Below are 72,089 nucleotides of genomic sequence, written 5' to 3'. Positions count from 1 at the left end.
CATGTGTTGCTGGTGGTGGTGAGGCAGGTAGGACCCTTCTCCAAAGTAAATGCTCATCTCCATGATGGTTCCAGGGCCTTGGTTTCAGGGTCCTGGGCTGTCTTGATCAGAGTCAGTGGGGAGGTAGTGGTTGAGGTCCTCCCCTGCCACATATTGCTTCCTGTCTCAGGGGGCCTTGCCCCTTCAACTAAACAGGCTTGCAGGTCATGTCTTCATTCACTTCTAGGTTCCTCTTCTGACTTTCTCCACCATGCCACAGTAGCCTCCTCACCTGGAAGTTCACTCCACCCCTGCTGCCCTTTCCTCTGATGAGTCAGGTTTTCACAGAACTTCCAAATTAAGTAGAGTGCTCAGCCCATCACATCTATTCTTCTCTAGACTCCACTTCGGACTCTCCAAAATTTCTCCACCATGCTTGACTAGACAACCCCCCCATCCGACCCCAGGCATAAGTAACTTCCTCCTTCCTTCTCCCAGTCTTTCAGCTTCCTTTTGTTGTTGTCTTCCCCATTAGAAAGTAAGCTCCTTGAGGTTGGAGGGTAGTCATTGCTTTCATATTTAGCACAGTGTTTGCTCTGTAGTAAGTACTTAATAAATATGGTTTTCTTTTATCCACTTATTCATGATGAGATCATTGAAAGAAAAAATGTCAAATGAGGAAAAATGAGGGTCCATTACAAAGCCTTGGGTATACGCATGCAAGGGGAGAAAATATTAATGTTGATCTAGCAAAGGAAGCCAAGAAGGAATGATCAGACAGGAGGGAGAGGCAATGTCAAAAAAAATCTAGAAAGGAGAGACTATTTAAGAGGAGAGGGTGATCAGCATTGTTGGAGAGGAGCAAAACAGGATGAGAGTAGAAGAAACGTCATGGGATTTCACAATTAAGAGATCATTAGTAACTTGGGGTTTAGCTGCCAACCGCAGTGTTTTTCCCAATACACTGGGCCGCCTCTCTACAACTCTTGAGTAGGGTCAAGACATCATGGAAAAGCAGCATTTAAACTGAAATTATTTTAAAAAGATACTTGATTCATACAGGAAGAACATTTTGGAAAATAAATTAAATTTCACTACTGGTAGAGTTGTGAATCCGTTGAATTGTTCTTAGAAAACAATTTGGAGTCATCAACATCATCATATGATGGGTAACATTTATATGATGCTTACTATGTACCAGGCACTTTGCAATTATTATCTCATTTGATCATCATAACAGCTCAGAAGGTAGGTACTGTTATTATCCCCATTGAGGAAATTGAGGCAAACGGGTTCAAGTGACTTGCCCAGAGTCACATAGCTGTAAGCATCTGACACTGGAATTGAACTCAGATCTTCCTGACTTCAAGTCTGGTGCTCTATCCACTGCCCCACCTATCTGCCTCAATCATGCAAGGAAAGTTACTGAATTTTTCATATGCTTTGACCCAGAGATACCATTACAGAAACTCTGACCCCAGGAAGTTATCAATGGCAAGAAAATATCCTTATTTACAAAAATGGACATAACAGTATTATTTATTATAATATAAAAGTGAAAATAAAGTATATACCCAACAACTGAGGAATGACTAAACAAATTATGGTATGTAGATATAATGGCATATTATTTAAATGTAAGGAAAAAATTCAGAGAGACATGAGAAGGCTTACGTGAGTGAAGAAGACACAACCAAAAGAGTAATATACTCAATGAGTACAACAACAAAGCAGCAGCAAAACCTTTGTCAGATACAACAGCCAATGTTAGTACCATGAACCAAAATTAGAGGATGTAACTCCCCTTTCTGTTACCAATAATAAACTTTTTGGTGAATGGCATCTGCAAGCAGGGTTGTATAAGTGTTTCTTATATTTGGGGTCCAAATCAGCTGTATCTGTTTAAAATTTAAACAAATAAGTTGCAAAATTTGAGTCAGACTTCCCAGATGCAGTAAAATAATGGTGAGGTCCCTTCCACATTACAACTGTGGAGACCATGGCATTCTGCATTCTATACTATGACCACAAGATGGTAGCATTGTTCAGTCATAGGATTAGGAAGTGTGGTTTATAAAATTTATTGCCAGAATGGACCTTAGAAATCATCTAATCCAGGGGTTCTTAATCTGGGTACATAAACTCGTTTCACATACAACATATACATATGTATGCAGATATATACATAAACATACCATACACACATATATGTATCTATATACATATAGATATATATATATATATACACTATATATGTAATCCTATATAATCCTACTGTAATCCTATTTTACACATTTAAAAAACGTTTTGCTAAGAAGAGGTCCATAGGTTTCAGCAAACTATCAAAGGGGTCAATTACACAAAAAATGATTGAGGCCCTGATTCTAATCCAACTTCCTCATTTTATAGAAGAGGAAATTGAGGCCCATAAGGTTAAATGACTTTTCCAGGACCAAACAGATGGTCCATATCGGAGTTGGGTTCAAACCTATATCTGACAGTTAGTTCAATACTGTTCCTATTATGCTGCACTGCCTTCCCCAAAGTGGACATTAGATTGGGCATCTTGAACCAAAGGTAAAGAAGATATTAGATACTCCCAAACTCCTGAGGAATCAGGGCCAGAAGCCCAGGTCTCGGGCTCAGTACTTTCAATCAAAATATCCTCTCTTATATCACCCAAATATAACCGTGTTGCAATCTGGATATACTTTAGAGCAGCCCTGCCCACCTGTGATCCGCCAAAGGATTTCAGGCAGCCCATGAAAAATGTAGAGGATAAAAATGTACATTTTCCCCGGGCCACCTGAAATCCTTTGGAAGGCCGCAGGTTGTTCAGGTCTGCTTTAGAGTAAGGCTTTATGCTCACCAAACTAGTTATTGCCGTAGCCCATGAACTAAATGGCATATTCCTTGAAGAGCTGACTACTTCAAGTTAGCAGGTATAAACAGACAGGATCAATCTTAGGTTAAAACTTGGGAGAACAGCTCCATTCCTAGTAAAGTCCTCCAATCTACTTAAGCCAACCTCTCCTAAGGCCCCTTCATATCTGTACAAAGTGCTGCTCCTTTCATATGTAAACAATTTGGTTCCCGAAAGGGATAGAAAAAGAACATTTGGGTAAGGAAAACTGAAAGAAAATCATCTTAGGAAATACAGCCTTTCAGATAAAATGTTGAGAAAAGACACAAACTATTCTAAGGACCACATAGAAAACTGCTCTTAGATAAATGTACCTATTTGAAAACAGAGCCATGACTGAGGTAATGGTGACTGCAGGGCATTGTGGTCCATAGGTTATTTGCATATGACTATTTTTACAGTTATGAAGATTATAACAGAGAAACTGTAAATCATATAACTGTTTAGAGACTATAGGAAGAGTATAGGGTCTGCTGGGGACATACTAACAAAAAGGTGGAATTATTGAATTTTACAACTTGAGTTAGAGAGTAGTCACTGCTTATAAGGAAGAACTAATTTGAACCATTGAAAGTCAGAGAAGTTTGAAGAAGAGAGGAAAGGAAAAGAAAAGGAAGCTGAGATCAAAAGAAAATTGGGACAAAAGGCTACAAGAAAAGCTGCCTTCAGAAAACAGAATGCAAAAGGTGATAAGAGCTGAGCTGAGCTGACTGAAAGACTTAACTCTTCCTGCTGGAGATGTGCTGTTTGGAAGATGGGCATTGGAAGACAGCTGAATTCTGCTGCTGTGAAGAGAACAATCTGATCTGGGTCATTGCTTTCTAAAGCCTTCTACAGCCTGAGAGAGGGGAAACCTGAAGGCAAGAAGTGGTAGGGGGATAAAGGTAGTGCAGAGGGAAAGGGGTTCTGTTGCCTTTTACTTCCTCCTCCTCCATCTTCAGTTTGAAAGGGAGAAACTTAGAGAGGAAGAGAGGTTTTAGATCTCCTTTGCTGTGAAAAGAGGTGCAGCTTTTCTGATTGGACAAAACAGAATCTACCCTTATTTGAATAGCTGGCTGAGGAAAAGCTATAAGGCCCTATCACTATCTCCAGCACAGTTTCCATGGGAGAAACTCTGTAGCACCCCAGAACAGATTTGAGGAGCATGGTCATTCTCCAGCCTAAGGGGGTTATTTGTCACTCAAAGAGAGAAATAATTTCTCAGTACCCTTTCAAGGGTAGCTGTGTATTAAAAGAGTTTGTTACAGCTTCATCACCTGAAGAATAGCAAAGAAATGACTTTGTCCAGAAGATAAGCTGTAAGGACCGGAAGGGGAACAGATAATAGAGAAGCCATTTTCCCTATAAGTTGTAGTAGGAAGATGTCTACCCCAAGCATGTGAAGATTTCCCCCAGTGGAATGGGTGGATGAGAACAATTTGTTTCAATGGCCATGAAAGTGGCTGAAGCAGGTGCTATGGAGTGCTTAGAGCTTGGTCAAGCATCAAAGACCCCAAGGTCATCACTGAATCCTGGGCCATTGCCAGACATCCTGTTTTTTTCTTACCATTGAACTTCAATTACTCTGGAAGGGTAAGGCTGACAACTTTATGCAGCTCTCCCTCACTTAAATCCAATTCATGTGCTAGTCAAGACATCACCCATAATGTCATTGGCCTTCTTTGAAATGAAGAACAAATAACCGATTATTCCCTCAAGAGACCCAGAACATCGAGGCTCGATATCCAGAGTCATAGGTTGCCCTGAGCACGTGGATTTCTATAAATATGTGCCCACTGTGCATTTGTGGGAGAATGTGACCAAAGCAATGATGTAGGTAGGATAGAATATATAGGTCGAATGTTCTTACCTTCTATTGAGTAAATGTTAAGATTATTCTTGCTGTTTCTTATCATTTAGTAAATGTTTTATGTTTAAGAATTAATAGTATCAAGTACTTCTGGATCACACGATCAACAAGGTAGAGGACTAGACATTTTCTCTAATCCTCATGCCCTTCCCAACCTCTCCAAAATAAGAATGATGCAGAAGTGATAAAGAAAGTTCAGATCTCTTCATGATGTAGGACACAAAGAACCCAAAAGAAATAAAAGCCCGATGAACTAAGAACAGAGAAGGCTAACAATCCCTAATGAGCACTAATGTGCTCATATAGCCCTGCTTCACCCTTTTACCATCATGCTCCATCAACATAACTGCACAAGCCAATCTAATGGCTTACAGAAAAATTTAACTCTACATGTCCCTACACCAGTACCAGGAAAATCCAAACCACAAAAGCTTGTTCAGGCTGGGACAACAATGCTCTAGAGCTTAATCTGCAACAGATCTCAACCAGAGAACAGGGAACAAAAGGAACTTGGACAAAATATATGGGTGTAGCTGTGTGGCAATCCACTAAGCCTAAGAAAAAGAGCGACCAGTATCCAGCTGGGCTAAATTCTGTCCTCTCAGAGGAGTTCCTTGGGGTAGAGACCAAGCCTGGTGAACAATGAACTGCCCAGCATGAGAAGAGCCTGAGATGGCATGGAGTTCCAGCCCTAGAGGAAACTGTCTTCAAAGCAGGAGTCAGAAAGTATACAGTAAGTGAAATAAGAAAAAAAAAGACAAATTCCCAAAGATCCCAGGAAAAAGAAAATTCATTTCAAGACCTTGAGCACAAGCAGATAAAACTACTGGAAAGATAGTAATAACAGAATGGTATATGGCCTTCATATCATTAATTTAGTGTAAAAAAAAATGTGGGAAAGAATTAAATATATAAAAACAAGAGGGGCAGCTTGGTGGTACGGTGGATAGAGTGCCGGGTCTAGAGTCAGGAAGACTTCTCTTCCTGAGTTCAAATCTGGCCTCAGACACTTATTAGCTGTGTGACCCTGGGCAAGTCACTTCACTCTGTTTGCCTCAGTTTCCTCATCTGTAAAATGAGCTATTGAAAGAAATGACAAACCACCCCAGTATCTTTGCCAAGAAGACCCCAAATGGGGTCACAAAGAATCTGACACAACTGAAACTACTGAAATAAAAAGGACATAATAAGCAAAACTCCAATAGGGAAAGGGGTAACAAACAGGAAGGAGGAGAGTTAAAGGTGAGAGGTAGAGACTTAGTAGTGGCAATGTAACCCTGGACCTGGTAGCAATAGAGTTTCCTTTAAAAAATTAAGCTAAAATAACTGGAGACATAGTACTGTGTTTACAGATGAAGAGAGGGGAAAGTCCTAAACTGGAAAAAAACGATTTTAGCAATAAATGGAGGCAAATATAAATCTAATTCTCATAACTTTAAATGTGAATTGATTAAGCAATTCAATAAAACGATGGAGTAACAGATTGGATCAGAAAATGAAACCCCACAATCTGTTGCTTACAAGAAACACATTTAAAAAAAAAAACACAAAGGCACATAAACACGTCCACAGACTGGAACAAAATTTATTATGCATCAGGTGAATCCAAAAAAGCAGCAGTTGCAATCACGCTATCAGGCAGAGCCAAAACGTTAAAATGGATAAACAAGGAAACCACATTATGCTGAAAGGAACCACAGATAGCAAACCAATATCAATATTAAACTCCAATGGTCCAAATGCCTTAGCATAAAGGAAACATTAACTCAACTATGACAAGACATAGTCAGTAACACAATAATTGCAGGAGATTTCAAAGTCCCTCCCTCAGTTTTGTGTATGCCTAAGAGAAAGATAAACAAAAGGGAAAATACAGAAGTGAACAAATTGCTATAGAAACTAAGCCTTCTTGCTATAGAAACTGGTATCTTTGGTGAATGGGATCAGAAAAAGGGCTAGGGATTCCACCAGTGGTTGAACCAGTTTAAATTTGTCCATTTCTTGGTGCCAGTGCTCATATTACTGAGAGAGAACTTATTTCAAGTACCAGCAAGTGAATGGAACGTAAAGGTTCTAAACACGGTAACAAACATTTACTCAACTGAAATGAGCTTGGATTCGGTATGTCTTAAAGAACACACAATTCCTGCTCTCGTGGGGATATGACATATCCATAGATCACAAAATCTTAGAAAGCTAGAAGGGATCTTTGAAGTTCTGCATTTGAACCCAAGACTTTTGACTCCAAATTCAGTTCACTTTCCACCAACTCCATACAAAATAATAGCTATTGAATGACTTGAGTGACAAATTTGTCCCGTCTTATAGAAGATAATTATTGTTCTGCTTCCTGGAGATAGCTTTCATCAGCCGTACATTAGTAAGCTGACTGACTCAGAAAACTCTGTGGAAACTGAACAGGTCTAAGAGAGATAGGAAGCAGCTATGAGTGAAGAATGGGGCTATGGAGAACCTAAGAACTATGGGAGAAGTTAAATCAGGGTGGCAAGATCTGAAAGACTCTTCATAGACACAATAAATATTTGCTAAAATGAATTCACATCCCAAAGGCTCCACATGGTAGATTCATACTAAGTGCTTGTTGAAATGAATTGAATTGGACTTAAATTAAATTTAGAGTTCAAAGCCTGGTCCAGTGCCTTGTACACTGCTGTGGTATTTAATAAATGTTCAACAAATTGAATTGAGTTTAAAAGGTACAGCTTTTTGAGAGGAAGTAAAATTAAGATAGCGTCTCAGGCTTTTTGGACAGCCACATCAGAGCCTAAGGGACTGCTTGTTTGGCCCTGAAATTAAGAGTTTGAAAGGAATATATTATCCACTTGAGTGTATCCATTTCTTGCTTCCAGGGACCACAGCACTAGAAAAAAAAAAGACTGATTTCTATATCAGCAAGCTGAACACTTAAAGAATGACACAATCAACTTCTAAAAAGCATTAACTCTTTGGAAGTCGCTATCCCTAAGTATCTCCCCTATTAAGGTATGGGAAAGAGTGTTTTCCACTTTGGTGTAATGGAAATAGCATTATACTTAGAGCAAAAAAAAAATCTGGATTCAATCTCTAGCTCTGCTACTTACTTGTTAGGCAAGTGACTGGGTCTGATTTTTTGCTCATATGCCAAATAGGGATGATCATACTTACCCCACTGAACCCATGAATTGTAAACTTGAAAGCTTTGGAAAAAATGTGAACATCCTCCAGAAAGTCTTCTCAGGGCCTTCCCTGCACCTGTCTCCAAACAGAATGGCAACTCGTTTGCGCAGCCTTTGGCCTTATAGAACATGCCCATTGGTCAGGAACACAACTCACCCTCACATCTCTAACTAGATCTCTGTCACTGACACTGCACCGGATCCAGGTGAAATTCGGTCTGGTTCCGCTTTTCTCCAACACCCAAGTCATATCTTTCTCACTCATGATGGTACTTCACATGGAATATTGAGACAGTTCCCATTCACCTGACCACCACCAAATTGTACCTTTAGGATATCAAGTTCTTTTAGGCAAAACTGGAGAGAGGTTTCCAAATTACTGAGGGCTACTTCCTTCAGCTTCTTGGGTAATGGAATAGGAGCTTGGAAATGGAATTGGGAAAAGGATTCAAGCACTATCCTAGCTCCATTCTAGAATGAGAGAGAATTTTTCAATCCTAGATACATTCTCCCCATACAATGAAAATAATTTCCAGTCCCTAAAAATTATTCTAGATACATGTGTAAGATTCATGTGGATTATATCCAAAGTAGGATACATAACATACAGTGATCGTACAGCATACATTTATACACTATAGTCCTCATATTTTTGTGACATTACTTCTCAATATCCCTGAGGCTTCCTACATCATCCTAGTCACTAACCATAAGCTTCTTCTTTTCTTCTTCTTCTCATCTCACAACTTGACATCATTCCTGACTATCTCCTCCTTTACTATAGTCTCTGATGAAAAGATGGTCCTAATCCTCACCAAGGCCAATCCCTCTACATATGCCCTTGATCCCATTCTCTACAATATTGTGCAGATGGACCTTGTTTTCATTTTTTCTTTCTTATATCTTCGATCTCTCCCTATCTGCTATTTCCTTTCCAGCTATCTAAAAACTTGACTGAATTTCCTCTGTCCTAAAGAAAACACACACATACACACATACACACACACACACATTAAATTTTACTAACCCTGCTAGCTATCACCCTATATCTTTTCTTAATAAAACTCCATCTTCTCTTTTTTTCCCCTAGGTAATGGGGTTAAGTGACTTGCCCACGGTCACACAGCTAGTACATGCTATGTGTCTGAGGCCATATTTGAACTCAGGTCCTCCTGAATCCAGGACTGGTGCTCTATCCACTGTGCCACCCAGCTGCCCCAAAACTCCACCTTCTCTTCTCTCCTCTCCTAAACCCTCTGCAATCTGGCTTCCAACCTCATCATTCAATTGAAACTGCTCTTTACAAAGTTACCAAAGATGTCTTAATTGTCAAGTTAATGGCTTTTTCTCAGTCTTCATCCTTCTTGACCCCTCTACAGCACTTGACACGTTGGTTACCTTCTCCTAAATATTCTCTCCTCTTTTTTGTTTTTCTGAAATTATTCTTTCTTGGTTTTACCTTCGATTTATCTGATGATTTCTTCTCAGTTTCCTCTGCAGGGTCAACATTTTCTAACTATGACTATATCCCCAAGCCTCTGTCCTGGGCCACCTTCTCTTTTTTTTGTCTCTGAATTCTCTCACCTGGTGTCCACGTCAGCTCCCATGGGTCCAATTATCATCTCTATGCAGTTGATTCATATACACGTATATATGAACACACATACATATATACACATACATGCATATGTACATGCATATGGGGCAGCTAGGTGGTGCAGTGAATAGAGGGATGGGTCTAAAGTCAGAAAGACTCCTCTTCTTGAGTTCAAATCTGGCCCCAAACACTTCCTAGCTGTGTGTCCCTGGGCAAGTCACTTAACCCTGTTTGCCTCAGTTTCCTCATCTGTAAAATGAGCTGGAGAAGGAAATGGAAAGCCACTTCAGGATCTTTGCCAAGAAAATCCCAAACAGGGTCACAAAGAGCCAGACACAACTGAAACAATGAAATGACAACAAGTACCTACATATGTACATATAAACATATTGCCCATTAAGCAATTTGAGTTACCCAATTTTTCTCTGCACAATAATAGTTTTCCATCACATTCATATGCCAGAACTTGTTCAGCTATTCCTCAATTGACGGTCATCCTCTTAGGTTCTAGTTTTCTGCCACTGGAAAAAGAGCCTCTATAAATATTATATTTCTATGGTTTGTTTTGACATTATAAACACTTACTAATTATTCCTGCTTTGTGAGAGTTCTCTTGTATTGAAATAAAATGGTTAAGTAAAACTAACAATACAGAAACCTCATCTGGAAGTACTTGCAACATTTCACAACTGTAGCACACCTATCTCCCTATTTTTAAAAATTAACAGAAATCTATTTTCTCTCTGCTACCTCCCACTTTACTAAAAAGAAAAAAGAACAAAAGATAATTTCTTGTTACAATAAGTGAAACAAATTCCCTTAATGGTTCTTTTGCAAAAACACATGTCTCATTACTTACCCTAAATCCATAACCTCTCTATAATGGATGATATGTTTTGTTATCAATTGTCTAGAATCATGAACGGTCTTTGTATTGATCATAGAACTTACAGCTTTCAAAGTTGTTTGTTTTCACAGTATTGAATAAATTGATGTCCTGGCTCTGCTCATTTCAATTTCATTTCCTATCAGTTTATAGAAGTCTTCAATACTGTTCATTTTTATAACATTTGTGTTATAGTATAAGTTTTTCTGGTTCTGCTTACTTCACTCTGAATCAGTTCATACAAGTCTTTCCATGCCTTTTTGAAACCATCTATTTCCTCATTTCTTACAGTACAATAGTATGCCATCCCATTCATATATCACAACTTGTTCAGCCATTCCTCAATTGTTGGACATCCTCTTAATTTAAAGTTTCTTTGCCTACACAAAAGAAGAGGTGCTTTAAATATTTTTGTATATAAAGAATCTTTTCCTCTTTCTTTGATCTTCTTTTGGCATAAGCCTAGTTGTTAGATAGGTGGGCCAAAGGGCATGCCCTGTTTAGTAACTTTTTGTTTGTAATTTCAAATTGTTTTCTAGAGCAGTTGTACTCGTTCACACATCCACCAGCAGAGCATCATTGTGCCTGTTTTCCCACAGCCCCTCCCCCCAACATTTGTTATTCTCCTTTTCTGTTATCTTTTCCACTTTGATGGGTATGACATAGAACCTCAGGATTGATTTAGTTTGCATTTCTCTAATTAGTAGTGATTTGGAGCATTTTTCATATGCCTATAAGTAGCTTAAGTCTCATAGGCATCTCAAACACATCATATCTTTAAAAAAAAAAGAATTCATTACTTTCTCCTTAAGACCACCCCTCTGCCAAACTTCCCTGTTTCTATTGAGGGTGGCACCATCCTTCTAGTCACCTCAGTTGGCAAATTTGGCATCATGCTCTATCCCTCATTCTCCCTCACCCTGTATATTCAATCAGTTGCCAGATCTTACTGCTTCTATATCCACCAAATCTTTACCACAGTGCCAAATCTTCCCTTCTCACTACTTTCTTCTATTCACACATTCTAGCTCTGGCCTTTATCACCTTTTCCCTGGACTATTAAGATAACTTCCTAATTCGTTTCCCTGTATGTGATCTCTCCCTACTCCAAGCCCATTCTCCACACAGCTGCTAAAGTGATTTTCCTGAAGAACAGGTCTGACTTTGTCAGTCCTCTATCCAAACAAACAATACAAAACAAAACCAGCCTCAGCAGTTTTGTATTACTTCTAGAATCACATACAAATTCTCCTGTTTGGCTTCTAAAGCTCTTCACAGCCTGGCCCCATCCTACCTTTCTGGTATTCTTACACATTGTCCCTCCAAAACTCTATGGTCCAGGCATACTGACCTTCTTACTGATCTCATACATGACACTCCATGTCCACATCTTTGCACTGGCTCTCTCCCATGCCTCCTTACTTCTGCCTCTTGGAAAACCTGATTTCCTTCAAGATTCATCTCAAATACCACCTTCCATGCAAGGCCTTTCCTGGTCTCACCAGTTGCTAGTCTTCTCCCCACTCCACTCGCCCCAAAGTCCCCTCCCTACCATCTTGGCAATAAGTTAAAGTCCCTGAATGAGACATCACTGTCTGGGACCTAGAGAAAAATAGGTATGGGAGCCACAGAGAGCCACAGGAAGACTGTGTTGTATAAGATAGCTAAAAGGAGAACCACACGAGAGGAAAAAGGAAGCAACATGTAACATATGCTGGGAACTAAGCAAAACTATAGGTGGAGTGACACAGGGGAGAGACACCCCGGAGGATGGCTCAAGAGGACTATTGGTTGTTGTTTCATCATTTCAGTTGTATACTACTCTTCTGAACCCATTTTGGGTTTTCTTGGCAAAGATACTGAAGCAGTTTGTCATTTCCTTCTCCAGCTCATTTTACAGATGAGGAAAATGAGGCAAACGGGGTTAAGTGACTTGCCCCGGGTCACACAGATAGTAAGTGTCTGAGGTCAGATTTGAACTCAGGAAGATGAGTCTCCCTGCCTCCAGATCCTGCACTCTGTAACACTATGGCACCACCTCACTGCCCCATGAAGAGGACTAGCATCAGCTAATGGGAAACTTCAGGCAAAGCAGAAGTGCTTAGATAGCTAGAGGAACAGATGGGACACAGACAAGGAGTAATCACTGGCATATAACCAGGGCTGTGTAGTAAGAGACATGTACTGAGGGACTACACTGGAGACAGAGCTCCTGGGACCCCTACCCCAGGAAGTCCTGCAAATTCCTGAGATTATAATGGCCTCTGAGGAAGGCTTGCTCTTGGGTAGATATATTGGTCATTGCTTCTGCCCTTTGCCTGTTCCTATGAATGTCCTCACAGCCACTTAGCCCATCTTGGCCGCTTTGCATCTATCCCTTAACGTAGTGCCAAATCTGCTCTGATTGATTTTTTCCTTTGAACTACGGTTCTGCCATTCTGCTAACAGCTAGCCTTATATAGGAATACCCAGTGATCAGAGACGTCTTATCTTTTTTACCTCCAATTGATCTGTGTCACTGACCCTGGATGATCTGGAATAATTTCACATTTTTATATCCTCCCCTCTCCCCACTGCCCAAGCAGCATCTTTCTATCTTTCCCATCAGCGTTAATATTACCAGAGGTCCAAAAGGTCAATAGAACCCCTTGGTCACCTTTCATTGTCCCTCCTCCCTTGAGGCCTCGTAGGGTTATTCAAATTGCCTGAGGTTATGTCCTTTAATCTTGTGAGTGTGTAGAGGGGAAAGAGCCAAATATTCCCAATCAATCAATCAACAAGCACTCCCTTGCCTCCATACATGAAAAAGAATTTGTTGCAACCCTGATGACATAAGCACGTTTCATCTCCCTCACTCCCGTGCTCTCTGCCCTATCCTCTTATCCCCCCTCCAATCCTAGTGACACTCTCTCACCCGGTTCTTCAACTCTTGGTGTAGCAGAAAGAACGCTGGAGGCCCTGTTCCAATACTACCTGTATGACCTTGATCAGGTCCATTCCCCTCCCTGGGCTTCAGTTTCCTCCTTTATAAAAAATAAGAAAGTTAGATTAAATGATCTCTAAGATCCCTTCCAGTTCTAATATTAGGTAAAGTGGCCAGTGTACCTATATTCTCTACCCCCATAAAAACCTGGCTTTCCAACAATGATGTGAAACCGATTTATACATAAGGTATGGCAGAAAATGTTTCCCTTCTCAGCAGATCTGTATTTAAACTGACTGGAACAGCTGCAATCTAATAAAAGTCTGCTAAATTACTAGAGGTAAAGAAGCATTTCCTTAGGCAGTTTAGGCTAACTCCCCTGGGAGCAGAAAGGAAGTCTACCCATGAGAACAGGATGATCACAAGGATGATAATCAGAGAAAAATCAGATCATATGATAATAATAATAATAATAACAATAATAGCCCACATGTTTACAACCATTTCATGTTAATTAACTCTCAAAGTTACAGATAAGTAGCTGACACGCATCAGTGGTGGAAATTTCCTTGTCCAAAGTACTACGCACTGATAAAAAACTAGACCAGGAGTTTTTAACTTGGGGTCCATAAAAACCTGGTTTAAAAAAATGTCTTTTTGATAACTACGTTTCAATATAATGTGATTCCTTTGAATGTATTTTATCTTATACATTTAAAAACCTTATTCAGAGTAGTAGGCTTCACTAGACTGCCAAAAGGGTCCAGGACACAAAAAAGGTTAAGGACCCCTGACCCAGACCAAACAAGAGTTTCATCCCCACTTCATGAGACAGATAATGCAAGCATTATCCCCACTTTCTGATCTACATTTGTAGGGAAAGTTTCTTCATAAGGGAGTTGCTTGTATCAATTAAATAACAAGTCTAATCCCTACCCCTTTGTATATGAGGAAACAGGAGCTCAGAAAAATTCAATGACTTGTCTTGTATCACACAACTGGTCAGTGGTAGACCAAAGCCTAGAAGCCTGACCCATAGTCATAACTAGGAATTCTGACACTGCACGTAAGCAACATGAAAGACGCTCATAAGTCAGCTTTTTAAGACAAATTCGGCAGAGAGGTCATATGATTTCTCCATGGATATGTAGCTAACATATGTCAGATGTAAAATATAAACCCCCCTCTTTCAGACTCTGAGGCCAAAGAGATGTAAAAATGCTTTTGTTTTTGTAAAGCTATGTAAAAATAACTATGCAACAATTATGGTTGTTATTTGACTTGCACACTTTTGAAAGCTAGAGGGAAGTTCTGTGGAAGATTCAGGTCTCTCAGGGATTTCTCCCCCAACCTGACCTGTGAAGATAGCAGTGATTCCCCAGGAGGAGCTTGAAGGACACAAAAGACCATTCATCTCTCCCATCTTCACTTCTTAGGTGGTGTCTGCTCAGGCAGAGTGCTGGCCTCTCTGACCTCAAGGTTAGCTTTATAAGTTTCCTGGGCTGTGCTTCCTGAGTACCAGCTGTTTAGAAACCACCTCAGATCATGTGGGTGCATTTCATACAGTCACAGGACTTAGACCAAGGGTGGGGAACCTGCAGCCTCAAGGCCACATGTGGCCCTCTAGGCCACAGGTTCCCCACCCCTGACTTAGACCATGAAGGTAACTTAGAGCATACAATATTAGAGCTGAAAGAAACTTAGAACATTTCTGGAATGGACCTTGCAACATAGAATAAAATGTTAGCTCTAGAGGGGACGTCAAAAATAATTGAATCCAATCCCCTCATTTTAAAGATAAGGAAACTGAGTTCCAAGGAGGGCAGTTGACTTGCCTAATTTCACCCAGGTACTACTTAGAAGAGCCAGGCTATGCACCAAAGTCCATAGGCACCAAATACAGCCCATTATACTATACTGATATTTGCCCTTTTTGAAATCACTTGTCCAGGAGACTAGAAAGTAGCTCACTCCAGACAAGGACCGTAGGGTCAGCAGTGCAGGAAAGAGAAGCAAGATGCTGTTATTCTTTAGCAGACTTCTCCCCAGCCCTGTACTCCTGGCTTCTCACCAGGCTCCAGTATTCCCACTGTGTCGTTGGCACTGAGATGGAAGAGGCAACATGGAGGAGTGTAGAAAGCCTGGGGCCTGGCTCTGCTACTTACTGACTCTGTACGATGTTGGACCAGCCACACCCCTTCTCTAGGTGTGATTTTCTCCATCCCTAGAATGAGCATGCAGGTACATGCGTGCATGCACATGTATGATCACTGACTCTGGAGTCCAAAGCCTCTAATGATTCCTATCTGTGTTAACCTCTCTGGGCCTCAGTTTCTTCATTTTCAAAATGCACAAAATAGGTAGACTGGATGACCTCTAATGTCCCTTCCAACTCTCAATCTGTGAGTCTATAAGGAATTTCTAAGTTCTCTTCCAGCTCCAAAATAAATAAATGAAAATCTAGTCTTGTGTGTGAATTCTGTGATTCTTAATAGGTTTGAACGAGGTGCTCCCTAGAGATCAGGTCTTCTTAATTTTTTTTTCTTTTCTTTTGGTAATAGAGTTAATTTTCAGTGAAATATCCTCTAGAGCAGGGATCCTTAATCTTTGTATAACATGAGACCCTTTGGCAGTCAGATGAAACCTAATAATGTTTTTAATTAATTGAAGGAAATGCTAAATTTAGTTAGAAATTCATGAAAAAAAAGATGTCTTTTTTCCCATCTAAGTTTGTGGAACTCCCAAAATCTTTTTAGAGACTACTTGCCCCAGATTAAGAACCCCTGTTTTAATGGGAGGCTGGGGGGAGTGGGTGCCGCAACACTACATACATGGTAGAGGAAGCAATGGTTTCCATCACACTTCCTGTAAGTTCAGTAGCTGCCACAAGGTTCACCCTGGAGTCCTGGATTAGAGTTCAGAGGTCTTCCAGGGAGGTTAGAGTTTCCCATGCTCTGCTCCATGAAACCCTGATGTTGAGTATGAAGTGAGGAAATGATCCCAACACTTTTATTTGGTTAAGCTTCTGTGGGATAATGTTGATACCAGTGGCAGATAAAATGTGAAATATTTTAAATATTTCTCTAAATATCCCTCCAAAATATGGAATAGTGCATTATCAAAATTACACACAGTGGTTTTTCTATATACATATCTAAAAGTAACATTAAATGGTTCATTAAGGTTTGCAAAGAATTTTTCCATATGGTCTCTCATTTGTCTCTCACAAAAATCCTTTTTAATTGGTAGTGTTATTATCCCCGTATTTTACAAATACGGGAAAGGATGCTCAGAGAGCTTGTGACTTTGCCCGGTGTCATACAGCTGGCAAGTATCTGAGGCAGGATCCAAACCTGAGTTCTGCAAGCTAGCCACTAAACCGCCCTATCTCTTCCCTATGAAAGTAAAGGACTTGCCCAAAGTTCTCCTTTTAACCCTTTGTATCAGGGATATTCCACACTCTCTCCCCTCACAATTTACCCCCAAGTCCTTCCAGGATCTTTAGGTTCTGTCAATATACCAGGTCTAAAAATGTTCTTTGGTCAAATTAGTAGAGAAAAGTATGGAGTAAGCAAGTCTTAGGCATGAATAACTGAGAGAGGTCAGACAAAGCATTTTTTTTTTGGAAAATATTTCAGAGAACATCTACTCCCAGGATTCTTATCCTTTATTTCAGTCATGGACCCTTTTGGCAGACCTGTGAACTTCTTTTCATAATAATGTTTTTAAATAATTGAAGGAAATAGTAAATTTCAGATAGAAGCTAGTGAAAATAAAGATGTAATTTTTCCCATCCAAATTCATAGGCCTCCTGAAACCTATCCGTGGGCCCCTTGGGGGTCTCTGGACCCAGGTTAAGAGCCCCAATCTAGCCTAAATCTCTCCTTTTACAGATGGAGAAAATGAGATATAAAGAAAGGGGTACAGTTGACCCAAGATCCTTCAGTGCCTTATTAGTGGGGCCTCCTGATCCCTGGCATGGTGCGTTTCATTCATCTTGTAAGACAGGCTGCTCATCAGACCCAACCATTAGAGCCAAGAGTGATCTTTCCCGTGAGCAACAGAGTTCCTGATAACAAGAGAAAGATAGATAATTATTTCTTATAATAATAAACACAGATTCTCCAACCTAGAGCTGGAAGAAACCTCAGAAGCCATCTAGCTCACCCCCTTCATTTTACAGATGAGGAAACTGAAGTCCAGAGAAATGAAGGGACCTGCCCAAGGTCACACATGTGGGCATCAGAAGTGGCATTTGAACCAAAGGCCTCAATGCGGAGTTGATGCTCTTTCCACTACATCATGCCACCTCGTTGTCACAGTTGTAACACTGCTGCCTAGACCCTGAATCTTTGCAAGGGGAGGCGGGAATTAGAGGGACCTGAGCATAAGTCTCTATCTCAAGAGGATCTAGAATCTGGAGATGCAAAATCTCATACAAAGTGCCACCTTTTACTGACCAATTAAGCTCCTAGAGACCAAAGAAACTGCAATAGTAAGGACAATGCCAGGACTTCCTCATTTTGCTGAAGATGTAGAATAGTTACTATTTGTAGGGCACTGCTTGGAAGTGATCCCAACACACATATGCAATTAAGTGATGTGTGTAGTCACATGTACTTGATTATAATACAACTTATTTACTGGTGCTCACCAAACTCTTCCTCTGATGTCCCCAATAAGTGGAAAACTCTAACTCCTAATCTTCCCCTACTCTTGGTCTCTCTGGCTTCCTTCAAAACTCAGCTCAAGTGAAGTGAGCAGAACCAGGAGAACACAAAGTGTAATGGTGATCAATTGTGAAAGACTTAGCTACTTAGACTAACACAGTGATCCAAGACTATTCCAAAGGACCCGTGATGAAAAAAACGTTATCTACTTTCAGAAAGAGAGAACTGATGAACTCTGAGTATAAATTGGAGCATACTTTTTTAGTTTCTTTTCTTTTGTTGCTTTTTTTTTTTTTTTGCTCCATGGCTAATATGGAAATGTTTTGCAAGACTTCACATGTATAATTGATATCATATTGTCTGCCTTCTCAATGCGTGGGAAAGGGGCTAGAGTGAGAATTTGGAACTCAAAAAAGTGTAAATGAATATTAAAAATAAATGAATGAATAAACATATAAATAAAGGCAAATAAATAAATATTTTTAAAAGACTAAGCTCAAAGCCCATCTTCGAAGGAAGCCTTTCCTCCTATCCCTAGCTGCTAGAGCTTCCCCTCTTAAACTGTCTTCCTTCTACGCTGTATGTATCTTGCAGGCACTCAGTTCTCTCCATGTTGTCTCTCTCATTAGAATGTGAGCTCCTAGAGGGCAGAGATTAATTTTTTTTTGTCTTTCTTTGTATCTCTGGTGCTTCCACAGTATCTAACTCATATTGAGCCCCTAATAAATGTTTGTTGATTGACTGATGCTTCATCGTTGTTTGGAGTCAGTCCTGTCAAATGCAACATTGTAGAAGGGCAAGTATGGGACAGTAGAAAGCAATGGATTGGGAGTCAGAGGATCTACATTCAGATCCCACCTCTGCCACTTAATTACTATCTGCATGACCTTGGGTAAGTCAATTCACCTCTGTGCGTCTTAGTCATCTTCTCATCTATAAATTGGACTAGATGACTTCTGCAGTCTAGGACTGATGATCTTATAAAACAGAGGTGTCAGATTTGGTGGCATGTGGCAAAAGCTGAACCAGATTAAAATATAATTGGGAAATGTCTAACAATAAATGAAATGTGATAAAACCTAGAAAAAATTAATTTGTAGTTTTCTGAGTCAATATAAGGCCCATAGGGATTAGTTTCTACTTGAGTTTGGCACTGCTGCTCTAAGTGGTGAAATACAGAGTCTAACTTAGAACTAGAATTCACCTCCATGGCAACCTTAACAAATGGCTAACCATCCTCTGCTGAAGATGTCTGCTGAAGACAAGAAACTTTTCCTACACAAGCAGCCATACTGGGACATCCCCGACTGCAAAGAGGTTTTTTTTCAGATCAGGGCTAAATATGCGTGTTCATAAAGCTGAGCCAGCAGAACCAAAGGTCCAGTTTTGAGTCAATTCAGTGCCAGGAGCAGGACTGTCTTCCAAGGCCTAGACTAGGTAAATCACCCAATGGGCTGCAGGATATGAGACTTTAAGCAAAGCAATGTTGCTAAGGTATGAATGAAGGCGTACAATTTGGTAGATAATCTGGGGGTGTTGCTTTAACTAAATTTGCTGTGATCTACAATCAGTGGGGAAAAGACCTGCACTGAATAATTCAGGGAACCTTGAAGTGAGAAAGTTTGCACATACTATAGGCCCTGGGAATCCCAAGGTGGCCAGAAAGCAGTTATCGCCTCACAGGCTTGTATGTGTTATAGTACATTAGCCTTCAATTTAACCTTTTGCTAAAAAGGACTTAGAACCCTTTCAGCTTAAGAGAGGCTAAGCTTGATCTCTCTTTCACAGCAGGAACAACAATAACAACAAAATCAGCAGCAGGGTGGGTCAGAGAGAATCCAGGGAAGTGTTTTCTTGATTTTATTCTTTTTTAAAAGTTTTTTGTTTTTATTTTTACTTTTTTCCAATTTTTTAACATTTTTATTAAAAGTTTTGAATTCCAAATTCTATCCCTTTCTCCCTCCTTCCCACCTTTCTCCCTGAGATGGATTGATTTTATTCTTAAAATGGAAGGATATTGCAACGGAAGAAAAGCTCTAGTAAATATGAAAACTAAGGATATATGTGCTTTAGATGTGATAAAAGGTAAGGCAGCCACAGAGCATTCTATGCATGCCTATGGATAGAAAGATGCCTCAACTAATGCAGAATGTTAGCCAGATGACCTAGGTAATATGCAACATTTAAAATAAACCCAACCCTCCCCCCACTACACACACACACACACACACACACACACACAAGAATACCATCCACCTTAAAAAAAAAAAACACATCTTCCATTTCCAAATGAGTCTTTCATAACTAAGCCGAGAAAATACCTTGCCTTTCAAAGAGGAATATTTCTGTCTTGTCATTTGGTTTACATTGAACGCTTGACTGGAATTTACACATCATAGGTATTCAATATACATTTCTTGAATGAATATTGACCTTCTCTGTTGACTAATATACTAATATACTGTTGGACATACGGAGTACTGGACTTAAAGTCAGAAAGACCAGAGTTCAAATCCAGACTCATACTTAATAGCTGTCACCCTGGAAAAATCATTTAACTTGTCGGTCTCAGGTTCCTCATTTGCAAAATGAGGTAATAAGAGTACCTACTACACAGAGTTATTGTTAAATGAGATCAAATGAGATAATATATGTAGAGCACTTTGCAACCCTTAGTGTGTTATGTAGTTAGTTACATGTTCATTCCCATATAAACATTTGAAGACCTCCTAGGCACCCTTTCAAACTTGGGCTCCAAATTTTCTTTGACAGGCACTCTGTGTAATCCAGCTTATCAATATGCCTTCTAGAGTCTCCCAGAACTTGTGTGAGTGTGTCTACACACTCACACAAGATTCTCTCACTCAAGATCTTGGGGGAAGGGAGGGAATCTAGCATCCCCCAATAATTCCAAAATCCCACGCCTTTAAAGAAGGAAACAGGACACAATTCAAGAGTTCAGCACTTTATTTTCATCATGGCACATAGTTCTCACAAAGAAGAGCAGGAAAGTCCAAGGGAAAGATGCCCTTCCCACTCTCCCTCTGGAGAATGATTCCTAAAGCAGCTTTTCCATATTCCTCCCTTGGGACAGTGCCTAAGTCAGACTTTCCCACCCTCCCTCTGGAGGATGGTGTATGAAATGGACTTTCTCATCATCCTCAGACTTCCTCACCCCTTGGAGAAGGTTGTGACAGTTTTTGTGACATGTGCTGCATGGAACAAGTGAGGTTCCCACAATGCTAAGAAAGGAAAAAGGACAACATGGAAAGGAAACTGGATCTGGAGTGAGAATGGAGTTTGAACCTTGATTCTAGTACTTACCACCTATGTAACCTTAAATAAGTTAATTCTATGGATAAATTTATTGAATCATCATTATTATTATCTTATAAAAATGGCCACTGTGGATAGCAAAGAAGGGGACCTAGAGACATATAAGGAAGGTGAGGGTCTTAGCCCTGGTTTTACTGCTACCTCACTGGGTGCCTTTGGACCAGCCTTTGGCTGGGTGCCTGAGATTAAGCAAGGATAAAATTGCTGTCCCTGTATGTAATGTAATGAGGTCAAGGGTTGAACTGCAGAATCTCAGAACTGGAAATGAGCTTCATAGGTCATCAAGCCTAAGCTGGATCTTGATAGGATCTCCTTCTATACCATCCCCAACATGCAAGCCTTCACTTGAAAACTTCTGATAATGAGAAGTTCACTATCTCCTGAGGTGGCCCATTCAACTCTGACATACTCTGACCATTCAGCTATTTTTCCTTCTATTGAGCCAAAAGCTACTTTTCTGCAACTTCCCCCTATTGCTGGGACCAAACAGAATAGAGCTAATCCCTCTTCCCATGATTCTCCTTCAAATACATTAAAACAATAAGCACAGACCCTAAGTTTTCTTTCCTATGGCCTAACTATCCCCAGATGCTTCAACCAATCCTCATATGACATGGCTTCTAGTCCCTTCATCATCTTGGTTACCCTCCACTGAACTAATAGAATGATACTAAATGTCCCTTCCCCTCTCTGAGCCTGTTTCCTCATCTGTAAAATGGGGTGATAACATCTGTACTACCAACCTTACAAGGTTCCTGTGAGGAAAGTGCCTTGGAAACCATAAAGCTGTGTCTATGCACATATAAGCATAGAATCACAACATTTAGAGCTGGAAGGGACCTTAGAGGCCATTTAGTTAAACATTTCAACTGCCTAATTTTATAGATGAGAAAATTGAGTCCCAGAGAAGTTAGGTGATTCACCAGGTGGAGATGGAATTCAAAACCAGATCTTCTGACTCCAAATGCAGTGCCCTTTCTACCATGCCTTGCTAAAATATTTGGGGCTGCTTTATTTTCAAGGACAAGTTGCTAAACCTCCTTACCTCCAATCTCTGGCTCCATTGATTTCACCTTATATTCTTCTCTACAAGGCTCCCATGTGGCCAACTCAGACACTGGTTTTTGAAACTTCTTCCTGCAGGGGATGCCGAAGGTGACATGGTCCGGCTGTCAAGCCATGACCTCAAGAACAGTATTTCCAGGAATCCCCATCTTAGCACCTAAGGGATTCCTGGGAAAACTGGACCCTGAGGACAAGGTTGGGAGAGTATGGTCTTCAGACCAGAGGGCTGACAGAAACATTGATCCATTCATTCCCTGTAGGTTGTGCTGCTGTTGTCTTCTATCTCTTGAGAGTTTGGCAATAGTTGGGTACCAACAGGAGGTTCCCTGCATTCTAGAGTGATCGTTCACCACAGAGCATCCCAGAGCAGCCACCAGTCTTAAAAAATCAGGATACTGAAAAGCTGGTAAGGGGAGAGAGACTGGTGCTGCTGTTGCTTAGGGGGAAAGAGAAAGGGGAAGATTCCTTCTCTGCTTCTTACCATTGTCAGGGTCTCTGGAAAGGAGGATACTTGAGAACAATTTCATGGGGATATTTAAAAGTGTCAAGAAGTAGGGAACGTATTTGGTATGCGTTCAAAGGAATGGATCTAAAGTAGATGTCCGTTGATTGACTGGTTAAGCAAATTGTAGCCCATGCATGTAATGGGATATGACTATGCTATACGAAATGATGAACGTAATAAGTACAGAGAAGTAAGGGAAGACGTGTGAGCTGATGCAAATGAAGTAAGCAGAACTGGAAGAACAATATGCACAACAATGAACAATTTACGACAATACAAGTGGAAAGAACAACAACACAATAAAAACTGAATGCTCTGAAATTATAATGATTTTTAATCTCTTCTTCCAAAAGAAAAGCTATGAGAAGGCCCCTTCTTCCCTTCTTTGCACAAATGGGGACCTATAGGTGTGGAATATTTCATATAACATCGGACTTAGTTGACAGATAGTAAGGTTTGCTGAACTATTTTTCCCTTCCTTTTTTATCCTTTGTTATACTGGATAGTTATCTGGGAGGCAGAGGAGAGTGGATATATTGGGATTCACAACTGACCAATTTCATGAGGAATTCTCCAGGTGGGGTTCTAGAAGTTGCAGCTTTGATCATAAGAGTCCCTCTCCCTGTCTGAAGGCACTTGACTTGTGAAGGGCCTCTCTCTTGCTCTGGCTTAAACTTTTCACCTGGCCAGAGATGCTGGGATCTGTCCCTGAACATTCTGCCTGTACCTCAATCTCAATCCATCCAGAACCAAACTCATCTTCTCCACTAAACTGGTCCTCCACCTGATTTTCCTATTTCTCTCAATGGTAGCATAACCTTCCTGGTCTCTCCCTCCACCCCTCTTGAGATCTTCAAGTCCATTTTGGCCATGGCAAGGAGGAAAAGAGAGGAATTACTAACTCGTCAGTCTCTAAGTTCTGTCAGTTCTCTTCTATAATGTTTTTCACATTTTTCTCCAGGGCTCATGGCCATCATCCAAGGTCAAAACTCTCACACAATGGCCTCCATATTGGCCTCTCTCCCTCCAGGGCCTCTTCTTTCAATCCATCCTATACACACTACTCAAGTCACCTTCCTAAAACTCAGATCACAACACCACTGTCCTGCTCAGAAACCTTCAATGGCTCCCCACTGCCTAAAAATAAAGTCAATACATATCAAACAAATAAATAAAATCTAAATTTCTTAGTTCAGGATTCAAAAGTTCCTGACATCTGCCATCCCTTACCTTTCAAATCTGTTCTCCCCTGATTTGGACTGACTCTTCACCATTTCTTGAGCAGGCCCCGACTCTACCCACTTCGGTGTATCTGCTTAGTTCCTTGGTTCAGCATGCAATGTCTTCCCCATTCATTTCTGTTTACAGAATGTCTAGCATCTTTCAAGGAGCAATTCAAATAATGCTTCCTCCGTGAAGTCCCCAAAAGCAAGCAGTCTTTGCTTCTTCTGAATGTGTTGTTCATGTCTGAGGACATTTACATAATGGGATAGGGACTGGACCTGTGATTTCATTGATAAAGGGAACTATTGGATAAGGAAGCTCCCCCTACAGGTAAGGTATAGGTAGTAATTGGTAGTAATTGTCCTTCATTCTCGAAGAGGACCATGACATCAGGAAGGTAATGCCATGACTTGCAAGTGAATTGGATTTAAATGAGGGAGGGCTGTGCAAGGTCACCAGTTTCACTTTCTCCTCCAGAACCATCTGGGTCCAGTGGCCAGATATAGATCAGACTGATTGGACATGGCTCCAGATGCAGTGGGAGACATTGGCCTTAACAGAATGCTGACTAGAAGACCGAGAGTTGTCTAAGCATGTAGCTAGTATGTCAGACACTGAATGTCAACCCAAATATTCTGGTTCTGAGGCTCTCTATCCTTATCCACTGCCTCTTTATGCAGTATCCACATACTAACCTGCACTATGGCTATTTTTCTCACCAGTTCTACTAAAATGCAAGCTCCAAGAGAACAAAGATAATGTCTCATTCATCTCTGTTCCCCCACTGGCTCTAAACCCAGGGCCTCACACCTGTGGCCTCTGGCAACATTTATTGAAAGACTGAACACATGAACAATAGAATGAATGAATAAGAAGAATCAGCTCTTGTGTCTACCTGATCCCTAATGTCCAGAAGAAGCCCAAAGAGTATTTGAATCGGTCATCTTCTCAGGTACTAAAGTGTGTTCTGAGCCGTGGAGGTGGGGCCCCATTAGGAACTGACTTCACTCAAAGCTCTGGGCATAAGGAATGGGAGAACCTTCTCACATTGCCAGTGCTAAGATAAGGTGTGCACCCAGGCCTCTGTTCTCCTCTCCCTGTCCCTCTCTCCCCAGCCCCTACTTACCCAGCTTGGCTTGTTGGCCTCAGGTAGAGACAGAGGCTCCCAAAGAGTCAACTTCTTCCTCTTGAGCTGGACAGTTCCTCCCTTCCCGAGCTACAGTGCTTCATCTCAGACTCACAACTGACCAGAGATGCAGCACTGCACCTCGGGCTGGGAGACAAAGGAGAGGGGAAGACGATCCAGACGAGCCAGATGTGTCAGTCCATTCCAACTGGCCCTTGAAGGCACCAGAAAGAGGAAACAAAGGGAGAAATTAGAGAGAGACCTACATATGACATGGGAAAAACTTTTATTAGGCAGGGCTCATGAGAACCTTCTCTGACCCCACTATACTTTTTGTCTACACCATTAAGAGCCATGCAACAGTTGACAATAGTACAATTTTGTGCCATTTGTACATGGTGCAATTCTTAGATTATAACCTCATAAAAATAGAACACTAGAATAAGTAGTAGATCAACTAGTCCAATCTTCTCTTTCGATAGAAGAAGAGACTGAAGGCCAGAGAGGACTCTTCCAAGGTTCCAGGGAGTCAGGAGTTATCACTGTAAGAAAGTTTTTCCTTGTCAAGTGACAGGGAACACATATGGCACCTGGTCTTGGGGAGTCAGGGGGATCAACTGAGGAGAGACCAGGTCTACTTTTTAGATCTTCACAGACTCTGGGGTCTAAGCTTTGAGTCTTCACTTTCCCCTTACTTGATGGGACCTTTAAGTGGTCGTTTCCATCCTGTTCAAGTTCTGAGTCCCATGGTCCTGGTCATCCACTTCTTCTCATTCCCCTCTAAAAATAAACAAAATAAATGGATGGACAGTGCAGGGTAGTTGAAAGAATGACCTGAAGTTGAGGCCTGGGTTCTTGTCCCAGTTATTCCATTTGCTAGCTATTTCACTTTGAGCAAAACACTTCTTCTCTCTGAGCCTCGGTTTCACCCTCTACAAAATGGGGATAATAAACACATTTCTATAGCACTTTAGGATTTACAAAACACTTGCCTCACAATGACCCCATTTTACAGATAAGGACACAGAAAGGCCAAATCATTTGCTGACTGGCACACAGCTAGGAAGGGTTAAAGGCAAAATTCTGACCCAAGGTTTCTCTTTCCTAGTCAAAGTTTCTTTTCCACATGTGTCCCCCTCATACCTGTAAGGAAAGTGCTTGGCATACCATGAAGTGCTCTGGAAATGGGGAATGTCATTGCCAGTCAGCAAGCATTTAGTAAGTGCCTACTGGGTGCCAGGCACTGTGCCAGGTATCGGGATCTAAAGACAAAAGCGAAGCAGGCCCTGCTCTCTGGGAGCTTATATTCTGCTGTTATTATTCTCAGAGAGAAGAAGAGTGTCATGCCCCACCCACCCTGCCAGCTTCCTGATCTGATCACAGACCCCTTCATTCATATCATATCCAAGCAGACACATCTTACCTGACAGTTCTGCCCAACAGCAGCAGCCTCTCAGCTGTGCCCCTGGGTCTCAACCTAAGTCTGCGTTTGCTGCAATCCTGATGGGAGTGGGAGGAGGAGCAACATCCCCCTCCCAGTTCCCCCCACCCTTCCCTAGCACCCTCAAATTCCTACTCACATGTACACACTTTTCATTCTATCTCCAGCCTTTAGGAAATGAGGAGCAGCCTTTCTTGGGGAGACGCTGGGTCTCTGACCTGTGCTCCGTAAGCCAAGAGGAAGTGCACAGGGAGAAAATAAACAGTGGATGTCTGGGTTTTCTCCATCTCTGTCCTGAGCAAGGCCTTCCCACCCCCAACCCCTCCTAGCCCCACTTCAGCCTAGGTTCCTTCCCTTATATGGCCATGCAGGCCCAAGCCGGCTTCGCTGAAGGCTGGGAGGGGTGCTGAGGGCCTGCTGCCTGTCACCTGGCTCCCCTCCCTCGCGTCATTCTCAGCGGCCTCAAAGTTGGAAGAATTTAATGACCATTCCCTTTATGGCTCATAAATAATTATTTCCATTTTAACAGTACTTTCAGGGTAATGTTTAGCTTTTCTTATATCAACCCCTAGGTCTTTTAAACATTGTTATCCTCACTTTCGGGAAACTGAGGTCACAAGAAAAGTGAGTTGCCCAAAGTCACAAAACTAGTTAAAGGTACAGCCAGAACTCCCACCTAGCTCTTATCTCCCAGATTTCTGCTCTTCTCATTACACCTTGAGAAGGAAAAGTAGGAAGAGGGGGAAGGGGGTCCTGTTAATCAACTCCAATTAAAGGGGACTACTGAGCTATTCTCAGGAGTATTTAAAGAAAGCTTTTCTCTGAGGATGAATTGTGTTGTACCATGGAAGGGACCTTAGAGGTCATCTTGTCTTTCTCTCTCGTATTACAGATGGAGAAACTGAGGCCCCAAAAAGTGAAGTGACTTGTCGCATGATCACAGAGGAGGTAAGTAGCAGGACTAGCATTGGAGCCCAGGTCATCTGACTCCATATCCAGTGACCTTTCCACTGTATTATTTCATAATATTGACTTACACTAATGAGGGACACCAGGGATATAGCCTGGAATAACAGAAAGAACCTTGGTCTGGAGGCTTGGGATCTACTTTGGATGTTGTGTGATGTTGGGTAAGTCTTTACCCCTCTCTGGGCATTTTATAAAATAAAAGTTTGGAATAAATGATCCTTAAGACCTCTCCCCTCTCAGCCCTCAGCTCTAACATTCTCCATTTCTAGTGGCACCCAAGACTGGGGTCCAATTTAGGGCATGGAAGGCTGGAAAAAATATCTTTTTGAGTTTGGGGGTATAGGAAAGGTCTGAAAGAGTAAGTACTTTGTGAAGGAAGAATTAAATCCTCAGATTTCGGGGAGAACTAGCAGTGTCTTTAGGATCCTTTGTGTTCCCTGGCCAGCTGGGAGAAACTAACCAGCTGTTAGGCACACTTGCCATCTTTGGGAGGCAGTGTGGTCTGATATAAAGAACATGGATTTGAAAAGGAGTTGGCAAAGATGATCCTTGAGGGTCATTTCCCTTCTCCCTCTATGATTTTATGTTCTATGATTCTCATCCTGGCTTTTGCCACTAACTTTCTGTGTGACCTTAGCCAAATTACTTTCCCTCTGTATAAAACAAAGAGGTAAAATGATAAACGACATTTACATAGTGCCTTGAGTTTTATAGCACTCTACATTTTACAAACCTTAACAGTTCTGTGAAGTAGTGGAATTCAGGATATCTGATTCTTGTCCAGGCTCTACCACTGAACTTGGGTGAGTCACTAACCCTCAACCTCATTTTCTTCATCTGTAAAACAGGAGGACTGGACTATATGACCTCTGAGATGCAGGGTAGTGGTATGAATTAGTGTTGAAATTGGAGTCCCAAGACCTGAGTTCAAATCTTAGCTCTGGCCACTTCCTACCTGTATGACTATGGATAAGTTACTAAACTTCCTGACTCCCACCTGTGGCTCTAAGAAGCTGTAAGCGTGTGCAGTGGCCACACCCCAGTAAAATCACCTTGGTAGACAGGCTAAACCAGGTTGAGGGTAACTGATGGGCCTCGAATCATCAGTGAGTTAGGGGGGTGTCTACCCCAAGCATGTGAAGATTTCCTTCAGCGGAATGGGTGGATGAGAACAATTTATTCCAAAAGCCATGAAGGTGGCTGAAGCAGGAACTATGGATTAGCTAGAGCCTGGTTAAATATCAAAGATGCCAAGATCATCCACTGTATCCTAGGCCATCACCAGTCATACTTACTTTTGTCCTGCCATTGGACTTCAATGACTCCAGATGAAAGAGTGAGGCTGATGACTTTGTGCAGCTCTGCCTCATTTTAATCCAGTTCATGCGCGATTCAAGAAATCATCAGGGATGTCATTGGTCCTCTTTGAAAATGAAGGCTGTGAGTCAGGACCACCTGAGTTCAAATCCGGCCTCAGAAAACTTGACACTTACTAACTGTGTGACCCTGGGCAAGTCACTTAACCCCAATTACCTCACCAAAAAGCCAAAAAAAAAGAAAAGAAAAGAAAAGAAAAGAAAAAAAAAAGAAAAGAAAAAAATGAAGGCTGAACAAAAACAACTAAACTTCCCTGGATCCCAGATTCCTCATCTGTAAACTTAGAAGATTAGACTAAATGACCCCTAAGGCCCCTTCCACCTGTGGACCTATGATCCTATGATACATTTCAGCTCTAAAAGGTCCATGATTCTATTATCTTCATTTTACAGACAAAGAGACTGAGGCTCAGAGAAGGTAAATAACTTGCCCATGGTTATACAGCTAATAAATGTCAGAGCTAGGATCCAAAGCCAAGTCTCCTGACTCCAAATCTAGCTCCATTTCCATAAAACCACACTGCCTTTCTACTAAATTATCACCAAGGTCATCAGGACCTCAGGAACCAGCGTGAGAGGACAGATCAGAGAATAATATTAATTCCCCACTAAGAGAGTCTCAGGGCCCCTGGGCTCAGTGTGGAAGGGAACTGTTACTCACATGACCTGAATACATTTCTTCCTTCCAACCTGAAAGGGCCAGCTTGGCTGACACCATTCTTTCTTCCTTACTCCTGAACTAGACCCTCCCAATGAGCTCACTTACGTGACGGAGTCAGAATCCAATGGAAGTACCTCGTGACCTGGGACAAAGACTCCAGACGAGGCCAGACAGCTTCTCTGACCGATGTTTCTCTCTGTCAGTGAGGTATAACTGCTTCAGTCAAAGTGAACTTGGAAAAGGATGAGGGATGGAAGGGGTGGAGAGAAAAGTGGGGGATAGACTTGACAGAGGTAGAGAGAGAGGCTGTTTAAGGCAGAGGGAGGGGTGGCGAGAATGTAACAGGAAGAAAACAAACTCAGAAATGTTCCATGGACCGGTCTTAACATCCTGTGTGCTCTCCAGGCAGCTGAGAAACCTCAAGAGATAGAACATCTGTCGCCCTGTGTCCCGCTCCTGGGACTCTGCAGCCTACCTCCCCAGGGGTGGAGCCAGCAATAGACAGTGGGAGAGAAAGCAGATGGCTCTGTCTGGCCTGCTGAGCTGGGGGAGACAGCCTGTCTCTTTACTTTATAGGGAAGCCTACACAGTAATCCAATGCTTGGATTACTACCCATGATCCAGTAAATTTAAATAATTTTATTTGCTCTTTTACAAAATGTACGAGTGCATATGTATATATATGTGCCTAAGTGAATTTGTGTATATATTTGTGTATATGTGCATGTGTGCATGTGAGCCTGCACATTGTATGTATATGACCTGTAGAAGCATGCATACATGTGTGAGCTATGTGCATGCATTTTCATGCATTGAGTGTACGTGATCATTGTGAATGCATGTGTGCATTCCATTGTCTATATTATATGTGCACGTTTTGCACATTTGCACATATATGCTGATGGTTTGTGCCTTACCTCCAGGGTTATTTTGAGGAAAGTGCTTTGTAAGACTTAATAGTACTAAAAAAAAATAGTGTCTATCATAATTGCATGTGTACAGAGCATACATAAGGCAACTTAGATTTTCTAGTCCTCTTATGAAAATAAGTTCTTTTAAACAGTCTCAAAGCCAGGCCACATGAAGATTAGTGGGGTAAACTAGGAATATGTAGCCTGGAGAAGGGCTGAATTAGGAGATATGACAGCCATGTTCAATAGACTATTTCAAGGGTTATCACCTGAAAGAGGGATCAGACTCATTCTGCTTGGACCCAAATGGAAGAATGAGAAGCAAAGGGACGTCAAAAAGAGACAAAAGGGCTTCATGTCATGAAAAACTTCCCAATAATTAGAAAAAAGAATAAAGAGAATGGGCCACCTCAAGAGGCAAGGGTATTCAAGGTCTTCAGGCTAAGGCAAGATGGCCGATTCCTTTTCAAAGGAAATGGTATTGTGTGTATTGTAGGGAGAATCCTTCAGGCATGGATTGAACTAGATGGGCTCTGGGGTCCCTTCCAAATTTGTGATTCTGTGATCCCTAACTAAGACACTAGGTCTAATACCTGCTCTTGCTTCCTACCTTCTCCCCTTCCTCTCTGTCTCTTTCCTTTTGCTCTATAGATCAAATAGCGGCACTGTGGTGTAACAGAAAGAACCCTAGACTATGAGTCAGAAGATCCAAATCCTACCTAGTCCTTGCTATGTCACTTAGTTATCTATGAGATCTTGGTCAAGTCATTTCTTGAAGACTCTCTTTCCTTCTCTGTAAAATGAGAGTTAGATTAGATGACCTTTAAGATGCCTTCTAGGGGCCGTTAGGTGGCACAGTGGATAGACCACTAGTCCTGGAGTTAGGAGGACCTTAGTTCAAATCTGACTTAGTAACTGTGTGACCCTGGGCAAATCACTTAACCATGAATGCCTCACAAAAAAAGATGCCTTCTAGCTCTAATATTCCATGATTGCCTTTCTAAACCACAGTCTCTGCGTTGACAACTGCTAGGAACTTGACGTTGGTCTTATCTGCCTATCCTGATTGGTCTTCCTTCTCTTCCTTCTTCTTTTTAGACACAACCCTCAGATTCTAAAACTTCTACCTCACCCTGCAAGTGAAATACTCCCAGCATCTCTAACTGCAAGTCCCTCCAGTGTCCCTACCACTCTACCCTCATCTGGTTGGATACTCTCGTCATGTTCATGTTCAGTCATTTCAGTCATATTTGACTCTTCGCAACCCCGTTTGGGTTTTCTTGACAAAAATACTGGAGTGGTTTGCCATTTCCTTCTCCAGATCATTTGTACAGATGAGGAAACTGAGGCAAACAGGGTTAGGTGATTTGCCCAGGGTCACCCAGCTAGTTAACTGTGTGAGACTGGATTTGAACTCACGAAGATGAGCCTTCTTTATTCTGGGCCCAGCATTCTGTCTATTGTACCACCTAGCTGCCTTGGCTAGGAGGTGACTGGTGCCATAGATTGGGGTGGTATCCTGGGCCAGGCATGATAATAGTCACTCCTAACCTTCTTAAGGATCATCAGACAAGTGGGTTCTCTGTGGAAGGTCTAGGTCTTCCCAATGTGCCCCCAACAGGTGACAGTTTCTCTTGTTTCCAGTGATTCCTCCTGAAAGAAACAAAGAAATAATACTCTATCAGGTAATGGTAAAGTCAACTGTCATTTTGAAGTCCTGGGAAGAGCACTGGATTTATAGTCAAAAGATCTGGTTTTTAACCTGAACTCTGCTACTTATTAGCTAAGTGGCCTTGCAATTATTTTACCTCTGTGGGATCTAGTTTTCTTCTCTGTGAAAATGAGGGGTTGTCTAGAATGAGTTCTAAGGTACTTCCCATCTCTTAATTCAACAGTCTTTGGAATTCATAGTCTTGGCTCTGGTCTAGTTTCAGTTGCTAGAGGAAATGAGGCCTGAGCACAGATGGGACCTGGGTCATTGTCACTGACTTTGCTCAGACTTCAGTCAAAAGTGATTAAACTAAAGATAAAATAGTTTTCTTTTAACATCTCCACCGGCCCACCCCTGCCTTTCTTTTCCCCCCAGTTTCCTCCCAAGTGTTCTATCTACTCCAACTCAAGCCCAAGCCCTGATATTTCACTTAGGGCCCTGTAAAGTCTTGGGCTTCCTTCCCAACAGCACTCTCAGGCCTAGGCCAGAAATCCAGAGAACTGAATTAGGGAATGAAAACTGGGTTTCCCAGGAAGTTTCAGAGATCCTCCCTTGCCCTTCCTTCTGAGGCCCACAACATTGTCTCTGGCAGGCTGGAAATAAACCGCTAGTGTGACCAGAAGACAGTCTTGTCTAAACGAGGTGCTCTAAATGTAAAACAGACCTACCAAGCTAAGAGAGAAAGAAGGATCTGTGGCCTGGGGCCAGAATCTGGGACAGAATGAGAAGCAGAGAATGTCAAAGCTAAGAGGGACCTTAGAACATAGGATATCAGAGCTGGAAGGGATCTTAAAATACACAATTATTAGAGCTGGATGGGACTCTAAAATTCATGATAGCCAAGTTGGAAAGGACCTTAGAGGTCATCTCATACAACTTTCTTATTTTACACAAGAGGAAACTGAGGCCCAGAAAAGGTAAGTGACTCATATCCTATCATACAGTGAGTTCCTAGAAGAGTCATGACTAGAACCTACATTTCTTCTTCCCAAGCACTCTATCCATTATATCACACTGCTGTGGCTAAGACAGAATGGATAAAAGGGAACAGCCCAACTCTGTTCCTGGGAAATAAAATTACATATGAAAAAAAAGAAATAAAATTATATCCTATCTTCTTAGTCATTACACATGTCCTCAATATTACTTGTTTCCAAAAAGCCCAAAGGCTGTAACTTTGGCCACATCTGTTAGTCAGATGGGATGCAGTTTCTACTGCTCTGAACAGTGTCTGCAAATGGTTAGTAGTATTGTGTTTGGAAGCTCATTGGTTACAAGTGTGGTACTGAGGAAGCCAGAGATGTTGGCTTCATCTCCACATAGGCTAGTCAGTTGACCTTGCTCCTTTCTGGTTCTTGAGAATCCTGCTGTTTATCACAATGGGAATGGGCAAGAATGCTGTGAATTTTGGGGTGCAGAACTGTCCCCTCACTGAGTCCTCTTCTGGACTGACACACAATCACAAAATTAGAGAAGCACAGAATTTTAGAGTTGCATGGAAATTCAATCTTAGACAATACAATAGACAGCATCAGTTATTTAATGAACATAGTAATCATAATATTCATAATAATATTATAATATCATAATACATAAATAAATAACATATAAATAAAACGTAATAATCATAGGCCAAGGGATGGTCAATTTGAGTCCTGGGAATCAGAGATAGACACTTACAGAGGGATATTATGAATTCATTCATACATCCAACAACAAAATAATTGTATTAAACTTCTGCTTCATGGAGGATATGTGCTAGAAGATGGGGATAAAAAAAAAGATGGCACAATGCCTGCTAGCAAGGATCTTACATTATCATAAGGGTCAGGTCAGGGCCTTAGGATCGCTAATCTATATTCCCTCACATATAGTCCGCTTACTGCAGGTGTTCTTAACTTGGGGTCCATGAACTTTGTATATATTAAGATAAATAGATAGATAGATAGATAGATAGATAGATAGATAGATAGACAGATAGATAGATGGATAGACAGATAGCTATAATTGTTTTCCTTTGTTATCCCATGTATCTTATTTTGTGCATTTAAAATCATTATTCTGAGAAGGGGTCCATCATCTTCAGCCAACTGCCAAAAAGGTCCACCATGACACAAAAAAAGGTTAAGAATTTCCACCCTACAGGCTCTCAAATATTTTCCATCCTATTTGTCCTTATATATGTATTCATGAGAGAGAGACTAGGAGAATACAAGGAATCATTAAAAGAAGTGGGAATGTTTGGCCTAGAAAACAAAAGACTTTTTAAGGAGACATGAAAAATGGCTTCAAATATTTAAAGGGTTGCTATGGGGAAGAGGGATTAGCCAGAGATGGGGAACCTGTGGCCCTCTAGATCCTCAAGTGCAGTCATTGGACTGAATCCAAACTTCATTTGTTCTTTGAAGTTTGGTTTCGGTCAAAGGGCCGTACTTGAGGACCTAGAGGGCCACATGTGGCCTCGAAGCCACAGGTTCCCCACCCCTTGATTAGACATTCATATTGGCCCCAGAGGGCAGAAGTAAGAGCAATGAGCAGAAGGAAGACCAAGGTTTTAGCTTCATATAAGGAAATACTTCCTAACAATTAGAGCTGCTCCAAAGGGAAATGAAGGATAAGAAGTTGCCTGTAACTGGAAGTCTACAAACAGAGGCTGTATGACCACTTGTGGGGGACATTGTTGAAAGGATTCCTACTTAGAAATAATTTGATGACCTCTAAGACCCCTTACAGCTCTAAGATTCAATAATCCCCTTATACCCACAGTCTACCAGAAGCTCCCCCTACCCAAAGTGTAGCCTCACATGCATTTTTTGTCTTGTCACAGAGCTATATGACTGCACAAATATATTCACATGTGGCCCATATGGCATGTAAAGGAAGATAGAAAAGAAGTAGCTTTACTTCATAGCAAAAGTGAATGGGTGGGAAGGAAAGCCTGGCAAAAATCCTGGAACAACGAGAGGAGGGAGGTGCTCAGAGGAGAGTGAGATGGGAAGATGGGTCAATGGTGTGCTTACTGATGTTCATACTGCTTCTCAGCTGCTCATTCCCACAGCTCCTGCCTCCTTCTGTGTTCTCTTACCCTTGCCCAGAGACTCGGGATCACAGTCCTCACACGCTCTCAACTTCCTCCCAGGGGGACAAGCTCTGAGCGGGGCCCTGGCCGCAAGGCCAGCAACCCACAGAACACAGACTGAAGCCAGAGGCAAAATTTCTGTGACTGAGGGACTGATATTGACTGGCCCAGCCCCGAGTCCAATACAAAACTCTGAGACTAGAGCCTAGGCCAGAGAACAGGTTGGAGGGGAAGAGAGTGGAAGAACCTCAAACAAAAAAGAGAGAATATCCGAATTATATAGGATCTTAGGGACCATATAGTCTACCCTCCTCATTTTACACAGGAAGATACTGAGGCCCAGAGAGGGGAGAAAACAGCCTCACAGTGAGTCCTGAAATGAGTCTCACTGTAAGACAGTAGCAAAGGACTTACTCAAATCATGGGCTTCTGACTCTTAGGCCAGGACTCTTTCATACTATTCATTGTATGAATCAAGCAAGTTATTTAATTTCTCTGTAACTCAGTTTATTCATCTGCCAAATAAGGAAGCTAGACTAAGTGGCCTCTAAGACCCATTGCATGCCTAAATCGATGATCTTCCATGTTAATCAATGATTAAGGTGTGTTCTTTATTAGATAGCAAGCGTCCTCAGAACCAGGCCATGGCCTCTTAACCCTGAAACATTCTAGCCCTAAATCTGGCAGAAGTGGCCCCTGAAAAGTACCTCCTTTTCCTTGACAATTTTAATAAACAGACAGAAAATAGAGAAGCAAAGAGAGTCATGGAAGAAATCAAGAACACAGAAAAATGAGCTTCCTTTTCCCTGGAAAGACTCTCAACATCTCTCTTTCCAGAGAGAGAGGAATCCAACGACATAATTGTTGTAACCCTGCCAGGGTCCAGATGTCCTTGGTTTATACTAAAAATGCCTTTTCTCAGTTGTGTCACCCCATCATTGTTAAGAAAAGCTGGATGGATTCATACATACCATATTTTCTCAAATACTCCCTCCCTCCTCCCAACCATGCTTTTACCCACATTTTTACTATAAAAGGAAAGTGGGTGGAGTGAGAATCATGAGTGTCTTGAGAATGGTATCTGCCATCTTTGTTAAGAAAAAAAGTTCCTATCTTTGTAGCATTTTCGAAAAAACACATCACATTGGCAAGTCTTACAACAGCTCTCCAGAGTAGATAATGCTAGTATTATTATTATTATTATTATTCCCATTTTTAAGATGAGAAACCTGAGGCCTCAGAGGAAGGGAAACTGATTTGCACAAGGTTTGTTTCTTAGAGTAAAAGTAGTAGAATTTCCATCCATGTCTTCCCAGTCTGACTCTAAACTCCATGGCTCTTTTCACAACACCCGGCTGCTTCTTCTTTAGTCTTTGCATGTCTTGCTTAGTTTTTTCCCTGAAAATTGCACCTAGTTTTCCAGTCTGGGTCAAAAAAGAACAGATCTAATCTCTTTTCTGTAAGGCAGCCCCTAAGATAGTCAGGCATGCTAGCTGTCTACAAATGCATCTTCTTTTCTCTAGCCTAAACAGTCTATGTTTATAGATTCATAGATTAATAGAGTCACAAGAGGCCTTACACATTATTCAGCCCAACACCCTCATTTTTTGAAAGAGAATATTGAAGTCCAGGATGGTGAAGTGAATTGCCCAGGGCCCATTGCTAATTAACGGCAGACCCATGAACCCAGGTAGCCCAACTCTTGGTACTGTGTTCTTTCCACTGGTCACAGATGTTACTTCAACCAATCCATATTTGGTATTGTTTCAAGTTCCCTGAAATGTTGATCATTGACTGAAAGAATAATCTGTCACTTTGTGTTTCTGGTCCCTGTCTTCTGCATCAGCCCTGGCTCTAAATTCAGTATTCTTTCCACTACTACACCTAACTCTTTCTTTGCTCTCTTCCTCTCCCTTTTCCTAATTTAGCAACTTGGGTCAAAATCGGAAAAATCAAGGCTATGACATCAGAAATACATTAGGTGGGGAGGGTTTTTGATAAGAGTTTGTAACTTAAGTGAATGGAGGAAGTGAGGTGCCTTTAAATTTCTTTGACTTCGTAAGTGGCACCACAACTTTCCCCCTCTAAGTAGTTTTTGGCCCTTCCTGGGACCAGATGCAGGATGTTTGGAAATCATGTTGTAAATAGGACTTTTTTTAAAAGAGCCTGCACAGCTTCATATTCAAAAGGAAGTTCACTTTTGAAAAGGATGTGGGATAAAGAAAATGATAAAGAAGACAGAAAGGTAAATTTGGAAGAGAATAGAGAAAGAAAAAAAGGAAGAAAGGAGAAAAGAGAAAGAATAAAGTAGGAGAGAGACAATGACTGGGAAAGTAAGAGAGATGGAGAAAGAGAGGGAGAGAGAGAGAGGGAGAAAGAGAGAGACAGAGAGAGCAAGAGAGAGAGAGGAAGATTGAGTGGAGAATAAGACAAAGATGAAAGAAGACAAGAAAAATAGTGGGACAATGGAGGAAGAGAGAGATTGAGAAAAGGAGAGAATGGGGAGATAGATGAAGAGACAGGGATAGAAGAAAGTAAGAGAACAGAGGAAAACTGGTAGGAAGAAAGAATGTGAGAGATAATGTATATGGGGTAGATAGCAAAGATACAAAAGAGAGACAAGAGAGTGCAAAAGGGAAAGAGGGGAAAATGGTAGAAGGTGAAAAAAGAGGAATGGAGAGATAAAGGTGAATAAGGGTAGAGGAGAAAGTATGAGGAAAAGAAAGGTTACTAAAGGAGAAAAATAAGGAAAAATAAGGAGAGAGGGGAAGAAGAAGAGAGAATGGATGAGAGGCAACGTGTATGGGCGGGGGGAGGGAAGGAAGGGACAAGAAGAATAAGGCAGGAGAGCAAGGGAGGGAACTTTGAGGCACCCAGGCCTAAGCAAACCAAATCCTGAGCTGAGGAACTCAAGCTCCCTAAAAATAGCTCAGCCTTTTACTATCCTTACAGCTAGCAGCAGAGGAACACTTGGCCTTTTATGGTAACAAAAGTGGCAGATTTCTGCAAGAGAAGACTGAACGCCTCAGCCTGTATGTTGGAGATGAGCCAAGGAACATGGGGTGGGAAGGAGGTAGGAGAGGCAGATTTCAGGGGTGCCCCTAGTGAGGCAAATATCTGTGCAGAGCCTGCCCAGTAAATCCTGGTCCCTGGTAGAAAATGAAAATCAGTCACAGTTTCCTTTGCCACTAAAATAACAGGTTGGACTAGATGGTGTCTCAGGTCTATTCAGATTGGGAATTCTGAAATATACTGTGACTGTACAGATGAGGAAAATGAAGACCAGAGAAGGGGACTGACTTGGTGAGGTTCAGACTGAATCAATTCCTGGACCTCATAGATATTCCCAAGGCTCATTTACCCAACAATGTAGGAAAGAAAGGTGGCGGGGGGGGGGGGGGGGGGGGGGGGGAAGAAGTGAGTTTTGAGGAAAGAAAGGCCTGTAGAGATGGGAAGAGAAAGAAAAAGAAAAGATACCATAAAAGGAGAGAGGGAAAGAATGGGATGGTGACAGATGGGATTAAGATTAATTAGATTAACCAAGATTAACTATTGACTAAAATGAGAAATTCCAACTAAGTGTACTAGAAAGAACAGTGGGTTTTGGTGTCTAAAGACCTGGTTTGAGTCTGGTTCTGCAACTTATTACATATGGAAAGACCACCTGGCCTTTCCATTGACCCTCTGTCTGGACACCCCTTTATATGTTGTCTCTCCCCATTAGAAAGTGAGGTCCTGGGGCAACTAGGTGGCGCAGCGGATAGAGCACCAGCCCTGAAGTCAGGAGGACCTGAGTTCAAATTCGGCCTCAGACCAAACACTTGCCACGTACTAGCTGTGTGACCCTGGGCAAGTCACTTAACCCCAATTGCCTAAAAAATTAAAAAATAAATTAAAAAAAAAGAAAGTGAGGTCCTTTAGAGATGGGATTGTCTTGCTTTTCTGTTTGTATCTCCAGAGCTTATCATGGTACTTGACTCCTACTAAGCGCTTAATAATTTTCTTTCATTCTTTTATTAAGTAAATATATCTTTATTCTATGTGAGGTGGCACAGTGGATAGAGCACTGGGCCTGGAGTCAGGAAGACCTGAGTTCAAATATGACCTCAGATACTTACTAGCTGTGTGATCCTGGCCAAGTCAGCTAACTCTGTCTCAGTTCCTTCATCTGTAAAGTGGGGATAATGATAATACCTAACCTCCCATGGTTGTTGTGAGGATCAAATGAGATAGTAATTCAAAAGCAGTTAGCACAGTGCCTGGCATACAGTAGATGCTATATAAATGTCAGCTAAAATGATGATGATGTAAAGTTAAGTAAGTGACATCCTCTCTGGGCCTTAATTTCCTCTTCTATAAAATAGAAGTATTGGACAATATGATCTCTAAGGCTACAAAGGAATTTTCTTGAAAGAAGAATGCCTGTGGGTTTGGGAGAGAAAAACCTAAAACATCAGGGCTTAAAGATACTGGACCACAGAGCAGAAAATATTTGAGCTAAAAGGGACCTCAGGGGTGATCTGTTTGTTTGTTTATTTTTTGCTTCTTGGTAAGGCAATTGGGGTTAAGTGACTTGCCCAGGGTCACACAGCTAGTGAGAATCATGTGTCTGAGGTCAGATTTGAACTCAGATCCTCCTGACTCCAAGGTCATCCTGACTCCTGCTCCATCCACTGCACCACCTAGCTGCCCTCAGAGGTGACCTGGTCCCACTCCTCCTTCTACGGAGGAGAAATCTGAGGTGAAGAGAGTGGCCATGGCTCCCAAGGTATCACAGTAGGTCAGTGATGGAAACAAAGGCTTGCCAATTCCCAGCCTCATGTTCTTTATGCTCCCGCTTCGTGATGCCAGCCAGTGTGTTGGTATATTAACACCTGGCTCTGTTATTCTTCCCCTGTGTGCCCGTGGTCATTACTTCTCCTCTCCTAACCTGTTTCCTCATTTGTAAAAAGAGAGAGTTGGATTTTTATTGTTGTTCAGTAATTTCAGTCGTGTCTGACACTTCATGACCCCATTTGGGGTTTTCTTGGCAGAGATATTGGAGTGGTTTGCCATTTTCTTCTGTAGCTCATTTTACAGATGAGGAAACTGAGACAAACTGGGTTAAGTGATTTGCCCAGGATCACACAGCTAGTAGGTGTCTGAGGCCAGATTTGAATTCAGGTCTTCCTCACTCCAAGCCCAGTGCTCTATCCACTGCAACACTCGGATGGTCCCTAAAATGCCTTCATACTCTCTGTCCTGTTTTCTCTAGGCTCTGATGGTGAAATTTCAAGGAGACAACTGATTTTTTTTTTTAGAGGGGTGGGGTAAGGGCTGCACTTTGTAACTCATCGGTACAATGGCTCTGGAGTCAGAGAAGCTAAATTCAAATCCTGCCTCGGATGCTTACTACCTATATGACCCTGGGCAAGTTCCTTCACCTCTTTGTGCCTCAGTTTCCTCATCTACAAACTGAATGGGGTGGACTAGGCAGTTTCCAAGGTTGCTTCTAGCTTAGTAACCTTATGATGCTGAGTTGCAGCCTTCTTCTCCCTAGGCCCCTGTCACAGAGCAATCTCATGTTGAGGTTAGCTTTGGGGAATTGTGCAGCATTGCCCAGAAGCAGCAGGGTCCACCTTGAAGGGAAAAAAAAGGATCCCAAACATGAGCCACCCTCTCAGAAGCAACTCCGGGTCTGGGGACTATAAGATATAGCCAAGCTCTAGGTCCTGAAGGCAGAACAAGGGAGCGGAAAAAGATATGGGTTTACAGGAGAGAAACATGCCACACTCTCAGCTACACCAATGACAAGTGTGTGTCTTTGGGCAAATTATCACACTTCTCTGGGTCTGGATCTCCTTATCTCTCAAAGGAAGGGACCAGGGAAGGGGGCAATTGGGATTGTAGGTATAGAAAGGTGATTAAATTAGACCATTTGCCAGAATCACAGAATATCAGAGCTAGAAAGGACCTTAGACATTCTTGAATTAAACAAACTCCTTCATTTTCCAGTTATGAAAACTGAGGCTTAATGGAGTAATGTAATTAGCCTAAGGTCACACAGCTAGTGTTAGAGGACTGGAACCCAGGCCTTCTGTTTCCATATCCAGTTATCTTTCCACTCCATACTCTAGGGAATCTTCTAACTGACAGTCTAAGATTATTGGACCTGGCATGGGTCAATTCCCCTAGCAGGAGAAATGCATGTTCAGGATGTTTCGTTCTACCACCACCAGCCCCTTTACAGGGATGGGAGCCCCAGGGAGCGAGAAAAAGGAATTCTGGGACTTTATAATTGTACCATAGAAAGAAATCACTCACTCTTCTATGGAGTGCCAGCTGTCATTGACCCCCAGGGAATTGACACTGGATTATAATGCCTATGTTACCATAGGAATGTGAGTGGGAGAGGATCGGGCAAGGACCCACTTAGTGAAAGGATGTTTTAGAGAATGCTGAAATGAGCAGAACAAGACATTGCCATTTAAGGAAGCTGACTAAAACAGGGGTGCTCCAGGTTGGGATGTAGCCAACAGATAGTTTAGGAAGTGTAGACAGGATTATTGAAAACACTCCTCTGCAATGGGCAAGAAGGACTAAACCATATAGAATCATAGAATAAGAGAGATTGAACATGGAACGTTGGAGAACGCTTTAGAACATAGTATATAAGAGCTGGAAGGGGCCTTAGAATACAGAATGTTAGTGCTGGAGAGATCCTCTGAGATTATCTAGTTTAACCCACTTATTGACATGTAATTTAAAGATTGCTGCAATGGTGTCAAGAGAGACCTGGGTTCAAATCCTGACTAACATTCATTGGTTATGTGATTCTGGGTAAGTCGCTAAATCTCTATGAGCCTCAATCTCTTCATCTATAAAATAGGATAATACTTATTATACTCACAGATTTGTTGTGAGAATCAATAAAATAGTATGTGAACATTATTTCATAAAAACTAAAACGTGTTGCAGAAATATAAGCAATTATTACTATTTACAAGTGAGGAGGCTGAGACCCAGAGAGACAAAATCATATAAAAACCTTGTTGTCTACTGGATTCAAACACTTCTTGCCAAATGCCAGGTCTCGACAAGGTAGAATCCTAAACCCTCAGAGCTAAAAGAAACCTTAGAGACTATCTATTCTAATTTATGCATTTTACATGGGAAGAAACCAAGGCTCAGAGCGGGCCAGGAATTTGACCAAAGCTACAGAAGTATTATGTGGCAGAGAAATGACAAGAACTGAGGCTTCTGGACTCCCTGGGCTCAGTTCCCTATCATGAGTCTGTGAACTTTAGATCAGCTGTGAATCTTTCTTACATGTGTTTCCTGTCAAAGTCTCTGAAGAAAGTTTTACCAACCCTTGGGAAGAGCCTTGTGGCCTTTGACCTTCCAAAAACTTTGAAGTCTTTTTCTGGCTTCCTTGTCCATTGAGATAAAATGCCCTTGCCATTGGATACTGATCGTGAGCTGACCCACTCAGAGATCAGCAAGAGCTCTTTAAATCAGGAAGGGCTGAGCACGAGACCTGGGTTACTTCCAGCATAAAATAACATCAGTAATAATAGCTCACTTTTCTATAGTCATTTACAAAGCACTTGCCCATCCATTATCTCATCTGAATCTTTTCATAGTCCTGCAAGATGAACAAGGCAGGCATTATTTTCTCCATTATACAGAGGAGATAACTGGAGCTGAGAGACAAATAGATTTGAGGGGCCAGAGCCTAGGCAAGACCCCAGGTCTCCTGACTGATAATCTGGTTTTCTAACAGGAAAACATCAAAAAGTTTCAATCAATCATTTGTAAAAGGCAGTGTGCGGGAATGAAAAGATTATTGGATTTGTAGACAGAGGACCTCAGTTCAAATTGAGGCTCGGCTATCTATTTCCAATTGTGACTTCACTTCTCTTTGGGCCTCAGTATATTTTGTAAAATGAAGCATTTGGGCTAGATGATTGCTAAGATCCCTTCAAGCTCTAATGTGTATAATAATTCAACAAAAACCAAAAAAATGTATTACCAGATGAATTCCCAAAAGGCCCAGTGTTGGACGCCACCCTTAGGAGTGTTTCTACCCCTTTATCAGCCTCCAGTGCCCAGGGCAAGTAACCCTGAGACTGACCCTCTGCAAATTTTTGGCATTGCCTCAGACTCTAGGCTAGACCTCTCTGCATCCACCCTGATAGCCAGCTGTGGAGCAGCCCTGACTGATGTGAGCCCCATGACCTTGGGAATGTCTCTGCTCCCTTTTTCACCCTCAGGAACTTGGACAAGCATCCAGAGAATGAGCATGATTGTCCTTCTGTCTTTCGCTCTGATCAGTCCATTTCTGAAGAATTATGTCATATTCTGCACTACTTATTTTAGAAAGGATAATGAAAAGCTGGAATGGGCCCAGAAGAGAGTGACCAGGATGATACGAGGACTACAACACACCCAATTCAAGGATCGTTTGAAGGAATAAGCCTAGAAAAGGAAAGACTGGGTAGGGGAGGGGTTGGAGGAAGGGATGACACAGGCTTTCAGATATTGGAAGAGGGATTATCCTTATTCCGCTTGACTCCAGAGGAGAGAATGAAGAGCAAAGGTAGGTGTTGCAGATACATTTCCACTTGATAAAAGGAAACACTTTCTTGTACGTAATTAGAGCTGTCTTGGTTTGATGGAATGCTACAGGAAGCAGTGATTTCCTCAGTGCTGGGAATGCCCAAGAAGCTTTGTGGTCACGCATCAGAAATTCAACGGAAGGCGGGGAGGTGTAGGGGAATTCTGACTTGGGGACAAGTTAGACTGATCTCCTCTGAGATCTCTTCCAGCCCTCATAGTCTAGGATTCTCTAACCCTTTTCTTCACCCACTACACCCCCTACCTCTTCCTGCCCCGCCACCTCTCAAAGCATGCTGCTCCTATGTGCTCCCGTCTCTTCCTCCACCTCTCTCTAGCTCTGTGCATGCTCCTCCTTTCCCAGGCCTCCGGCCTATACACCCCCACACCGACGGAAAGAACTTACTGGGAGGGGGAGGGATGTCGGAAAAAAGGGGGGGAGGGAGGTCATCCTGACTCCACACCAAAAGCCCTCTTGTGACCTCAGCTGGGGGCCACTCCCAGAATTCCACAGCAGGCGCTTTCCAGAGCTTGTGAACGAGGCTCCTGAGGGGCTCCCTTGGTGCTGTTGACGAATTGCATTCCTAAGAGAGGGCAGATTATTTGTAAGGCGAGTTCCCCAGAGAACTTCAGACCTATAAACAGGCTCAGGCCTTGGTAGGCCCGCTTGCCGTTGGCCAGGAAAAGAAGCGTAACAAGGAAGGCAAAGGGCAGATTTCAGTAGAGGCATAGAAGAGGGAGGAAAGGGGGGAGAGGGAAGGTCCCAGCATGTCCCATGGGAGGGCTCAGGACAGGAGCTGGCTGAAAATGGAAGCTTGATGGAGCAAGGAGCAGGCACCATCTGAAGTCAGTATCACTGTGTGTACAAAATATGCCCTGTTCCCGAAGTGTCTGACCTCAAGGATTTCCAAGCAATCATGAACCAGGAGTTTGATTACTTTTTGGGGATTCTTGGAAAGGGGCAAAGTGCCATCAAATCATAGACCTAGAGCTGGGAAAGACCCCAGAAGCCCCCTAGTCTCACCTTTTAATTTCACAGACAAGGAAATTGAGGCCCAGAAAGATTCAGTGATTTACCCAAGGTCACACAGAGAGTGTCTGTCAGAGGTAAGATTGGAGCCACTGTCCTCTGTCTCTGGAGCCAATGCTCTTGCCACTGTACCAGTGGGTTGGAAGATGCCATCAAACAAACAACAAAAACAAAGAAAGTCCAGCAGTCTTTCAAGCATAACCCCTAATTTTCACCATCCCCTAAAACGAGGCCTCCAAGTATCCCAACTGCCAGGCTGTCAGAGACCATGATGTTCCCCTGAAAAGTAGAAGCACTGTTATTCAAGGGCCTTGTCCCACTAGCTAAGTTCTCCATAACCACAGGCCCCACAAAAATATACTCTTGGTTGAAAAAGGTGAAAAGTAATTAGAAGTAGATTACTATTGAGGAGAGGGGAGAGTATATAGTTTCATTTGTTATTATTATCAAACTTACAGTCTACCAAAAAAAAAAAAGAAAGAAAGAAAAAAACAGGCCTAAGCTTTGGGCTCTGAGAAACTTTTCTCATTGTCTTATCAGGAACTACCAAAAGAGTCATGCCTACACCTCTTTTACTGCATCTATTTCTCTGCATGGCCAAATCTTGAAGATATGGAAATGCAGGATTCTATTCAGAAGCACATTGAAGCAGCAACCCCTCTAGCCTTCTGACCACCAGGTCTCTGGTCCAGTGCAGACCTGCTGAGGTGGGGGGTGAGCTCAGGGATGAGAATCAATTTGGATCATTTGTGAAAAATTACTAGCTTGGCTTTGGAATTATGCAAAGAAAGTGATATCCTTAAAATGTCCTTACCTCTTTTACCCAGAGATTCTACTACTAGGTAATATAGCCCAAGAAGCTAATTGATAAAAAAGAAAGGCTCTATATATACCAAAATATTTACAGCAGTACTTTTAGTGGTAGCAAAGACCTGGAAACAAAGTAGATGCCCATCAATTGGGGAAATGGCTAAACAAGGTGTAGTGCATGAACATAATTGTATAATTTCTTGTGTCCTCAGTGCCTAGAACAGTATCTAACACATAAGTGCTTAAATAATGCTCATTGATGATGTAACAAACAATACATATGAAGAATACATAGAAGCCTGATAACACTTATTTGGGATGACTCATATGAACTGATGCAAAGTGAAGTAAACAGAAATAGGAAAACAATATACACAATGATTACAACAATGTGAGTGGTAAGAATGATAACAACTAAATAATAGAAACTGCTGTGAAATTACAATGATCATGTCTACCAAAAAGGAGGTAAAAGGATGCACCTACCCCTGCCTTCTTTGTAGAGATGGGGACTATGCGTATAGAACACTACACATGTCAGGTTTTTTCTGCATGTTGGTGAGTTTTCCTGAATTTTTTTCCCCTCTTTTTTATTTCCTGTTCTAAGGAATAGATCTCTGGGTGAGCAAAGAGAAGGGGAAGGGAAGGATATATTTGAATATGTTAAATGTGAAAACAAAATATATCCATTAAAATTTATTTTTTACAAAAAGAAATTACCTTGGGAAAAGTCATTGGAAACCATCTCCTCACCAAATAAATACATATAAACACACAAATACATAAACACACACTTTCTTTTTCAAATCTGATAGAGAAGATGCAGCTCTGACGAGGCAGCAAGCCGTTGGACCAACAATTAAGAGAACTGGGTTGAAATCCATGCTCTAGCATTGACTCATTATGAGACCTTGGGCAAATGATTTCTCTTCTTCAAGTCTCAGTTTGTTCATTTATACAGTAATTGAACCCAAAGATCTCTGAGATGCATTCCAACTGTAAATCCTCTGGCTAGCAGGCAGGAGAACTGTGTTTATCTCTTAGTATAACCTTAAGTAAATCATTTTCCAATCTTGGAGTTCAGTTTCCTCTGAGGAGGAAAGGTAGCACATTCTAAGGGAAAGGAGCATTGGATTTGAGATTGGAGGACCTGAGTCCAAATTCAGCCTAGCTTTACTACATGTTGTCTGTAAGTAAACTGTGACAAGTCATGTTAGGCTGTTCTCTAGGCTCCCATTTCTTCCTGTGCTGGAACAGAAGATCTGCACAGGTCTTTCTGACTCTTGAGCCTCTATTTCCTAAGTTCTCTTCCAGATCTGACATTCTATGATTCTAGGTTGGGGAAGGGCCAAGTATGCATTGAAGGAAACTTTCCCAACTTCAAATTATTGCAGCTAACAAAACTCTTTCGCAAGCCAAGGTTTAAAAAATAAATAAATAAACTTAATCATCTACAGACAATCCCTCTGATGAGAGGAAGCTGGGAGCTGAATCACCCCCTTCCTGGTTCCAGCCATGTGTAGGGACCTAGTCTGTCTAGACACAGCTTTTAGGGAGCGGCATTGCGGGCTCTTTCCCCTGAATTCCTGATACTTTAAGCTTAGAAGAACTTTGACTCATTCTCTGCAATTGCGTGAGGCAACAAAGAGGAGGTTCCTGCAGCTGGGTCACATGTGTATACCCTTCACATGTGTGTTAGAATGTATGTGCATGATAACATGCATACATATGGCCACACATTCACAAGGACTAATACACACCTTTGTCCAAGTATAGCTAAGGGTCAGTCAGTCAATCAATTAACAAGCATTTATGAAGTGCTTACTATGTACCCAGACACTACGCTAATTGCTGCAGATGTGAAGAGGGACAAAAATACAATCTATGTTCTCAAAGAGCTTACCTTCTAATGAGGTAGAAAACATGTAATTTACTAGGTGCATAAAAGATATACACAGCATAAATAAAAAAGATATACACAGCATTAAAAAAAAATCTGAGAGGTGAAGGAGGAAGAGGTTTCTTGGAAAAAGTGGGATTTGAGTTGAATCTTAAAAGAAACTAGAGAAACCAAGAGGATATATCTATACACACACATACCTGAAGATGCCACACAGCAATGCCAAAGCTGAAAGTATTTCTTCACTTTCATCCCAAGTAACTGGCAGTGGACATGGAATGGTAGAGCTGGAATAATAATTATTATAATTATAGTAGTAGAAGTAGTAATAGCAGTAGTAAGTAGTGATAATAATGACAAAAATCCCCTCCCATAATAGCTTGCAGAATATTAAATGCAAAATAATCATAGCAGGATAGCAACTTGTCATAGGATTGTTTCCCAATGAAGAGAAGAATGAAAATAAAAATCAATGATAGCTAGTGTTGGTACAGCACTTTAAGGTTTGAAAAGCTTTTTAAAACACATTATCTTACAAGATTCTCACAATAATTCTGAGATGGGTCCTGTAATCATCTCCATTGTACAGATGGGAAAATGAAGGCTCATAGAGAATAAGTGACTTGCCCATGGTCATTTAAATGGTGAAATTCTAATTCATCTTTCTCCCGACTCCAAGTCAAGGACTTTTTCTCACTGTACCACAGTGCCTTCTATTTTTTTTTAACATAACATTCACATGGAACTTTTTAGTTCTGCAAAATTTTTTTTATGTTATATCATTTAATCCTCATAGCAACCATGGGAAATATATACAAGTATCATTATAATCTCCATCTCATAGATAAGGAAATTTCAGCTCAGAAAGGTTAAATTCCTTAACTATGCTCACATGGCTAATAAATGAGATATCTGAACCCAGAGTCTTCCTAACTCTTCCTGCTACCAAGTGCCACATATGTCTCACAATATTTTTTCCCTTCAGTCTAACTCCTGAAGATTGTGTGTGGCAGTTTCTACCTCACTCACCTCTTCCTCACATTGTTTACAAACCAGAAGGGTCCTTTGAAAATAGAATGTTAGAAGTGAAAGGTACCTTCATCCAAAACTTTCATTTTACATATGGGAGAACTGAGGCCCAAAGTCACATGGCTAGTTAATGGCAAAACCCAACTACGAACTTTTTTGCTCTTTGAGACTTGAGTAACTCAGTTGTTCCCTTTGGATCAGACTATAATCAGAGGATCATAGAATCTCCTGAAAGTAACCTCAGAGTTCATCTGGTCCATCCCCTTAAGTGAGCAGGAATCTTATGGACAGGATCCCTGAGAGGCAGTTATCCAACCTCTGTCTGAAAAAACTCTAGCGACCAAGGGAAGCTCTACCTCCACAAGCAGACCACTCCATTTGGGGAAGGGTCTGATTGGAAGGAAGCTTTTCTTTCATATCAAGAGTAAATCTGCCTTCTCTACAATGTTTACCCAGTCGTCCTAGTTATATCCTTTGTGGCAGAATAAATCTAATCCCTTGTCCATATGACAGCTCTTCATATATTTGAATACTGTGATGATCTTCCCCCTCCCCCCATCAAGTCATCTCCAGACAAAACATCCCCAGTTCCTTCAACTGACCCTTATATGGCATGGTTTACAGTAGCTGAACCTGCTATATTTTATTGAAAGAAGATTGAGATGAAGGAACCAATGAAAGGGAAGTCCTATTGGATAGAAGGGGGCCCTTAAGGAGAAGTGAATTTCTACCTTGGGAATCTCAAGTTATGAACTGTCCCCTCTATTACCTCCTCTGCAGACATTCTATGTTCTAAAGTCTCTTTTAGACCTGCTCTTCTATGTTCTGTGCTCTAAGGTCAGGACTTTAGAGTCAGTTTCCTCCTTTGGAAAATGAAGGGTTTAGGATAAATATAATTTGGAACTTTCTGGTTAGATTACTACCAGGGGCAATAAAGAAGGTGGAGGGAGCAGAAAGATCTTTTGGCCTAGGCTCAAAGGATGTCTTGAATTTACCCATTAAAAGAGTACCCCCATTCATCTATGAAACAAAATTGTTAGAAGCTAGTTTTTCCCTTGATAGCACATTTTACAGAACAAAAGCCTAGAAAACCAACCATTTTGCTAAATTAAAAAAATATATTTTCAAATTACATTTCTTTTGTTTTCAAAGCTTATTTAATTTTGGTTATAGTAAGGGCTTCAAAAGTTGAACTTGGCCCTGGCCTCCCTGGAAATCTAAGAGCTCTTGCTCACTCTTCTCATAACTCTACTGAAACTGCTCTCTCCAAGGTCACTCATTACCTCTTTACCAGATCCAGTGTTCTTCTTCTTTGACCTCATCTAGCTTGACTTCTCCATAGCATTTGACAGAGCAGAGCACCACGCCCTCCATAACTTCATGAAACTCTCCTCCCTTGGTTCTTGTGACTGTGTATTCTCCCAGTTTTCCTCCACAGACTATTCATTCTGTCTTCTTCCCTTGCCCTCCTTTCTCTTCCTTGTCCCAGTCCACCCTTCTCATATGCTCCTACACACACATACACACACACACACACACACACACACACACACACACACACACACACACACCTGCTAAATGCAGGCATTATTCAAGGCCCTGTAATCTTTTTCCTTCTGTACAATTTCTCTGTCGAATTTGCCAATTCCCATGACTTGAACTACTCCTTCTATGCATGATGCCTGATAATCTTTTTCTTCAGCTATGACTTCTCTCCTGAGCTCCAGTCCCACATCTCCAACCACCTACAGGCAAATCTCCCTCTGTATATCCCCCTGGACCCTCAAATTCAATGTGTTCCAAACCACACTCATCATCTTCTCCCTCACTCCTTGCCCTTCCTCTTGATCCCTCTGTTTCTATTAGGGGTACTATCATCTACCCAGTCACTTACGTTCTAAACCTTTAAACCTTGGGTGTGAGGGAGAAGGAAGAGTCTAACATTTGACAAATCACGTCAATTCTTTCCTTACAATGCCCCTCTCATCTATCTCTCCTTTTCCATTCCTACTGCCACCACCCTAGTTCAAACCTTCATCACATTCTACTTAAGCTATTGCAAGAGACTCTCAACTGTTCAGTCTGCTTCCAGTCTCCCTCTCTGACCTTCCCACTGCACTCACCTTCCAATCCATTCAGAATATACCAACAAAACTAATCATCCTCAAACAGAGCATCATCTGATCACATCACTCCCCTGCTCAAAAAGCCTTCACTTTCAGTTGCCTGAAAGAAAAAAATAGTCTTAACTCCTTAGCTTGACAATCAAGGCTTTCTGTAATCTGTCCCCAACCTACTTTTCTAGTTTTATTTTCTACAGGCTTCATTACATTCCAGTGAAACTAAATTATTGTTTGGAATAGTGACTCCAGAGAATAACGTGACCCCAAGCTTTTGTGCACACCATTCTTTTCACTTGTAATACCCTCTCAACCCTCCAGCCTCACCTATAAAAGCCTTAACTACCCTACAAGACTCAGATCCAAAGCCACTCACTTCCTTGAAGTCTTCCTTCATGCTTCTACCCCAGCCAGAAGGACTTCTTCACTCCCTTGCATTGTTGTATTGTTCAACACTTTCTGCCTCATATTGGAAATACCTACATGTGTGTCCTATCTCCCTTAGCAGGTTTTTTTTCTTAATAATGAAAAATGTTTACTAAGGCTTTTGTGTTTATCAGGCATTATGGTAAGTGTTGGGGGAGATATCAGCTCCCATCCTCATGGATCAAGTAGAGGGATAAGACCTTTGCATACAGCTATAATGAACAATATTATATACTAAGTATAAGAGACATTAACAAAACAAAGTATGATGTAAGAATGGAGGGTAAAGGTTGTTACTGACCCAGGTGTGAAAGAAGACTTCAGAAGGAGCTGGCCTTTCAAGGATAGAAAAAAATTCAATAAGGAAAGAGGGAAAGGAAGGCAGTCTAGGTATAAGGAACACTCAAGTAAGAATATGGACCCATATATGGGAGCACAGTATAGGGTGTGTTCATAGGACAAAAATCATTCAGCTTCACTGGAGCTCTGAGTTCGTGGACAGAAATATTATGTGAGAAAACTGAAAAGGTAGGGTGGCACCAAATTGTCTGTGGCTTTGAATGCCATACAGAGGACTAAAATCTCCTTGAGAGAAGGGATCACATCTTATTCAACTTTGTATCCACTAGCACATTATAAGAAGATGAAGGAACATATAATAAAGCTTTCAATACAAAGAACTGAACAAAAAATGAGTTATCAGTATTTATCCCTTTCCAGGCAAGTCTGAGATCAGGCTCCATAGCTAAATGTACAAAATCTGGACAGGGATCAACACACTGTCTTTGAGCTAGGGAAGGAAAATGGTCTCCTTAGAAAGATTCATAAAATCCTACCACATAGAACATTAGAGTGGAAAGGAGCATCAGAGCTAAAAGGGACCTTAGAACAAAAGATACGAAATGTTAGAGATGAAAGTGGCTTTAAAACAAAGAACATCAGAGCAGGACAACCTAAGCTAAGCAATAATTTAATGCAATCCTCCTCTCCCACTTAATACATAAGGAAACTGGGTTACAGAAAGGGGAAATGAATTGCCCAAAGTCATACAGCAGAACTAAGATTAGAAACCAGGTCTTTTGACTCCCAAGAAAATGCTTGAACTAGAATGGCTTCCAAAATGTAAGAATGTCTTCCATGTTTGACCTAGAGAGATATGCCAAGCCTGTCACACTCACTGTGAGGCCAACTACCATCTGAGTAGGGCTAGAGGTGGTTTGGTCCTGATGCTAATAAATCAAGATGTCCAGGAAGGTTGGGCACAGGCAGCTCCTTATGGGAAACTCCTCCCCTTCCACTCAGGAGGAGGCCAGAGAGACTAGACTACAATGGGGACCATTGAGGGGGCCCTTGAGAGATTAGTCAGTGCCTGTACAGGATTCTACCTGTCACAGATTGCATACTAAGAGGGCAAGGTGAGCTCTGCGGAAATGGGAGGGATCCTAAACCCACAGTCCTGGCAGCAGCGTTGGCCTCCCTCCCAACACCAGCCTCAGTCCCTCTGTCCTGGAAAGCTCCAAGGAAAGGCTGAAAACTGTTCCCTGGCTTTAGAGGACCCAGCAGGATCACAGCCTGTAGCCTGATCCTGCCTGGATTATCTTTGGTGCTATTCTACAAGGCAGGGTAACCCCTGAGGTGACTTTTCAGGCTCCCTCCTGCTTTGCTATTTCTCCACAATGGAGAAACAGAGCTTCTTCAGATCTCTTGAGCCAATCAAACCAAGGGAAGAATCAAGAGTATTGAGATTACACCATGTTCCTCACCAACTAAGCCCCCCAATCCCTTGCCCCCTGCTCTAACTCCTTTCACCACAGTGTCTCTCCTCACCCTGCACCATCCTTAACCCTAGTCCTTAGTATCCTGAATCATACTCACCTGTAGACCCTGAAATCACCCTAACTTTCATTCTTACCCGCTTTCCTCCAATACAACTCTGTCCTAAAGATTTTGTCCTCCATCCTCCTCCTCCTCCTCCTTATAAAAGATGGACTTGGAGCAAGGAAAATCTGTATTCAAATTCCATCTGACATTTAGCTATATAACTCTGAGTAGGTCACAAACTCTCTGGAACTCAGTTTCCTAATCTATACAATGAATTGGTTGGAGTCAATGGCTTCTAAGGTTTCTTCTAGTTCTATGATCTCTATCCATGATCTCTTCAACCTAATTTCTTTGTCCCTAACTCTAACTCTTTTTACCCCATCCCCTTCCCTCTCCTTTTTGCCCCTTCCATTCTCTGTCTCTACTCTAAAGACCTAGCCCCACTCCCAACCCTTCCTTTCGTTTTCAACCCTTATCCATATAATAATTCCTACCATATACATTTTGCCCTATCTTCATCTCTCCTCCCTCATGCCTCTTCCTTGCCCATCCTAAGCCTCCTGACCCCAACTGTAACTCACCACACCTCACTATCCCACATTTCTACCCTAACCAGTGTTCCCCATCCTAAACTCATTTTGCTACAAATATTTCTTGCCATGACAACTACATATTCTATGTAGGCAGTCCCAATTTAAAGAAAATAAAATTGTCTTTTAACAAGGTTTACAAAAGGAACAAATTTTGACAGACCTTGGATCTTTATTTGGGGTTTATAAAACATAGCCACACTGTTCCCTAAATACTTACACTTTTCCACCCTAAATACTCTATCATCTTACACTGCCCACATTAGTCTCACCATACCCACCCTAATGCTCTCATACCCACCGTAGGCACACTGTCCCTTTCCTAAAAACACTCAGTAAGAAAAATTTTCCAGTCTTAAAAACCCCATAAGTCTTTATCCCCACTCTGTATAGTAAGTACCTCCCTTATCACTACCCTATGCTTAGAATTTGTCTTTATTTTTTTTCTGTTGCAGCTTCAGAAACAATACTTTTAAGACACATGACTCCTTGCCAGGCTATTGGCACCAATGAGTTAAAAATTTATCTGAGGAGTTGACAAAAGAATAGTTGTTGCTGGGCATTAAAGGGTGAGTTGGTGGAGGTCACCTGGCCAAGAAAGGTGGCATTTGTCTAAGGCTGGTATAACTCATGCTCAGGACAACCAGGACCTTAAGAACCCAACAGAGACTGAACAAAAGGAAACGAGGAGCAAAAACAGAGCCAGAAACCCTTACGATGGGAGAGACAAATCAGTCTCTACCAGAGTCCCCTGCTTCCTTATCCTGTCAGGACTTACCTCTTAGGTCAAGGTCATGGCCTTAGCTCCATCCTGGTCCCACCCAGGCGGGATGGGCTGCATCTGGCATTCAGCAGGAGGGTGGGGGGAGGGGGGACTTGGAGTGGGATGGGAAAGGAGGCCATCCCTTCCCTTCAAACTATAAACTGCCACTGGGACCCCAAAGCTGCCACCAGCGCATTTTTAAACAGCTGCTAACCTGAGCCCCCTTCCCCCAAACTTCTTGCTGTCTCCCCAGCTAGAAAACCCCTTTCTTCGTTTTACCTTATATGAGCTGAAAGAGGAGTCCAGGAGGCCTGAACTCCCTCTGTCCGGCCCTCCCAGGGCCCCCATTGGCCCTGGCCCGGCTCACGTGACCACCTCGCCTTGACCTGCCCGGGTTGGGGGAGTGTTGGCTTTACCCCCTAAGGAAGGAGAGCTTGACAATTTTCATATTTCTTCTAAATTTGGAGATTTCAGACAATGCTGGGAGGTTTGGCTCAGACTGCCAAAGCCCATGTGGAAGTCATTAAGTCAGAGAGGGGGAGGGAAGGAGGGAGGGAAGGAGAGGAGGAGGAAGGGAGGAAGGGAGGAAGAAGGGGGGGGAACAACTGAGTTCGTGAGGACGACAGGCCTGTGACTGTTGCCAGTTATATGCCTGGGAACATGAGCAACATGCTCAGAGAAAGTTGTTTGTAATAATTTCCTTCCTTTCCTCAAACCTTTCTGCTCCATGTGGGAAAGGATGAAAAGGAAAAAGTCCTGAGAACTTCAGGCAGGAAGAACCAAATCCTGTCTCCTGCTGATGGGCCTCCTATAGCTGGGAGGAGAAGGGTGGGGGCTGGGCTTGCGAATGGAGAGAATCTTTGAAAAGTGGGGGGGTTGGTTCAGGGGAACAATGGAATCCAAGAAGCTGACTTGGAGTTGAAACCAAAAAATGGGAACCACGGCTCGGCCGAGGGTGGTGTTACTCTTCATCTTGAGAGAACTGGGACAGCCACATGATGTCCTGGGGATAGTCCTGGACTCAAATCCCTTAGCTTTGACAGGAGTTTGGGCTAGAAGAGACCTTAGAGATCATTTAGTCCAACCTTCTTATTTTACAAAGAAAGTAACTGAGGCTCAGAGAGATAAAGTCATTTGCCCAATTCAGGAGCCCAGGTTCAAATCTAAATTTTACTGCTTATTAGTCTAGCCGAGTCACATCATTTCTCTGAGTATCATTTTCTGAATTTTTGTATGAGTTGATGTACTTAAAGTACTTTGTAAGTCTTAAAGCAATATAGAAATTTGAGCAGTTACTATTATTTTCAATCTTGATTGGTTCTAAGTCATAAAGGGGGAGTATTAAACAAACAAAAAAAAAAACTTTCACTCAGATAAGCCAGAATTGCTCAGGAAAGCAAAGTATAAAAGTCACCATCCATCCACTGTTAGGCACATTTGTCCTTCATATCACCTATGAACTTGGACACTCCACTAGACTGTAGGAAAAAATCCCAATGTGGCTTGCCCTCCTTACCTCATAGTTAACACTGAATGCCAGAGTTGGAAGGGATCTTAATTTAAACTCCCCTCCCCCATTTAGAGAGAGAGAAACTGAGGTTCCAGTCAGACCCCATCTGGAGAATTGTGTCAATCCATTTTTAGGCAGAGCAAGTGAAGTTGACCAAGTTGGTGAGGAGACGAGAAGGAATGTGAGCCTTAGCCTAAGTGAGAGAAGACTTATTCAATAGTTGTCTTCAAATCAATGACTCTCATATGGAAAAGGGATTAAAACTGATCTGCCTTGCCCCAGGGAACAAAACTACGGTAGAAGTAATTGGTAGAAGTTGCAAAAAAACAGATTCTGGCTCATTATTAGAGCTGTCCAAAACTGAAGAAAAAAACAAAAACAGAAACAAAAAACAAATGGACTGCCTAAAAAAGGAGCGCATCAACTGGATAATAATATTAGTTAGCATTTATATAATTCTTTAAGATTTGCAAAGAACTTTACAAATATCTCATTTGATCCTCCCAAAAAGCCTTGGGATGTAGGTACTATAATTATCCCTCTTTTACAGATGAGGAAATTGAGGCAGGCAGAGGTTAAGTGACTTGACCCAGGTCATACAGCTAGTATGTGTCTGAGGCTGAATTTGAACTCAGCTCCTCCTGATTCCAGGCTCAGTGCTCTATCTGCTGTGCCACCTAGATACTTTCAAGCAGAATTTATATGATCACTTGTTGGGTGAATTTTAAAAGGAGGTCGTATTCAAGTGGGTATTGGAGTAAATGACCTGTGACATCTCTTCCAAAACTGAAGCTCTATTGTTCTTTGACTCCTTGGCTGGGGCTCTTTCCTGTATGCCCCTAATTCTCTGTGTGATGTTAGTAAAATAATTTCCCATCGTGACCCCTTAATTTCTTCTGAAAAATGAGAAGGTTGAACTAGAATATTCAGCTCTGATAGGCTATGTTCTATATTCTCTTATAGGTCTGACAGTCTATGTTCTGCTATAAGGCTTCCACGTTCAGCCTTAGGACCTTTGCCCAGGCTGTTTCTACTGCCTGGACCACTCTCTCTTTCCTGCTTCTTGGAATACTTAGTTCCCTTCAAAGCCTAGTTCAAGTTCCATCTCCTACATGAGACTTTTTCCTGATCTCCCCCTATTTTTAACCAATATTACTACATATTTATTTTGTATTTATTTATTGGTGTCCATGCCGCTTCTTCCTTCTATGTAATGTGAGGTCCTCAAGGGCAGGAACTATTTTCATCTGTTTGTTTGTTTGTTTTTTCCTATTCCCAGTGCCTAGCACAATGCCTTACACATAGGGAGTATTTAATAAAGATTTACTGAATTGGATAGAATTGAATTCCGTCTCTGACATTCTGTGAAATCATTGTAATCAATATTTGTTGAGTAATGCCTATGATCTACAGGGGTGGGGAACCTGTGGCCTCATGACCACATGTGGCCCCTGAGTCTGGGCACTATGGTGTTTAAGCTTATCCAGAGATGAAGCAGACCCATGCCCTTGCCCTGAAGAGGGCCACGGTATAGAACTAGAGAAAGGAGGTAGACATAACAATCTGCATGACAATGGAGAAAGTATATATAACCTGAGTGTCAACAGAATGGTCAAGGCAAGGTGCGATAGGAGGCCACAGGAGCAATCCCTGAGGGCTAGAGGAAGTGATTAGAGATGGCTTTGTGGAGAGATGAGATTCAAGCGGGTGTTAAAGGTATGACAAGACTTAGACAAACAGAAAGAAAGGAAAAGGCAGGGACAAGGGAAAGAAGGGAAGAGAGTGGATGTGACCAATGACTTAGAGACCAGGCAATGTGCTTTAGTTTCTTGACTCCCAGTCCATGGCTCTTTCCACTTCATCCATTGACTCCCTTAAATTAGTGAAAAGAACGTAGGACCATGTCAGACAACATAGGTTCTAGTTCCAGGTCCGTCACTTACTGACTGAAACCTTGACCAAGTCACTTGCTCTCTCTGAGACTCAGTTCTCTCCTCTGTAAAAATGGGGATAAATAACTTGCTCTGTCTTCCTCACTGGAAAATTGGGATTCAATGCTTTTATGACTTTGTGGCCTTATCAATGTATTTCCTTCCTCCAGTGATATAGATTACAACTATTATTGTGGTCATAAAGTGTTTTTTAAAAAAACATAAAACCTATTAAAATGTTACATTTTTGTCATCATTTCTTTACTAAAGTCCTCTTTTTATCACTCATCATGACAAAGAGTACCTATCTCCAGGTTCTCGAGGGGTATTAAGAGCTGCAAGTCCAACCCCCTTATTTTAAAAATAAGGAAACCAAGACTCAAGGGAGGGGAAGTGACTTACCCAAGGGTGCACACAAAGTTAATGTTGGAGCCTGGGCCCAAACCAAGTCTTCTGGCTCCCAGCCCAGTGTTGTTTGCACTGTGTTATGTCTACCTCCCTAGAGACAGTCTGTGTAGGGGAAAAGTGATGGGGAAGGAAAATCATTGCAACCTCTTAAATACCAGGCTAAGGAGTTTGGATATGATCAGATGGGAGAGGGGACTAGTAGAACCATTGACGTCAAGTATCCTTCTTCATTAGGGAATATTGTATCCCTGGCCACATTTTTCAGCACTGTATCTTACGGTCCCCTGACAAATGGAGTCAGAAGAAGGAGCCATACTCCATACTGTCCTTGCCAAATCCAGACTCTCCCTCTGTCACTGTCAACTCAGCAAACTCTATATCTTTAAGATTCACTGCATCAAGTTCAAAAAGAAACAAAGACAAGAGGGACAGCTTCAGAATCAACATGCTTAATGTATTATATACTTAAAAAAAAAAACAAGTTGTCTGTAATGGAGAAGTTGCATGCATAATCTTTTCTTCCCTGTTCTTTAAATATAAAGATGCTCGTCTTTGATATTGTTTGACAAGTTTAGAATAACAGAAAATTTTAAAATATATTTTAAAAAGATTCATTCCATCCATCTATATCACCTCCATGAAAATCCTGGCTGTTCTTGCCATTGCCCAGTCTCCTACACCACACCAATCCCTATCCTCATATATGAAAACTCTGATACACTTTTTTAATGTCCCCTCAAATACTCCAGGCTGTCAACTCACCAACCTCCTTAACTACTGTGGTCTGCTCTTCATTCTACCTCTGTGACACACAGGATAGTCATACCCTTGATCAAATCATGATCCAGAGGGGCAGCTAGGTGGTGTAGTGAATAGGGTACCGGCAGTGAATAGAGTGAGGAGGACCTGAATTCAAATCCAACCTCAGGCCAAACACTTGACACTTACTAGCTGTGTGACCCTGGGCAAGTCACTTAATCCCAATTGCCTAAAAAAAAAAAACATGATAAATTTCTCCCTCAGACTATAACTTCTTATTCTCCTAACATTATCCCCTACTTTGCTCCTGTTTCATCCTCATCATGACCTCCAGTGACTCCATTCCATCCAGTCCATTTCCATTTTCCCAGTCCATCATCCCTCCTCTGGCATCACTTTCCTCCCTTCACTGTCTTGACCCTATAGTTAATCACTTCAACTGAACATCATGCTCTTCCCTTGAGTGCCTTGCGCTAGTGTTGCATCATCACATACATCTTGACAAACCCCATCTCTGGCAGACCCCTACCTTTCATATTCTTGCTTGTGTGCTGCTGAATGCTGCAAGTGAAAGTCATTTAACTGAACCAACTGGCACTCATACAAATGTATGTTATGTGGTCTCAGCTGTCCCTCCCCGTCACATAACCATCCTTTTCCTCTTCCCTGATTGACTCTTTATCAAATTCTCCATAGGGTCTCCTCTAACCCTTCCCTGATAGAACATCAGCACCTTGAGGATGGAGTTTGTTTTGTTTCTTGTCTTTGCAGATCCTGCACCTAATACAGTACCTGGCATACAGCAGACACTTAATAAATGCTTGTTTATTTTGTTACCTCATCATCTCACCAGCTGCCCGGCCACTTTCATTATTACCCTTTCATCTCCTTTCTTCCATTAGGGCTTAGCTACTTTGTTTAGTGAATACCTCACAAGCCCCCCTATATCGAAGTGGCCCCAGTTATAACTCACCTTATGCCCCAGCCATCTTCTTTCCAGTAGATCTATCAATACATGCCTTCTGAAATTCCCCTGCCCCCCCCACCCCAATTTCTCTTTTCAGTTCTAGAACCAATAAGAAGCCTGCAGAAATACAGGAATGTATTTGAGTTTTGGCACCACTATTCTATAGTGTCTCTTTCACCTATCCTTTCTGTAGATTCCTATGGCCACCACCCTAGTTTGAACGCTCATCACCTCTCTTGTAACTACCTCCTAGTTGCCCCAACCCTGCTTCCAATTTTTCTCCTCTCTAAACCATCTACCATAGAGCAGCCAAATTAACATTCCCAAAGTACAGATCTGACCTGCTTCCTGCTCAAGTGGCTCTCAATTTGCGACTAGAAATCAAACGCATGCTACTCTAGTCAGCATTTAAAGCCTTTCACATCTTTTCAGGTCTATTTCACATTAGTACCCCCATCTTGTGTATTTTATGTCCAGCCAAAATATCCTATTTACCAGCCTCAGACACATAATACTTACTAGCTGTGTGATCCTGGGCAAGTCACTTAACCCCATTGCCTAGAAAAAAAAAAGAAAAAAAATCAAAATATCCTATTTACTATTCCATTCTTACAATATTCCATCTCTTGCCTCCTTGCCTTTGTATAGACTGTCTTCTATGCCTAAAGTTGTGTGCGTGGCTTTTTATCCTTCATTCTCAATGAGGACCATGACATCAGGAAGGTGATGCCATGACTTGCAGTTGAATTGTATTTGAGTGAGGGAGGGCTGTGCAAACTCTCCAGCCTCATTTTCTCCTCTAGAGCCATCTGGGTCCAGTGGGCAGATATAGATCAGGACAACTTGAGATGGTCCAGGATGCAGTGGGAGACCTGGGCCTTTTTTAGCTAAGGTCTTTCCCAGTTCTCACTTTGCCTGAGGCAATGCCCATGCAGTGATTAGGCCTGTTTAAGAAGTGAGTCTGGGGGGCAGCTAGGTGGCACAATGGATAGAGCATGGCCCTGGAGTCAGGAGGATCTGAATTCAAATCTGACCTCAGATACATAACACTCACTATGTGACTCTGGGCAAGTCACTTAACCCCAATTGCCTAACCAAAAAAAAAAAAAAAAAGAAAAGAAAAAGAAGGAAGTGAGTCTAGGGATGACCCCTGTACCATCCCTCTGGACCTTCAATCCTTAAAATCCCAAGCTCCCTTCAAGGCTCAGCTCAGGTTCCACCCCTATACACAGCTTTTTTTTTTATTCCCCTTATGGCTAGTGCTCTCACCAATATCTCCTACCAAAATAAATGCGTACTTCATATTTATTTATTTATGTGTATGTTATATATTCACAATTGGGAGCCACTGAAGCAGGAAAGTGACAGTCAGACCTTGCATTTGGTGAATTTCAGTTCATAAAATGTAAGTTTCTTGAGGTCAGAGATTGTTTTATTTTTTTCTTTCTACCCCCAGAGCCTAGTACCATCCTTTGGTACTAGAGTAAATCCCAATAAATGCTTTGAGACTTGAGTTGAGTTGGTGTCGTCACTGGGGAGGAACCTGTTTTGGTTAAGAGTATAGTGATGCCATCTATGGTGTAAATTATGCACTGTTAAAAGAATTTGTCGTCAATGACAATGGTCAAGCTAGATAAGAGAATAATGAAGTCATCAATGGTTAGAACCATGTTTCAGCTTCAATATTGATCTGATTTGATTTATTTCATTGTTTTCTGAGCAATATTTGTGCAGATTCTATAGCCATTTTCCAAACTTTGTTGCCATTTCAGAATTCGCTAATAACTGTAATGTGAGAATTGTAGAGTGTCAGAGCTGGCAAAGACCTTACAGATCATCTAGTCTGACCTACTTCTCTCTTAAGCTTTACAGAGTTGCAAACTGAGGCCTAGAAAATAGAGTAATTGACAGAGTAGAGACTAGAGAGTACAGGCCTCTTGACTCCCCATCTAGTGTCCTTTCTGTTTTGTGTGATCTGCTCTCCCCCTATCCAATTCCATTATTTTGCATTCCAAGATCTCAATGATTTCTTATAAGGAGATTTTATGCATTCAGCCCATCTTCTCCCAGCCAAAAATGCTGTTGGATAGGAGCATAGCATTTCAGAGGTAAATAATGTAAGGCCTTAGCGATCATTTTGTCTAACTTCTCTCATTTTACAAATGAAGAAACTGATGCCCAGAAAGAAACAATTTTTCCAATATCACAGAGAGAGTTGGTGGAAGAGTTAGGACTAGAAACTGGATCTCTGGGGCAGCTAGGGGGCGCAGTGAATAGAGCACTGGCCCTGAAGTCAGGAAGACCTGAGTCCAAATCCGGCGTCAGACACGTAACTATTTACTAGCTGTGTGACTCTGGGCAAGTCACTTAACCCCAATTGCCTCACCAAAAAAAAAAAAAAAGAAAAAAAAGAAAAAGAAAGAAACTAGATCTCCTAAATCACAGTTCAAGGGTTTTACTTTCACTGAATATAGATCCTTATTTGAGAGTTGCTTTTCAGCTGATGTCTCAGCAACTTCTTACACCAAGAACACCCTTCCAAAGGATGGTATTCACCTGGACAGAAAGGCTAGCTGATGAGATTAGGGAATTCAGTTACATTGTCCAGAGACACCTCATGTCAAAGTGTGGTCAGCAGACCACTGGGGGTCTCCAAGACCCTCTGGAGAATGAGGGGAAGAGTCTATAGGATCAAAAGTATTATTTTTGTAATAATACTAAAATGTTTAACTTCTAATATGATAAATATAGATAGATATAACACACATAAACAAAGCTCTTTGAGGGTATTTATTAATTTTTAACAGCGTGAAAGTGTCCTGAGACCAAAAAAAAAAAAAATGCAGAACCACTGTTTCCTTCCAGCTCTAATAGTCTATTGTGAGGGACTGTCTGATGTTGGCAGCTACCAGGTTAGGAGCTGTGGCAAGAGTAGGGTAAGATCTGGGTATTTTGGAAGTCAAGGCAGGGGCTGTGGTAGGCAGAGTCGTGGTGAACTGGGATGGGCTGGTTACGGAGAAGCCCTGAGGCAATGGGCAGTGCTTTGTGAGATAAGCTGGGTACAAGGAAGTAGCCGAAGCTTGAGCTCCTGAGGCAATGGGCAGTGCCACGTGGGAGTGGGACGGCAGAGGACTGAGTTCCCTTTGCTTAGTTCCCTCCCTATATGCAACGTCATCCCCAGACGCCTCTTGTGACCTTCCTGACATCCTGGGTCCCTTTGTGCAGCACTGACCCCAGACCCCTCCTGAGTCTGACTTCCTAGGTCACGTACTCTGTCTATGCGCTAAATCCCAGATGCCTCCTTCCTATATCCGGTCCTAGCCTCCTACGTCACTCCCTCCCCCCTTGGTGTGCTAAACTCAGACAGCCCCTTCCGGTATCTGACCCTACAATCATTGGCTAGTAAGCAGGCTGGGGAGGAGGGGCTAGGTAGGTATTTAGAACAAGCGTGGTCAGATCACACACGCGCTCTCTCCTGGCTCCTGCCCTGTTGCTCTGGCCTTGCTGCTTGGGCTTGCTATGATGGCTTGCTATGTTGGCCTCTGAATAAAGCTCTGGTGTTGGCGCCTCCCGATGGCTCGTCTCTGTGTGGTTATCCGGCAGAGTACCGAAGACTCGAGTGTGAGTAAGACTCTGGTAGTGTGCTCCTTATAGAAGGAGTGGGTACCGGCGTATGGCTGGCAGAAGGTCGGCGTGCGGCCAGTATAGTCTATGTTCTAAGGTCTAATACTCTATGTTTTACATTTAAGCTCTAGTACAATGTAAATTCCTTGAGAGAAGAGAATATTTCATTTTTGTCTTTGTATTCCCAGTGCCCAGCACATAGTAGGTGCATAATAAATACTTCTTGAACTGAATTGAGCCCCTTCAGCTCTTCCATTATATGTCCTAAGCATATATGCCATATGTGCTTCAAAATGTGACATTGCATGCTCTGGTTTCTAAATACCCCTCCAGCTCTGACGTTCTTGGAATGCCTACATTGGGAGGTTAGTGTGAGGATGACATGAATGGATGGTTGAGTGTGGCCCCTGGACATAAGAATAGATAGAAGAAGGAGGTCAGGGAACAGGCATAGGCATAAGGTGTACAGAGATAAGAAAAGGTCTTACTTCCCTAATAAATGAAAAAAAAGTCCTAATATTCTGGAGTATGAATGAGCATGGTAAAAAATGGTACCTCAAGTGTTAGGACAGTTTGAAAGATCAAATGTTAGATCTGAAACAACTTCCCAAGAAAAATTAGGAGGGGCAGCTAGGTGACACAATGGATAGAGCTCCGGCTGTGGAGTCATGAGGACCTGAGTTCAAATCCGGCCTCAAACACTTGACACTTACTAGCTGTGTGACCCTGGGCAAGTCACTTAACCCCAATTGCCTTACCAAAAAGCAAAAAAAAAAAATTAGGATGTCTTGAGGACTCCCCATAACTTTTGAGATTGATGTTAGGGGGGAAAAACCCTCCCACAGCATATTCTTGAGTATTATTTTTGGAACTAGAAAACTGGACTGGATGGAGCCAGCACGGAATGTTCTTAAGTTGTATGAGCTTCAAAGACCACTTACAGAGTCAATTCAATTCTTCATTGGGTCTTTGATCTCATCATCAAGAGTGTTCCCTCCAAAAATGTAGATTACAGCCCAACTATGATTTCCCATTCTTGTGCATTTTTTCTCCATGCCCTTCCATAAAAAAAAAAAAAATTCATAGAGAATCTACCTAGCTTGCTAGGCATCTTCATCTAAGTCTTTTACCATTTCGTGGGTACCAGTGACAAACCCATAGGCAGTCTAATAGCTAAGAGATAGCATTTACTTACATAACACTTTGAGGTTTGAAAAAAGTTTTGCATATTTGAGCATCACAACCCTAAGAGTTAAGTACTATTATTATCCTCACTTTACAGATGAGGAAGCTGAGGGAAACCTAGGTTCAGTGACTTGCCCAGAGTCACACAGGTAGTAACTAAGAAAGGATTCAAATTCAGGTCTTCCTGACTGAGTCCAGCACTCTTTATACTGTGTCACTTAGCTGTATCATTTGTCAGCCCTAGCTCTTGCTACATGACCAGAACACCTTTTCCAATCACACCAATCATTCCAATCAATTTTCTGGAAGACATCTCTTATAGTTAATATTCTGTGGAAGCCCAACACACCTCTCTCCATTGCTCTTTGGATCACTCATAATTTTTTCTTTTAGGAGACTGTTGTGGTCCATTATTCACAGGCTTACAAACATTTTTAATATTATACATACAAGATTTAAAAATATATATACATATATATTATATATATATATATGATTTTAAAACAACAACAGGTTATGGTGTCAGGAAAGACCTAGAGATTATTAAAAGTATTTATTCCCAAATGTTATTCAACCAATCTCTTTCCTCTATTCAATTCTAGCCCAGTACTTTATTTATCACCAACATGTTCCCAGCCTCTATGTCTCCCAGACCCCTGGTACTGTTACCTGACCTACTGATGTAATCTGAGTCCCTCTGAGTCTTGCAATATTCTCAGTCACTGCACCCTTAGGTTTTCTGTGATTTTACATCTGCTCTTCAGCAGAATTTTCTTTTATGTATTATCTACATTGGTTAAAGTGTTAGCTTCTTCACAGCATGGACTATCTTGTTTTTCTATTTCTATCTCACCATACAGCACAATGCTTGGCACAGAGTAAAGGTTTAAGAAAAACTTTTTTCATTTCTTCATTCACTAATAGATTAGTTTAATGGGTTCTCCATGCTGTGGCAGGTCATAATCTATATAATTAGAGATTATTCATCCATTTGATTTTTCCTGTGTGAATTGTCAGGGAAATATTTTTTGAGTGTTCAAAAATCTCATTGAGGTATCTTTATAGTATTCAGAGGCTTGGTACAATCAATGCATGTCATCTACAGACAAGGGCATCTGGCAGACATCACCACATATAAGGAATCCCTGTCCCAGTTGGACCTCGCACAGGACCTCCTCCATGTTAGCTGTAAACACTCTAGTCAAGCATACATCTCCTGCTTTGTGGTTTGCTTAACACGGTTAATCAAGGGACTGTTGAACAAAGTTGTTTCCATGGTTGTACCTATCAAAGAAGCATGTATGATCTTAGCATAAAAATGAAATACACCTTTTTGGTGGAGAGCCTTGAAGGCTGTGTTTTTTTTTTAAATGTTGTTTAGCTGTTTTGATATATCACATCAGTGCTATTTTTTGAAACTCTTATAAATTAACCACATAGAACTGTTTTCTCTACAACTCTCAGTGTATGTGTCTGTGAGTGTGACTAAGCTCCGTGAGGTCAGGGACTGTCTCATTTTGGTCTGTGTATCCCCCATGCCTAGCACAGTATCTGACACACAATAGGTACTTAATAAATTCTAATGGATTGATTGATTAAGAGGTGGTTAGCAGTAGAAAATTGTCTGCAAATGGTGTCCTGTTCTCTTCCAATATTTTCTTCAAGGTTACCCTCAAAGAAATGAGTAGATCATGCTTGTAAAAGAAGACCTACTCCAAAGCCCTGTAGCTGGGCTCCTGCAGGCTATGCAAATGGAGAACAAACTTTGATCGGTTCTAGTAAGTTGGAAAGGTTTTCAGCATTGTTTCTGCAGGGATCATGTCTGCTGCTAGATCATCGGTTTAGCTAGGCATACATAAGTTGAGAAGTTGGCCAGTCATTAGGTGATGCAGTCTCTGGCCGTGTCAACCCACGAGACAAAGAGAAATAAGTTTTCAGTCTAATGCAGCGGCCCCCTTCTACTTCTACAGGAATGTGGGCAGAGCAGCAGCAAAAAAAAAAAAAAAAAGGCAGATGGTGTTCATGTTCAGTCGTTTCAGTCATGTTGGACACTTGATGTCCCAATTGGGGTTTCTTGGCAAAAATACTAGAGTGGTTTGCCATTTCCTTCTCATCTTACAGATGAGGGAAACTGAGGCAAATAAGGTTAAATGATTTGCCCAAGGTCACACAGCTAGTAAGTATCTGAGCCCACGTTTGAACTCAGGAAAAGGAGTCTTCCTAACTGCAGGTCCAGGACCCTATCAACTGCGCCACCTAGCTGTCATCAAGAACAACATTGTTTTTAGACTAAAGAAAATTAATTTAGCTGCTAGTATTCTAAATGTGAGATCTTTTTTCAATGAACAATATCTTGATAGACTACTACAGGGAGAAATCTGCCGTATCAATACTATCATTCTTGCTGCCAACAAACTCATAAAACATAAAGAAGTTACTATCACAGAGTTCTCTCTTCCTTTTCCCCCTTCTCTCCCAACACCCCCCACCCCCACACCTGCCCCATCCCTTCCTCTCTGTCTCTTTCTCTGTCTTTGTCTTTCTTTTTGTTTCTCTCTCTGTCTCTATCCCCCTTCCTTTCTCTATATCTATTTCTCTATATCTCTCCTTCTCTCTCTCCTTTTCCCTTCCTTCCTCCCTCTCCCTCTTTCTCTCTGTTTCTCTCTCCCTCTCCCTCTCCTCCCTTCTCCCTCTGTCCCTTTTCCTTTTCCTCTCCCCCTCCCTACTTTCTCTCTGTCTCCTTCCCTCTCTCTGCCTCTCTGTCTCTCTCTGTCTCCTCTGTCTCTCCATGTTTCTGTCTCTTCCCCTCTTCCTCTCTCTCCCTCTCATGCCCCTTCTCTCTTTCTGTCTCCCTCTCCCTTTCTGTCTTCCTGTGTCTGTCTCTATTTTTCTCTCTCCCTCCATGTCTCTGACTGTCTCTATCTCTCTCTCTTTCTCCCTCTCTTTCCCTTTATCTCTCTCTCTCCTTCCCTGCCTTTCTATCTCCCTCTCCCTCCTACCTTTCCTCCTTCTCTCTATCTCTCTCTCCCTTCCCTTTATTCTTTTTCTCCCTTCTTCTCTCCTTCTCCCTCTCTCTGTCTCCTTTCTTCTCTGTATGTCTTTCTGGCTCTGTTTTCCTCTCTCTTTCTATCTCTCCAGGTGTCTGTCTCTCTTCCCCTCTCTCCCTTCATCTCTATCTTCCTCTCCCTTTTTCCTTCCATCTCTCTCTCTCTGTCTCTCTCTCTGTCTCTGTCTCTCTGTCTCTCTGTCTCTCTCTCTCTCTTTGTCTCTCTTTGTCTCTCTTTGTCTCTCTGTCCTCTTCCTCCTCCTCTGATTTCACTGACATAGGGAACTCCTGATGAGAAAACTACTACTTCTGTCAATGCAAATCTGTACCTGCTCTCCAGCAGGTAGTCTTAAAGAATTGCCTGAGGAACTAAGAGGTTATGTGACTTATCTAGAGTCACACCATCACTCTATGTAAGAAGCAGTATTTAAACTCAGCCTTTTCTCACTCTGAGGCTGGCTCTACATTCAATATGGCCAACTGCCTCTCCAGACAGGAAAATAAAGAGTTACTTCAGTTGGTTTCATTGTGTTCCCAAGGGCAATAAGAAATATCACTTTTTCTTGTAGAACTTGCATAAGCAACAGGACCACCTTGAAGATATTTGAAGCTTGTAGGCCAACATCTGTTTGAAACATATGAAAAACTAGTGAAAATCTATGAAGAACTTGACAACTGGCAAAGGAGTGCAATAGAAAGAACAGCAAATTTGAAGTCAAAAGATGTGGGTTCAAACCCAGCTCAGACACTTATTACCTGTATAACTGGGCAAATCATTTAACCTTTCTGTGCCTCAGTTTTCTTAGGTGTAAAATGATAAAATTAAGCTAAATGACCTCTAAGGTCCCTTTTGGCTCCAAGTCTGTGGTCCTAAGATCCTTTAAGTTAAACCAGTGTACACATTGATACTTGATGACCTTGAGAGAAGTTGTGAAGTAGGGAGAATGGTAAAAATGTGTGTGCATGTGTTTATACCCAGATAAGAAATGAAATGAAAGAAGTTCAAAGGTTTGTATACTATTCAGAAATCTTACTAAATACATCGTAAATACTTTCTTTAAGAAGAGACATAACAAGCAATGCATAGTATCATTTAAAAAATAAAATTGAATGTATTTTATTAGAAAACATCTGGTTACCAACATGAAAATCATTTCTGAAAAAAAAATCATTTCTGGATTTTTGAGCTGTCAGATTGTCAACTACATAAAACAAAGGTCAAAAATCAATACCGCATTAGATGAGATGAGAGTAAGGTACCGTGTATCTTTATAACTGATCTACCCAGACCTACTCAAACAAGTTAATGCTGGAAATGGACAAAATAATTTCGTTGTTGTTGTTGTCATTATTATTACTATTAAATAAGTAATAACAAAACTAAATTGATCACCACAATGAGACCAAAAGAACTCAGAAAAGATAGCAACCAACAAAACTTTTATCTTCTTTACAAGAGGAGAGATCTGAAAGTCAAGTTCAACATGAGTAAAGTACAATTTTTTTTAGGCATCATAGAAGGGGATGTAGAAAAATGTAAGTTGCATAGTCTCATAATACAGTGAAAAGTAGTGGAAGGGAAAATAAGATTTCAGAAAGCTTGATGTATGACTCATATAAGCCAAGTCACTCCAAGATCATTTGTGGACAAACCTGAAAAGTGAACAACAAGTTGACAGAAAATGGAACAGATCTTTCTTCATTTCTATAGCAATCTATACTTATTATTGATGACAGCCCTGTAACACCTGGAGCATCTCAGTACCAGATGTAAACAGCATTTAGTAAAATGAAGTCAGGAAGTCAGGAAGAACAACTAGATCAGATCAAACATAAGCAGAATAAATCTGTGCTGGAGACAACACAATTTTGAAAACACTGAAGAATTGTTTTTCAAAGAATTTCAAAGAGGAGATGTCAAATAATTTTTGAAAAATAATGGACATTATTACCACCCCTCAAAAAAGTGGATATTCACAACAATTTTCTATATGCTTATTTTCTAATCTCTATAAAACAATTTTGTAGAGATAATTAACAACTATGACTATATCCAAATTCAATTCAACATAACAAACTTTCATTAAGTTCCCAATTTCTGTGTGTCGCATAGTAGAAAGAACACCATACTTCAAATGTAGTTTTTGACTTACATTCAAATACCAGCTCTATCTTTTTTCTAGTTGCATGATTTGGACAAAGTTACTTAACTTCTCTAAACCTCAGTTTGTAAAATGGAAATCTCAAAGAGTTGAAAGAGCTACCTAAAGAAATTCAGGAGTTAGAACCCATACCAAGTGTTACCGCCAGCCAGCACTGATGCCTGGAGGAAAAAGGAGTGATAGGGGGTTATCTTCAAGACCCCAGCTCAGAAAAAAGTCTCCATCTGTTAATGACACATCTTTTGGATATGGTAAGCTTTGAGCCTACTGTACCAGATTAGATCAAGGTGATGTAGGGGAAAGTATGTCCCAGGGGCACTGGGGAAAATGATTGTAGTAAATATTCCTTTATAAAAGGAATAGTTAAATGGGACTGAGGGCACTAGTCACAGGCCCCTAATAATGGAGGGATGTGGAGGGGAACATAGTCAGTAAGCTTTGAAATGGATGGAAGTAGAGAACAGAAACACCCACAAACTCCTCAGGGCACCATGGAATTCTAAGAGGTGATGTAGTCTGCCTGGCCCTGGGAAAGAGAGCCAGAACATCTTCATTACAAACACATTACCTGTCTCACAGAATTGTTGTATTTTGTTACCATTTTATCATTTTTATTGCTACAGTATCATGATTACTGTTGGGGTTTTGAAGATTCTTCTCAATTAGTTTTCTCCTTTGTCAGAGTGTGTTGGTGGGACTAAATAAGGCTTTGCAGGAGACTTAGAAAAGACAGTCAATGCTGAAAACAACAGGCCCTCTTATTATGTCATGGTTAAGGGAAGATCCAGAAAGAAGGGCCACACAGCTTGCCTAGAGACACCAAAGGGAGTGGGAAGCAGGAATGACCAAGGAAGGGCACTAGGACGACCTCATGAGCCCTTGACATTGGGGCCAAGACCAGTACCACCAAATTAGGACAGCCCATGGAATTAGCCCCACTCATGGCACTAGTTTTTATTAGTGTTATTTCTCTACATTAATGGAATTTTTCACTATCATAAAAAAGGAAATGGTCATGTTCTCCTACCTATTTTAAATATGATGTTTGGTGTATTTTCCTCTTCAAATGAGTGATTCTGTGGTAAGTCATTTGGGAGAGAAAAAGGAGAGAGAGTCCACATGCAAAAGTTACATATTCAAATGAGATATTTTGAAGAGTATTTTTTATAACCAAGTCAGGTCTCAGGTGGGTAGGGATGAAGGAATGTCTAGCACAATTATCCTATTGCATATGTTAGGGAGTGGGGGCAGAGGGTTCAAAAATTACCTCCCAGCTTTCCCCTTTTGTATTGGAAAGATTGCATCTCTGACGTGTGCTGGTCATGTTTCCTTACTCATAAACAGTGATTTGTGGGAAAGCAAAGTGTTATCTATTATTTTCACCCCCAGATGCATGCTTTGGAATCTTTAAGCATTTTAATTGATTGAGTGGGCAAAAAAGAGAGAAAAATAAGGGAGGGAGCATTTGCTTCATCGCTATAGTCAACTTTGGGTCTATCCTCAAAGTACAGACCTTGGCTCTCATGGCCTTGATTAGACTCTGCAAATCTCTCTCTAAATAGGAGGTAATGAGCTCAAACAAATAACAAACATCCTCTTTAACACTTCAAATTCATGAACTAGTCTCTAGATTCTAAAGCAAGCTATAGGTGTAGTGAATTTTTTTCAGCACTTCATGTATGGTAGCATCTTGCATCTACGAAATGGTCTAGCAGACAATTACTAAGGAGGTGTGGAGAGTTCAATAGGCCCTAATATGCCCATCAACCCTCTCATGTTGGGGGCAGGAGTAACACCTCCAAACTAGGCAACCTCACAATACACATATAAGTTGTGGTCCCTCCTCTCATGAAGCCAAACCAAGAGTTCTTTGCTCATCTAAGGTAAGTAAGTGCCAGATATAACTGTAGCACATTGACAAGACCACCAGATCAAGAGTCAAATGAAGTGTGTTCAAATCTCTGCTCAACAAACTTACTACCCATATCACATCTTCTCCCTAGACC

General features: G+C 41.6%; 1 long non-coding RNA gene across 5 annotated transcripts; it reads right to left on the bottom strand.

Moving 5' to 3' along the window:
* Positions 1-25,528: 25,528 nt before the first annotated feature.
* Positions 25,529-54,752, bottom strand: LOC114027836. Of its 5 annotated transcripts, none has more exons than XR_003567297.1 (6): positions 54,507-54,752; positions 47,943-48,029; positions 32,169-32,270; positions 29,812-29,902; positions 28,965-29,107; positions 25,529-26,039 (listed from the first exon to the last, which is right to left on the bottom strand). It is a non-coding gene; the product is annotated as an uncharacterized LOC114027836 (long non-coding RNA). The 5 variants fall into 5 exon arrangements; XR_003567298.1 differs by having other exon boundaries at positions 28,965-29,092; XR_003567301.1 differs by lacking the exon at positions 28,965-29,107.
* Between the last annotated feature and the right edge of the window lie 17,337 nt (positions 54,753-72,089).

Source organism: Vombatus ursinus, unplaced genomic scaffold (genome assembly GCF_900497805.2).
Source record: "Vombatus ursinus unplaced genomic scaffold, bare-nosed wombat genome assembly UNPS02014863.1, whole genome shotgun sequence".
NCBI classification, from domain to species: Eukaryota; Metazoa; Chordata; class Mammalia; order Diprotodontia; family Vombatidae; genus Vombatus; species Vombatus ursinus.
The sequence above is the reverse complement of the archived record's forward strand: the minus strand, read 5'-3'. Positions and strand labels throughout refer to the sequence as shown.